At 50.9% G+C, this 72,089-nt stretch overlaps 1 long non-coding RNA gene across 1 annotated transcript; it reads right to left on the bottom strand.

Annotated features, from left to right (window-relative positions):
- Positions 1-22,966: 22,966 nt before the first annotated feature.
- On the bottom strand, positions 22,967-37,138 carry LOC144891549 (uncharacterized). Its single transcript, XR_013622983.1, has 2 exons — positions 37,075-37,138; positions 22,967-23,299 (listed from the first exon to the last, which is right to left on the bottom strand). It is a non-coding gene; the product is annotated as an uncharacterized LOC144891549 (long non-coding RNA).
- Positions 37,139-72,089: the final 34,951 nt, after the last annotated feature.

The following is a 72,089-nucleotide window of genomic DNA, read 5'->3' as shown; positions in this document are numbered from 1 at the left end:
CCAAATTGAGGGACATGAGGGACATGAGGAGAGCGAAACAGCGGGGGTAGCAGACGCACGAAATTGCGCCTCGCACATAGCTACGGCGGCCGCACCCGCTGCACAAGTGGGAGGGATGGCCCAGATGCAGGTCCTCATGGAGCAATTTATGGCGCAAATGCAGGCGTCCCTCAAACTGCAGAGTAACCAATTGGGGAACCGGATGGATGCTCAGAGTGAGCAAATGAGGGTTGATAGTGGGCGAATGGAGGGCCAAATGGGGGTAATGGGAAACCAAATGGGGGTAATGAGGGACGAAGCGAGGGGTACCAGTGAGAAGTTAGACAATAATTTTGAGGGGTTAGACAACGGGATAAAAGAAGTGAAAAATGGGTTAACGGGGGTAGAAAACAGAATGGCCGCTCAAGAGAATCAAATGGAAGGGATGCAAAAGGGGTTAGAGGGGGTAGAAAATAGAATGGCTGCCCAGGAGAATCAGATAGAGGGAGTGAAAAATGGGTTAGAGGGGTTAGAAAACAGTATGGAAGGCAAATTGAGGGACATGAGGGACCAAGCGGAAAGGGAAGTTAAACAAATGGAGCAGCAGATAGAGGGGGTCAGAATGGGGGTAGAAACCAAACTGGATGCTCACAGGGAGGAAATGGAGCAGATGAGGGTGGCATCTGGGCAGGAGATGCAAGTGATGGGAGAGGAGATCAGAAGAGGAGTGAGTGAGGAGGTCGGAGGAGTGCGCGAGGAGGTGAGGCACTGTGAGGAGCACATGGAGAAGGAGGTGAGAAAGGGGACTGTAAAGTTACAAGGGGGCATAGAGGACCTGACGCAGGAGGTGGAGCAGCTGACGGTGGGACAGACGGAGTTAGTGGAGCAGGTTCAAAGGAACACTGCGGTATTAGGAGGTTTAAAGGCGACACAGAAAGAACTAAAAGATGACTTGGTAGCGACGAAGAGGGAATGTCAGATGGTACGTGAGGGACTGACAACGAGGTTGGACGAGGTGATAGAGGTAATGGAGACGAAGGACCGGCAGGTGAGGACGCACCTGGAAACGGTCAAGGTAGCCTTGGAGGACGAGCTTGAGGAGACGTACCGGGGAATAAAAGAGGTGAAGCACAAATTAGAAGAAGTGGAAGAAGGGATGAGCGAAATTAAGAAGCGACGGAGAGGGGATAAGAAAGAGATAAAAGAGGAGATAAAAGAATTGGTCCAAAGTCTGTGTTTGGATCGTGATGATGTGCTCATTAACCGGATGAGGGATTCGCAGGTGATGGAGGAGAAGCGAAGAGGAAGAGGACCCGGTGTAAGTGGTGACCAATATGGTCGTGCGTATGATGCGCCAGGGGATTTAAGAAGCTTGGGGGTCGAGATAGACCCGGGTGTTCGTGAGAGGCCGTTGGTGAAGTGTGCGACAGGTCTGGTGTGCGAAAAAGGAGGTGTGCGAGAAAGTCCGACTCTGGGGTGTGTGAGGAAAAAGTGCGTGCCAAGGAGTGAGGGTGCTGGCGAGAATGAGTCGGTCGTAGCGCGTGTGCGAGGGAGCACATGGAAGCGTGCTGTGGTGAGTGTTACAGAGGGTGTGACGGGAGAGTGTGCGCGAGGAAGGTGTGTGACGGACAGGTGCATGGGGAAAGAGTGCGCTGTCAGAAGTAAGGAAGAGTGTCCACCTGTGGTGAGTGTTACAGAGGGTGTAACGGGAGAGTGTGCGCGAGGAAGGTGTGTGACGGACAGGTGCATGAGGAAAGAGTGTGCTGTCAAGAGTAAGGGTGAGTGCGCTGTCAAGAATGGAGGTGAGAGTAGTGAGAGTGACAAGGAGAGTGAGTTAGTTGTGACAGGTGAGCGAGGATGTACACCTGGGATGGAAGGATGCACACCTGGAATGGTAGAGCGTGAGTGGGAATGCACGCTGGAGTTGGTGGTGAGGCACATGGTTGGGTGTGCGAATGAGGGCACACCTGTGATTGTCACAGAGGAGGTGACCGAGGAGGGGGTGCGAAGCGGTGTATTGGTGAGGTGTGCGACCAACGAATGTGTGCCAAAGTGTTCGGTGGTCAGGTGTGTGACCAAGGCTGTGAGTGGAATGAGGGTACCTGGGTGTGTAAGGAAGGGTAGGAGGAGCATGGGCACAGCTGGATGTGTGAGCAAGGAACGGGCTGCGGGGTGTAAGCATGCAGGTGAAGCATCGACATTAAACGGGTTAGAGGTTAGGTCGACTTTTAGCCGAATCGGGCCCTCGGTGCGTGCTGGGCCTCGCTTTGAACGGCCGCGTCCGTGCTCCACTAGGCGGAGCGGGCGGCCCGATAGAAAGGGTCGTCATGGCGACCACTTTTTGTTGAGGCATTCCGGCAGGTCGAGATCGGGACATTGGATGGCTCCACGCCGAGGTGATGCGTGGGATCTCGGCCCGGGTAAGCCCCCGTCCCTGCACCGAGTGCCGGACGCATCCAGCCGCTGGCACAAAACAACCAGCATCCATTGCTTGGCTTCACGAAGCCGGGCTTTGGACAGGGAGTGGCGCACCGAGAGGTATTAGTGAGTCGACTGGGTGATGAGGTTAGTGTTTTGGACCCAAAATTAGAGAAAAACAAAATTTGATGATTGGCAAGGGATTGGCAGTAGTGATTGGCAGATGATGGGCAGTGATTGGCAAATTTTTAATTTGTTGCAATTTGATGTGCGAAATTGGTAGTGAGAGACCCCCGATGTGGTGGGATGGCAAATCCACCATCCCTCACAGGTGGGGGGCAAAGGAGCAATAGATTATGGGGTGTATGGCAGTGAAAACTAGCCCGGGTGGGTTAGGATATGGTGTGTAGGGATCTAGCGAAGATGACATTAGGTAACGTTAAGTTTAGTTAGTGACTGATACCTGTAGTGGGGACGCAGGTAGATTAGTATGGATGATAATGACGTGGGAGCGCAATAGTTTAAAGGGACGACTGGGAAGCGCAAGTTTCAGAAGGGAGTAGTTAGCTGAGATGATGCCGTGTGAGTGAGAATTGAACAGGTGTGATTGCACAGGTGTGCAACTGGACAGGTGTGATTGCACAGGTGTGCAACTGGACAGGTGTGTGGAGCAGTGTGTGAGTAGTGAGTGTGTGGATCAGCGCGAATGCGCTTGGGGAGAGAAGGGTGCAGGTGGCACCAGGTGTGAGAGCACAGGTGTGCAGGTACAGGTGTGTGGAGAGAGTTGGAGTGAGTGGTACGGAGTGGTGTGCATGGTGCGAAGGTGTGGATGGGGGAAGAGTGGACCCCTTTCACGAGTACCCGGGGCGGGTAGTGTAAGTGTTAGGTAGAGGGTGCAGGTAAATTGTGGTTGGATATTGGCATTTGTGGTGCGGTTGCAGAATGGTGTTGTGAATGGGTGCATTAGTGTTGTGGAAATGGCTGGGCGTGTAGCCTGTTAGTGTGTGTAGTTGGTTGGGCACTCCACCACTGTGAGGATGTCGGCCAGGTGAGGCCGCAGGTGGGCTCTGGGAGCCGGTAGTTGTGAGTGGGTGCCTGAGGATCCCGGGTGTGGATCGGGCAGCCCAGTGCCAGAGAGGGCACGGAGTGGGGAGAGAGCCAGAGGGCCTTCCCCTGGTAGTTAGGTTAGGGTAAGGAGCAGGTAAGCTCGGAGGCAACTGCAGTGGTGGAGGTGTGCAGGTGGGTAGACCCACTGGGAGAGGTACACGTCGCAGCCCAGAAATTGTACGAGGGCACCGGGAGATGAATCGGGGGAGTGAGACCCCAAATTGAAAAGCACCACAGTTTGGCCAATGGGAATTGGTTTTTAGAACCCATAGTGTAAGAGGGCCAATGGTTTGGCCGGAGAGAGACCCCGGGTAGTGTAAAGTTGTTAAAGTCATTTAGGAGATAGTTAGGATTGATGAACCTGTCGCACCATACGCAGCCACTTACCTGTGGTGATGATGATGACTCCACACCTGTGTTTTCTTTGTTTTGTGCAGGAGATGAATCGCTGTGTGGATTTGTGAGACGCATCACGACGTGGATGAGACATTGGGGTGATTCCATCTCTCCCTCCCTAGGAGGGACTGATGATGAATTGGTGATGGCAAATTTTGATGTTGAGTTGGAGATGGCAAATTTTGATGAGAGTTGAAAATGGCAAATTTGATTGGTTAGGAGGGAGAGAAGACGAATTTGGTATATGGGAGGAACGGGGAAGACAGTAGGGATGTTTGTTGATTTGTAAAGTAGATGTTTATGAGTAGTGTTGTGTTGTGTGGATGCAGTAAGGGGTAAGGGAGGGGCCATGTAGGTTACCTGGTGGGGGGGGGGGCGTACGATAGGAACGTACCTGTCTCACCTGGTTCCCATGTGCCCCCAGTGTGCATTACCTTACATTGCGTGCACTTTTGCGCCCTTACCACCTTACTCACTTGTTTGCTTCTTTTGTCTCCCACCTCCGAGGATCTGGCTTTGGGGTAGAGAGAGAGGAGAGAGAGGTGCTGGCTGCGCAGTTGTGGGCCTGCACTTTCGCTGTTCGCTGCCTGGATCGGTACACCATATGGACCGCAATGTTTGTGGCCACCCACAATGGACCGCAGTTCGTTTGCGGCCAAGCACCACCCGGGGATGGACCTATGGATCAACGTGGCACCTATGCCATACAGGTGAACCACTTTTAGTTACCACCAAGTGCACCACAAGAAGAGCAAGAGACACCTGCAGGGTTAGGGGTTGTTGAAGTTATTTTTATTCCAATGAACAATGGTGACTGCACCGATTGGTGGTGGGGTGGTGCTGTTGGTGCTCGGGAAAGGGTGCTCTGCACGTTATTAAAGGCCGTCGGCCACAGAGCACTCGTGGGTTGGTGTATCGATGTTGGCAAGCGCGCTCTCTCTATGCATAACATCTGCATGTGTTCCTCCAAAAACAGGTCCTGGATCGTAGTGTAAATAGCAGCGTAGTCTTGTAAATAATGCTCCCTACCGGCTGTATGTTTAGTTTGAGAATTCTTTCCGGATTCGGTTATCCTGTGGGTGTGTTTCTGTGAGGAGAAGGGTGCAACGTCGCAGGGGGACATATTTACTCATTTGTGAATATCTGTAAAACTGTCGCACTCAGGGTAGAGTTAATAGTAGAGGGAACTACATTGCGTGCCACACTAAAGTAGGTAAAAATTTATCGGGTCGGGACGCCCCGAGGGTAGAGAAGGGTGCAATGTTGCGAATATGGAATTTGGCCTCCATATCCGCTTGTAAATATTCCCCTATTTTCTCCGATACTCCCCAACTCTCCCTTACCCCATTCCCTAGTCCCATTGTCTGTAAACAACACCCATTAGAGCCGATCTTCCCCTTCATCCCCCCATTAAATGTCGTGCCCAGGTCCCCCGCACCACACGTAGACAATTATAGGACATCTTGCTAGTTATTCTTAATCTATGTCAGTTAAGGACTTGTTTCCATTAATTATGACTCTTCGTTGCACCAGAATGTGATTATATGGCACCTGTTAGGAAGTTTAGGACCTCCCCATACCTCTCCGCATCTCTTCCCCATGAAGAAGCGCCAACTACAACAACAACAACAAAAGAGGGGGGCGGCGCGGTGACGGCATGGGGAGTGGGCGTCCTCCTTCCGGCTCGGTTAGCCGCCATTGACCACGCGCTCCACGGGGTTACCACGAAGGGGCTCCCTGTCGGCCCCTCGTCAAGGGCGGAGCCGGTAACCCCCGCACCCAATGAGAAGCCATGGGCCGATGCCATCTGGGGCGGCGCTAACGAGCCGAGGGCGTGTCACTCCCCGCCGGATATACGCGGCCCCGCGCCGGACGTGACGTCAGATGCGCCCTGAGCTTGGAAGGACAAGACGCCACCCTCCCGAGCGCTGAGCGACCTCCCCGGCATCTCCACCAAAGTCGCGACCCACGAGCGCTGGGCGACCTCCCCGCATCTGCTGGACACCACCGTACGTGATTCTGTCCCTGAGCCAGGTGCACCTGAGCCATCGACTGCCGCTTTCCTGGCCATCAAACCCCGTGTGAGTGAGCCTTGTCCCGTTTATCTGTGGTCTGTCTAGGGTTAATATAAGAGTGTGTTTAAGTGCCCACCTTCCTATGTTTCCCTCTTGTCCTTGTAATCTAACCTTTTTCCGTACGAATATACTTGAGAACTGAACCCCTGGTGTCGTATTGTGTCATTATAACCCAGCCGGGTGTCTTCTCTTTCCTATTGAGCCAGCGTAGCGCGATTAGTTAACATTCGGGCACAATCGGGTAACTTGTACGGATACGGCGGCCATCCCGCTCGGCCCACCATACCATCAAAGTCGTATCTGTAACAATATATATATATACACATCGATCATTGATCTTGAAAAACAACGTATTTTCTCCTGCTTCTGCTGACCTGTCTGCGAGGTGTATAAATCGAAGTCCCGAGTGCGAATCACAGGTGAGCCCATCCGGTGGTAATTAGTGATTGGGAACGATTCAGAACCTTTAGGTAAATAACCGTTGGTAATTTCCCCAACAGTTTTCTGGACTATAATTTGGAGTGCGGTAAGTCAAAGCTGTTAATATTCCTTGTGTACATATGCTGTAATCGTGGACTGTTCTTTAAAATGCTTTCCTAGAATAAGCATCAAGTCAAAAACGTTTTCACTGAATTTTGTTTCCATTGACACAATTCTTCATATCAGGCAAGAATACATTGAATTCACATAGTTTACCAATAAATCAACAAAACATCCAGGGAGGTTGGAGTGTCACTTTACCATATGCTTCTGTGCATATAATCTGCGTGAATACTTCTTTAAATATGTATCTGATACTCTGCCCTCTTAGCAGTATACACAGTACGCGTCAGAAGTAACCTAGCTTCCACGGTCCGCGGATAACCCGGTCAGGATAACCCGGTCAGGATAACCCGGTCTCACATCATCCGCGCCCACATTCAACCGTGCATAAATTTGCATATTTTATGAGGTTCGTCTGTCACACTCTGGTTTCGTGCTATAACTCCACCAAAGATTGGCTGATTTCAACAACATTTTGTACACACGTGTCTCAGCATAACTCAGATCAAGTTTGAAAACCAGCATCAACCGTGCATAAATTTGCATATTTAATTAGATCCGTCTGTTCGTCTGTCTCAGTTTGGTTTCCGTACGATAACTGTACCAAACATTGGCTGATTTTAACAAAATTTTGTACACACATGTGTCTCAGCATAACGCAGATCAAGTTTGAAAACCAGCATCAACCATGCATAAATTTGCATATTCGATCATTTTTGACAAAGTTATTGCACTTTGAACTTTGGTAGGGGACATGTATTGCAGCGCAATACTCAGAATGCTCGTTTTTAAAAAATGCTTCGACAATTCGACAAATGCACTTTGAACCCTGGTAGGGGACATGTATTGCAGCGCAATACTCAGAATGCTTGTTTTTAAAAAAATGTTTCGACAATTACACACAATCATACACTTCAATACTTGTCTTTTAATGAACAACGAGCTAACTAAAAAAAAAAAATTCCTGTGATTTTAAACCTGTTTTATCCCACATACAAGAAAACAATGACTATTTTAGCCAAGAACAACAATGCATATTGCTCACGAATCTTGCTAATCCCTCTGATATTATCATAACATGCGTTCTACAAAACGAAACTTTGACGCAGGAGGAGGCCATGAGGCCCATTAAAGCCTTCCTTCGCTATTATTACCAGCTAATGGTTGTTTGTCCATGCGCCATACCTTTTAAATGCTGAGCATCAAATAAGGAAGCAACACGTACCATTTTAAAGTCTTTGGTATGATTCAGCTAGGGTTTGAAACACCGACCTCCCAGATTCAGAGGGATGCTCTAACCATTACGCCATCGGCGTTGCTCAATAATCCTGTACCTTTCAAAAAGAGTAGGCCACTGTACACTGGTATACTCATGCTTTTACTCTGTCCCTCCACAACATCCAGATTTTGACCCACACAGACGACTTATCAGTCGAACTCCAAGAAGAGTTGCAGTCCTTGGAGCTCTCAGGCCTCACAATCCAATATAAACTGTTCTGGGAAAACCACACTGCCATACTGACCTCTAAGGTAGGCCAGCACCTCACAATTCTCTGCAGAGCTAAGTCAATCTTGAGCCACAATGAGTTCATTTCAATATATAAAGCCTTCATCTGAAGTATCATGGAGCATGCGACCCTAACCTGGGCTGGTGCAGCCGATTCCTATCTTGCTCCTCTGAAGGTTATTGAGCCCAAGTCTCTCAGTGTTTTTGAAATATATCAGCAGTTAGCTGAGTACAAAGGTCTGCTTCTCACACACCACAGACTGGTTTATTCGATCTGTTTTATATCACACTCACTTCTGGCCTTGTTACTCCCACCCTCTTGCCCTCCATCCTCCTCCAGGCCATCCAGGTTCCACTATTCTTCCAGGATGCCACATATGATTACCAACCCCAATTCAAAGCTAAATGCTGACTTGCATTCCTTCATCCCTCTATTCTCTCATCGATGGAACCAACTCCCTTTGTCTGTCTCTTGTTCCCATCCCTCCAGTCTTTCAAGGGGGCTGAGCATCGCCACTTCATGTGTCCTTCCACATCTATCAGCTTTTCTCCAATCTCCAGATAATTTACCAGACAATTGCATCATTCTCCAAGAAAAAAAACCAGAAACTTCCAAACAGTGGTAGACCTTTCACAACAAATTGCCTCCAGATAACCTCCAAACAGGGACAGAACTAAATTAGCTCAGCTCCGTCAGCACCAGAAAGTCTGAAATGAAATAATCACTTTCGTTCACAAGTCAGTCTGTCCTGAATGGTGTAAGTGCCAAATGTTGATGTACCAGAGCACTGAAAAAATGTCGGCCATGACTTAATCATCAGATCTACCATCACATCAATTTCTGACATGACACTGAGCATTTGAGGCTCCAAAGTCCTCCCAGGAAGGGTGTGTCAATCAAGCAATCGATGTCAATCGGTGTCAATCAATCAATCAGTCAATCAATCAATTCAATCAATGTCAATCAATCAATGGTCAATCAATGTCAATCAATGGGTGTGTCAATCAATGGGTCAAATATCAATGGGTGTGGGTGTGTCAATCAATCAATGTGTGTGCTGTACCTCGGATGGATGTTAAACTGGGTGTTTTGTCTGCTGGCATTAGTTGTTTAGTTGTTGTTTTTCACATTAGTTGTTGTCTTTCTTGACGTGCTTGAAAGAAGATAAAGCTTTGGGGATGGATAAACATCTGAGAGTATTGAAGGAGATGGCAGAGCAGATAAGCATGATATTGTAGCGGTTCCCGCTGGATGTACACAATCGCCTTGCACCTGCCAGGACGCGGCCAGGGCGCGATCGCCATGCCGGGCTCGTCCGGACGGGCCCAGACGCGCCTCTCCCGGGCATGCCCGGACTCACTGTTCCCGGGCACGCCCGAACCTCCCGGGCACGCCCGGTCTCGTCTTTCCCGGGCATGCCCGCTCTCGCCTTTCCAGGGCTCGCCCAGAGCGCTCGGGCATGCCCAGCCTCGACTTGCCAGGCCGCGTCCAGGACGCCCGGGCATGTCCAGACTCGCCTTTCCAGGACTCGCCCTTGACACCCGGGCATGCCCGGTCTCGGTTTTCCCGGGCAAACGCCCCGGCATAAATGTGTATATATATTGCTGCCCGATAAACGGGCTTTTGAGAGTACCCGAGTTTGATACGTGCATTAAAGCAACTCGGACGAATTTCCGTCTTTGGTCACGTCAATTCTTTCGACTCGCGTTGGAGCACAGCTCCTTCACTGGTGACCTACCGACATGGACACGGCAGTGACTCTTAAACTGCCTACCTTCTGGGAGGCTCACATGGCTGTTTGGTTCGCCCAGGCGGACTCCCAGTTCGCCTTGCGAGGCATCACCGCGGACGACACCCGCTTCCACCATGTCGTGGCAGCGCTCGGTTCCGCCACCGCGGCCCGCGCCCTGAGCCTTCTCGAGCACCCGCCGGCTGCTGACAAGTATGACGCGCTGAAGACGCTCCTCCTCGACGCTTTCACCCTCTCACCGGCGGCACGCGCACGGCGCCTGCTTGACCTGCCCGAGCTCGGCGACACGTGCCCATCCGAGCGCATGGACTATATGCTCTCGTTGCTCGGTGAGCACTCTCCGGATTTTCTGTTCCGCGAGCTGTTCCTTCGCCAGCTGCCTCACCCGGTACGCCTCGCCCTGGCTGGCACGTCGATCACAGATCCCCGCGCCCTCGCCAGGGAAGCCGATAAGATCTCCTTGGCGGGCCAGCACATCGGTGCGGCTACCTGGAGCCTGCCGCCGTCCGAGGCGACGCCCGAGCGCCCTGCGCATTTGGAGGCCGAACTGCCGGTGCAACTGGCGGCCGCCACGCCGCGCCGACCACTTCCGACACGCCGGCCGGGGCCTCCACCTGACCAGGCGTGGTGTTATTACCACGCCAGGTTCGGACACAAGGCTCGGACGTGCCGACCCGCGTGCACTTTCGGCAAGTCGGGAAACGGCCGGGCCGGCGTTCATTCCCAGCCATGAGCGCCGGCCACTCGGGCAACTTGCTTTTTATTCTGGACACAAAGGGGGGCGGCGTTTAGCAGCGACCAAAGAGGGGCGGCGTTTCCTTTGTGACACCGGTGCCCAACTGAGCGTCATACCCGCCTCCCAGCAGGACAGGTGGGACGCCGTTTGCGGCCCCTCTTTGGTCGCTGCTAATGGCTCGGCCATACGCACTTTCGGCCCGCGCGACGTCACCCTCTGCTTCGGGAGCCAGCGCTTTCAGTGGACCTTTGTGACCGCCTGCGTCCCCATGGCTTTGCTGGGCGCCGACTTCCTCTGCGCGCACGGGCTGCTGGTCGACGTCAAACGACGTCGAATTGTCAACGCCGAGACCTTCAGCTCCCTGGCGTGCACGATGAGCAGCTCCGCGCCGACCGAAGTGGCGTGCGCCCTCCCGATGGCGAACGAGTTCACTCGCCTGCTCGCAGAATTCCCGGCCCTCACATGGCCGACGTTTTCGGCCGTTGCAGTGCGGCATGGGATCGAGCACCACATACCCACTACAGGCCCGCCGGTCTACGCCAGGGCCCGCTGCCTCGACCCGGCCAAGCTCGCCATGGCAAAGGCCGAGTTCGACGCGTTGGAGCACCTCGGCATCGTGCGGCGCTCCGATAGCGCGTGGGCCTCACCACTGCACATCGTGCCAAAGCCGGGGGGCGGATGGCGCCCATGTGGCGACTACTGCCGCCTCAACGACACTACCACCCTCGACAGGTACCCGATCCCGCACATCCAGGACTTTTCCGCCCGTTTGGCGGGACGGGTCATATTTTCAAAAATTGACCTGATACGGGGATACCACCAGGTACCTGTCCGGGCGGCCGACGTCCCGAAGACGGCCGTCATCACGCCGTTCGGCCTGTTCGAATTTTTGAGGATGCCGTTTGGCCTCAAGAACGCGGCCCAGGCGTTCCAGCGCTTGATGGACGGCGTGCTGCGCGACCTGCCATTTCTTTTCGTCTATCTGGACGACATCCTCGTCGCCAGCACGTCCCGCGCCGAGCACCTCTTCCACCTCCGTACACTGTTCGGTCGCCTCAGCGGGCACGGCTTAATTGTCAACCCGGCCAAATGCCACTTCGGCACGACGACCGTTGACTTTTTGGGCCACCACATCACCAAGACCGGGGCCGTGCCGCTGCCGACCAAGGTTGAGGCCATCACCACGTTCCCGCGTCCCCGTTCCATCAAGGCCCTACAAGAGTTCCTCGGCATGGTGAATTTTTATCACCGATTCGTGCCCCGCGCTGCTCAGCTCATGCGGCCCCTTTACGAGGCCCTCCGGGGCAAGCCGGCCAAGCATGACATCGTTTGGTCCGTGGCCATGGACGCGGCCTTCGCGAGCGCAAAACGAGCCCTCGCCGACGCAATGCTGCTGGCTCACCCGGTGCTCAACGCGCCCATCGCCCTCACTGCGGACGCCTCCAACTACGCGGTGGGCGCCGTCCATAAACAATGGGTGGACGGGGTTTGGCAGCCACTCGCTTTTTTCAGCCGGAACTCCGGCCGAACGAGTTAAAATACAGCACGTTTGACCGCGAGCTGCTCGGTCTATTCCTGGCCGTTCGCCATTTCCGACACCTCCTGGAGGGCCGCCCGTTCACGGCTTTCGTCGACCACAACCCGTTGGTCTACGCAATGGCCAAAGTCACGGAGCCGTGGTCGGCCCGCCAGCAGCGCCACCTCTCCGCCGTGTCGGAATTCACCACGGACATCCGGCACGTCGCCGGCAAAGACAACGCCGTGGCCGACTGTCTTTCTCGGGCCAGCGCGAACGCGGTCCACCTCGGCGTGGACTTCGCGCTCATGGCGGCCGGCCAGACCACCGACACCTCAGTGCAGGCCCTCCGGGCGGCGGACACGGGCCTCCGCCTGGCCGACATCCCCTTCGCGGGCACCGTCCTGCTCTGCGACGTCTCCCAAGGCCAGCCTCGCCCCATCGTGCCCGTTTCCTGGCAGCGCCGCATCTTCGCCTCCATCCACGGCCTTTCTCACCCGGGCCGGAAAGCTTCTCAGAAGCTGGTGTCGGCGCGTTTCGTCTGGCACGGCCTTCGACGGAACGTCCGCGACTGGGCCAACGCCTGCATGGCCTGCCAGCGGGCCAAGGTCCACCGCCACACCCAGGCCCTGCGAGCACCTTTCACCGTGCCTGCACGGCGTTTCGACCACGTCCACGTGGACCTGGTGGGTCCCCTGCCCCCGTCGCGGGGCTTCACCCACCTGCTCACCATGGTGGACAGGACCTCCAGGTGGCCGGAGGCCATGCCCCTCACCTCCACCACCACCGCCGACGTGGCGCAGGCATTCATCGCCACCTGGGTCGCGCGCTTCGGCGCACCGGCGGACATCTCGTCCGACCGCGGCCCACAGTTCACGTCCGAACTTTGGGGCGCGGTCGCCCGCTCGTTGGGGGGTCACGCTGCACCGCACCACGGCCTACCACCCCCAAGCCAACGGGTTGTGCGAGCGGTTTCACCGCTCCATGAAGGCCGCACTCATGGCCGGCCTTCAGGACGACGGTTGGGCCGACCGGCTGCCGTGGGTACTTTTGGGCCTCCGCACGGCCCCCAAGGAGGACCTCCAGGCGTCCGCCGCCGAGCTCGTCTACGGCCAGCCGCTCCGCATCCCGGGCGAGTTCGTGCCCGACGCTACCAGTCCCTGGTCCGCCGCACACCAGCGCTCGGACATCCAGGAGGCCGCCCGACGATTTGCCCCCGTGCCAACGTCCCGCCACGGTGGCCCCCAGTCCTACGTCCCCCCGGCGCTTCGCACAGCGGAGTACGTCTTTGTGCGTCATGACGCGCACCGGGGGCCACTCCGGCCGCCGTACGACGGGCCCTTCCGGGTCCTGCGACGGGGCGACAAGTCCTTCGTCGTCGACTTCGGCAGCCGGTCGGACCGGATCTCTGTGGACCGCCTCAAACCGGCGCACGTGGACGTCGACCGACCACCACGGTTGGCCCTTCCTCCGCGGCGAGGCTGCCCCCCGTCCACAGTTCCCCCCGCTCGACCACCCAACACCAGATCGGACCCCCCCCCACGACCCTCCAGGGGTCGCTTCGGCCGGGTCATCCGGACCCCCCTTAAATTGACCCTGCCGGTGCAGGTCGATTCTGGAGGGGCGTGTGTAGCGGTTCCCGCTGGATGTACACAATCGCCGTGCACCTGCCAGGACGCGGCCAGGGCGCGATCGCCATGCCGGGCTCGTCCAGACGGGCCCAGACGCTCCTCTCCCGGGCATGCCCGGACTCGCTGTTCCCGGGCACGCCCGAACCTCCCGGGCACGCCCGGTCTCGTCTTTCCCGGGCATGCCCGCTCTCGCCTTTCCAGGGCTCGCCCAGAGCGCCCGGGCACGCCCAGCCTCGACTTGCCAGGCCGCGTCCAGGACGCCCGGGCATGTCCAGACTCGCCTTTCCAGGGCTCGCCCAGAGTGTCCGGGCATGCTCGGGCACGCCCAGCCTCGACTTGCCAGGCCGCGTCCAGGACGCCCGGGCATGTCCAGACTCGCCTTTCCAGGACTCGCCCTTGACACCCGGGCATGCCCGGTCTCGGTTTTCCCGGGCAAACGCCCCGGCATAAATGTGTATATATATTGCTGCCCGATAAACGGGCTTTTGAGAGTACCCGAGTTTGATACGTGCATTAAAGCAACTCGGACGAATTTCCGTCTTTGGTCGCGTCAATTCTTTCGACTCGCGTTGGAGCGCAGCTCCTTCAATATTAACAGAGCAAATAAGCATAATGTGAACATATATAGCATCATGCTTATCTGCTCTGCCAACATGATCATCCTGTGTCATTGATGCATTAGAGGCCTACCTTTGCTCATATAACGTGATAGCTATTCTTCACAAAACAGCCACATCACTGTTTCACTCAGACTTAAACTGGTTGTAGGTATCCAAACTTTTCCATGCCTTCACGTTTTCCAGGGTGTAAATACTTTTCGTAAATATAAAATAATTTGCTTTATCTGGATATAAAATGGTTGGAAAGTTTGGCTCGCTTCTGGACGCTTCTGCTTTCGCTTCATGAGTATTCAGCAATTATTATATGGGTATGTTTTGCCTATAACCTGTATTGTTATAATATCGCTCCTGAGAAAAAGTGTCCAACATATTGACATACCCAAGCTTCGGGACAAGCTTTGGCCCCATTTTTTGCCCATGAAGGCACACAAAGTGTTAATTTGTAGTGTTCATTTGCTTTATACTGTGTACCCCCCTCCCCCCTCCCCCCACCTCCCCAACCCTCTCCTTTCCGCAGACCTACCGACATCCCTGTTCTCTACTGGTGTGCTTGTGTGCTTCCCTCTCTCTCCCCCCCTCTTGTCTCCCACTCCCTTTATTAGTCCCCTACCTGTGTACACCGGAGGGGACTATAGGTTTGCACGCCGTCCCTCCATCCGTCAGTCCGTCAGTCCGTCACGCAAAGAACAGTTTGCCGGACTTTTTTTCTAAACGCTTAATGCTAATGATTTCAACCTTGGCACATGGTTTCCTCATGATGAGTTACAGATCAAGTTAGAAATTCACGACGTGTCGATCATTTTTGACAAAGTTATGGCACTTTGAACTCTGGTAATTCTCATAATTCTGATGATCCTTAACTCAGTGCCATTTTAAGTTTTAATTTCCTTTAAAAACCAATTTCTCTCGCAATAATAGGACCGATTGAGATAAAAACTGAGCACTGACAAAAAAGTCACTGAGCATGACGTCATGCTTCACATGGTTTCAGAGTTATGACGCTTTTAAGCATGAACCTTTAAAACCGAGCCCCTCCCTCATTTTTGATCCAATCGAGGGGAAACTTCACAAATCTGTTCAGCATGTCAGTCTACTAAAATGTCCTTTTGGAATTTGCGATAGGGCACGTGGTTTGGCAGATATCGTTAATTAAACGAAAAAAAAAAAAAAAAATAGATATCTCTTGAATCGCCAGTACCTCAGACCGTGAGTTGGTAATAATTTATATAATTCACACAGTGCATGCAATACGTGCAGGCCGCTCCACGGAGCGATCTTGCGGGATTATCAACGAGGCCAGTTGTGACACACGTGTCTCAGCATACCTCAGATCATGTTTGAAAACCAGCATCAACGGTGCATAAATTTGCATATTCGATCATTTTTGACAAAGTTATGGCACTTTGAACTTTGGTAGGGGACATGTATTGCAGCGCAATACTCAGAATGCTTGTTGTGTTTTGTGTCCATGCATGTTTTTGTGTTTAATGTGTTAGCTCTTCCACCAGCCTTGACTATAAACAAAAAAAGCACAACAAGTCAGGAGACGACGAAGGTTCACGAGCGAGCGGTATTCTTCGGTTCGATTTCGACAATTCCGTTCGATTCCGACAACTTTGAAAATTTGACCTTTGTGACCTTGAAATGTCAAAACGAAGGTTACTGACCTTGAAATGAGATAGAAAATAATGTATAATCAGTTATGAGTTTAGTTAGCCACACAATACCGAAAATTCGGTTCGATTCCGCCAACTTTGAAACATTGACCGTTGTGACCAAAGGTCAAAGGTCGAAGATTCTGAAATTTGTTGGAAAACTTGTATTTTATGATGTATGTGATAATATAAGATCATGTACGACATTTCACCCTATCAGGAAGGGAACAATGGAATAAAACCATCAAAAATCGACTTTTCTAGATTTTGTGACCTCGTGACCTTGACCTTGGGGCGAAAATGAAAAATCGAGCTCCGTGGGGCTAGACACATGACATTGGCCTTACCAAATATCGAAACCCCTGTCAGATTCCACCAAACCCCTCGGAGAAGATATAGCTTGAACTCGATTACCCGCTAAAAAGACATCTTTTTTGGGCGTGGTTCCGCCCACAATGGGCGCAATACGCCCACTCTACGCAGGACACAACTCGATCATGATATCGACCTCCCACCCAAGTTTCATCAAGATCGGATGATATCATCGGGTAGTTATGCTGCGGACAGACAGACACACACACAGAGACAGACACACACACAGACAGAAGCACACACATGACGAATATAGTGGTCACTTGATAACTCGTGAACCAATAACTCAACTGATCGGGAATGGACGTTCCTCTTCCTCTCTTTTTTGTACTCCGATATGGCGGCGGCACACAGATTGCTGATGTCACTAAACAACCTCCATTACTGAATTTGGCATGAGCAAACTATTGTTTCAATGGAAACTCGAAAGCATCTGAAAATGTAAAGCCCGTCCGTGCCCGTTTGTATTCAGACGTCTTCTTCTATCGTATGCTCACAATAACGAAAACAGTTTTAAAAAATACAAAATGAAAATTGAAAATTTTATGCAGCATTGACCTTTGAGATTTAGATCTAAAAAAAAAATCAACTTCGAGCTTTTGATTGGTGAACCAATTCTGTAACCCACTATGCAAAGTCTCAAAGTTTCAGGTCAATTTGACAAAAATTGACGATTATACAACCTTGACCTTTGCTGTTTTGATCTAAAAAAAAACAACAATCTGCTTGTAGCTTTTGTTTAGTTAACCAATTCAGTGACCCGATATGCAAATCTTACTATAATTCACCAAATGTCCATCTGTTTGTCTGTCTGTCCGTCCATTCCCAGGTACCGCAAAAACAGCGGAACCGATCGCAATGACATTTTGGGTGGGTAATCCTGGGACCCCCTGGAGTAAAATAGGCTATATTGTTTTTCCAATTTTTTTCCAATTTTTCCAATTTCCAATTTTTCCAGTTTTTCCAAACACGATGGAATAATATTTACCGATATGAACAGTGATGTTGCTTTTATTGAAATTCTACAAATACTGTTTAGATTTTGATGATTTGTGTGTGATATGATTGAAGGGATGTTTATATAAATAGTTTAAAATAAAAAAGCCTTCAATTTCTGATATTTTGCCTTTTCATTTGGGCCTCCCAATTGAAGCCCCGCCCGTAGGGAGTGTACCGTTGCTAGTACTTTAAATTTCAAGTCAATCGGATGAAAATTGATGAGTTTATGTGATGCTGATCTTTAACCTTTTGAACAAATTATTAATTTGCCTTCGCCATATCATCAAAATAATGCTTTGTTGAAAATTTGATGACAAAACACAAATGGTAAATTCAAATTTAAGATCAATTGGATAAAGAAAAAACAAACATTAATAATAAATAAATAAATAAATAAACCAATCTATATATATATAAAACACAGTTGGTGTGTGTGTGTGTGTGTGTGTGTGTGTGTGTAATGTTACCGATAGACTCCTAAACGGAGAGGCTTACGTGCTTGATATTTGACATAGACATGGCCATTGAGCCTGGGAAGAACATGGCCTACCTAAAAAAAATTATTTCATCATTTTTTTAACCATATTTTTACCTCAGCGCATTTCAGCAGGAATATTATACACGGAATCTGACCGGTGGCAGAGCAGCGCGCTGATTCGCTCAGAGCGATCACGTGATGTTCCATCCCCGCCGCCAGTTGGCTTCACTTTTCACGGAGTATGAGCGTTCTATATATTTTCAATTCAGTGCGCCCGACTCGCTCACGTACTTGATTTGTGGCATAGACATGGCCATTGGGCCTTCACGGTATAATTTGTGCGAGGCTTTTGTCCGAGTGAGCTTGAGTGGAGAGGGCGAATGTACAGGTTGGGAATGTACAAGTCTCCCTTCCCCCGCCCGGCAACGCCGGTACTGGAGGGCGTCACAGGATCGGTGAGTCTCCAAAAGCCGCTTCGTGCTGTTGCGAAGATTCTGGACGATGTCGCGATTGTTGTGCTGCTCTCCGACCATGAGAACTGCAACGTCATTGTTGACTGGCCCTCCCCTTCCCTCCCCCTTCCCCCTCCGTCCTCCCCTCCCCCTCCCTTCCCCCTCCACCCTCCCACCCCTCTCCTCTCCTCCTCCCATCCCTCCCCCTCCCCCCTCTCCTCCCCTCCCCCCTCCCGCCCCTCCCACCCCTCCCATCCCTCCCCCTCCTCCCCTCCCCCCTCCCCTCCCCCCTCCCCCTCCCCCCTTCCCCCCTCCCCCTCCCCCTCCCCCCCTTCCTCTCCCCCTCCCCCCTCTTCTCCCTCACGTTTATACACGGAATGCCGGGTACTTCCCCCCCCCTTCTCCCCTCCCCCCCTCTCCTCCCCTCCCCCATCTCCTCCCCCCCGTTCCCCTCCCCTCCTCTTCCCCCTCCTCTCCCCTCCCCCGCCCGGCAATGCCGGGTACTTCTGCTAGTATATATATATAATCGGGAGATTAAATCAGATACGGACGTAGCTTCAGGACGGTCGATCTTTAATTCTCGACAAGCTTTCGACCAACAAAGGTCTTCTTCCTAGTCGTCCCCAAGTTCAGCGGAAGTTCACTTGTTCACGAAACTTCACTTCCGCTGAACTTGGGGACGACTAAGAAGACCTTTTTTTGTTGGTCGAAGGCTTGTCGAGAATTAAAGATCGACTGTCCTGAAGCTACGTCCGCGTCTGATTTAATCTCCCGATTATTTATTTAATGCAAATGAGACGCCCTGCTCGTACTGTGGAGTATCTACTATTTCTCACAGTTATTTATATATATATATATATATATATATATATATATATATATATATATATATATATATATATATATATATATATATATATATATATATATATATGGATGGATGGATGGATGGATGGATAAGATAGATAGATAGATATATATATATATATATTGTTGCGAGAACGCCGCCGGCCTTCTCCCCTTACCAAGGGGGGGATTAGTCCCCTTGTCTTTGACTGGCCGATGGGACCCGGGACCTACGACGTCCTTCCCGGACAGCGCGAAATGGGGTTATAGGCCGAATTCACTATTGCCTAATTACTCGCGCTGCCCTGAAACAAGGAAATAAGCCCCGCACGAATCACGTGTGTTGGTGGATGACTCCGAGCGGTTTTGCGTGCACGTGACCCGCGCCGTTATAGATGGAACCCGATTCAAGCAACCTTAATTCGGACCACGCTTAGTCAATGGAAAAATCACAAAAGCGGTCGAATTGGAAAAAGGAAGAACAGATTTATTTACACAATGATTCAAGAGCAGATTCACAGAGCAGCTTATACAGTCTTACTTAATACCAAGGACAAACGGGCCTGTCTCACACACAGACACACTCACACGGGGCTTGCAGCTGAAGGTCAGGTTGATGGTCCGCGTCCAAGGATGGCTCCCGTGCAGCTCTCTATCCGGTCCCCAGCTCGTACCGCGAAGTAGGTGAAGGCAGCAGGCAGGAGCTCGTATTGTGCCGTCGGGACGCACTGGCTATTTACGGGACGAACGGTAGGGTGTGGGCTCTGGTGGTTAATCACTCGCAGGCTATTGCCGTGTTTATTCACGTGGCTGGAATATTCGCTATCAGCTGGCTTGGCTGTAGCCACGTACGTAATAAACGAATATCGTTCCAAGCCTCGAAACGCCAACACAATCGAGGGCTTTCAATGCGCTTGCCGTAAAAGTCCTCTTGCCGAAGCGCGATTCCTTCAAGTCGTTCAAGTTCTCCTTCCTCTGCGAGTCCTTTGACCAGTCCTTCCCCTCTGCGAGTCCTCCAACAAGTCCTCAGAAGTCCTTCGCTTGAGTCCTTGTACAAGCCCTCCGAAGCCCTTTTCCTCTGCGAGTCCTGGCAACGAGTCCTAACGCGAGCCTTTTCCAACCAGTCCTCAGAAGTTCTTTCCCTCTGCGAGTCCTCCAACAAGTCCTCAGAAGTCCTCTGCGAGTCCTCATGAGGGCTTTGTGCATGGACTTATATAGCCCTGCCCAGCGAACTCTCTGGAACTTATCAGACGCGCCTCACCACGCCCTACCACGCCATGTCACCCGAGCCCTGATTGGTTGATGGCTCTTACCGTTGTTGCCTTCGCCGCTCCACCCTCGACCCCGCGATACTCCTTTTCAGGCCTACCTCGTGTTACTCAAGTAGGGGCAGCCAAATGGGGCGCGGGATGGATTGCGCCTGTTGGGGGAGGGTGGAAGGTGGCCGCAAAATGAACGGGACCTAATCTCATGTCTTTACACACGCAGATATTACTAGGGGAAATGGCCTATACTTACACATACTATGAAATAACTAAAACTACCTGTGGCCTACGTGTTGCTCGTGGACTAATTATGGGGGGGCAACCCTTTAACCTTTAATGATCAATATGTACAAATCTCAAAACCGTAGCTATATATATATATATATATATATATATATATATATATATATATATATATATATATATATATAGATATATGTATATATATATATAATATATATACACACACACAGACTTGGCATTTAATATGGAATTTTTTTTTTTTCTTGACTTGGGTTTACTTTCTTAACTCAGTATATCAATCTGGTGAGTTTCTTTTACACTTTGGTGATTTATTTGTTAAAAGAACCATGTCACTGATTGTCTGTCGCAGCAAGAAGTCAACAACAGGATTATATCACAGGTGGCGTGGCAAAATGTACGGACAGGTCCATTTGACGATTGGCTTCACAGTCAGGTATACAAGGGTTGTTGCGTTCTGTATTAGTGGAAAACAACTGCTGCACGTCTCCAAAAGTTATTGCCGCTTCCACTGGAGATGGTCCGTCAACTCGACAATGCTGTTTTTCATGGAGTGGTGGCTTTACGAAATTACGGCATGAAACAGCGTGCTATTGCTCAGCAGTATAGCATCACTCAAGGTCAGGTGTCAAATATCCTGAAACGAAATGCTAAGAGGGGTGTCCCTACTCCAATACCGAGGCCAGGACGTCCCCGCAGAACCACAAGGAGGGATGATCGCCAGCTGCACCGGTTAGTCTGCAATGGCCGTACCAAATCAGCTAATCGGCTTAGGGCTGAGTGGCAGCAACTGACAAATGTGCCTGTATCCAGAAGGCTAGTCAACCAACGACTGGTTCAAGCAGGCTATCATGCCAGGCGTCCCCTGAGAAAGCCACGCCTGACCAGACAACACCGCCAGCGCCGATTGCAGTGGGCCAGAGAGCACCGTCAATGGCAGCCAGGACACTGGAATCGTGTGATCTTCAGTGACGAGTCTAGATTTCTGGTCTATCGTCAAGATGGCCGCGTCCGAGTGCGCAGACAAGTGCATGAAGCCTACAACAAAGATTGTATAGTGCCAAGATTCCAAGCTGGAGGTGGTGGGGTGACCGCTTGGGCTGCTTTTCATGCAGGGAGCAAAACTGACCTGGTTGTTCTGAATGGAAACCTGAACCAGTTCAAGTACAGGGCCATTCTGGAAGAAACATTGCTTCCATTTACTCGTGCAGCCTTTCGAGGAAACGTTGTATTCCAAGATGACAATGCACGGCCTCATCGTGCTCGCATGATCCAACACTTTCTTGCTGACCGTGGTGTAGAGCATATGGAGTGGCCTGCGATGTCCCCGGATATGAATCCGATAGAGAACTTGTGGGCAGAATTAACGTGTCAAATCGACCACTTGGACCAGCAGCCGACCTCTGTGCATGAATTGCAGCAGGCTATTGTCACTGCATGGCAAGCGATTCCTGTCCAAACCCTGGCAAATCTCGTGAACAGCATGCCTCAACATGTACGTGCTCTCCTGAATGCTCGTGGGGGTTACACGAAGTACTGAACTGTAATTTTACTGTCCGTAATCCCAGTCGTAATTTAACTTTTGTTTTTGTTAAAAACATTTTTAGCTAATGTGCAAAATAAAGAGGTACTTCTGGAAAACGTACAGAAGTTTAACACAGTACTGTCCATGAATTGAGTTCGATATCAGTTTACATCACTTTCAAGGATCAATTTATTTGTTTTGAAATGTCAAATGAGGTTTTTGTTTCTTTTAAAGGTCACATTAACAAAATGTAGAATAATTTCAACATAATTCCAATGAACTTTTGGTTCTAAGACATCTTGAAAAGTAAGTTCACCCCCACAAAAAAAAAATTCCATATTAAATGCCAAGTCTGTGTGTGTGTGTGTGTGTGTGTATATATATATATGTGTGTATATATATATATACATATATACAATATATATATACATATATACAATATATATATATATATATATGAATGTCACAATTGATCACTTGGTGTTTTACATCACAAATTTTTTTTAGTGTTGTCACGAAGTCAAAATATGGTTATGCTATGTCTCAAAAACAATTTTTAGTTGTGGTATGTTTGTTTTTATTTTAGCGAGCTCTTCTGAAACCTAACCTCTCAAATATGTGGTGCTTTACTGTATACGATAGCATTATCCTGCCTGCAAAACACGAGGGGGACAGTTTATAGCAGGGCAAAGATACTAACCCAGGAACGACAGCTTAGATGTGAGTGTGCATACCTAGTCAGGTAAACAGGCAGATGTGGACAGATTTAACAGTTATAAACGAGGCACACCATAGCTGTTATCATATGTATGCTCAAACCAAAATCAAGCAATGGAAAACACAAATCACTTTTTAATGCTATCCTCCTGCACACAAATCATAATAAAGCACCAAAGCGTCGGTTTTCCTATCCCTACCTCTATGGCATCATATTCACAGAGGTATGAAGGTTCCAAGTCAAAATGCAGGAATTTTATTTGAACTCTGTAGCCATTCGGGACCTGGACATGCCATGTACGCTGCAGAAAGTTGGGGTAGACGTAGGGGTAGTTTGGTGAGCGCAATGCCCCAAACAACTCCTGCTTTGCTTTCGGAACCACTTCATCATTACTCGTTGAGAAACAGCCAAGACCAAGGAGCCATGACATCAGAAAGCAGTAAATGAAGCTGTGCACAGAAACAGTTTTTATACAATTATTATATTGAGTAAGATTGGATTTACATATATTTTGTCATATCCCAGTCAATCAGGGATATATACAGTCACGTGAAAAAGTAAGTACACCCCATGTAAAGTTTTGACTTTTTCAACATATTGTTACAGATACGACTTTGATGGTATGGTGGGCCGAGCGGGATGGCCGCCGTATCCGTACAAGTTACCCGATTGTGCCCGAATGTTGACTAATCGCGCTACGCTGGCTCAATAGGAAAGAGAAGACACCCGGCTGGGTTATAATGACACAATACGACACCAGGGTTTCGATTCTCAAGTATATTCGTACGGAAAAAGGTTAGATTACAGGGGCTAGAGGTATATTACAGGAAGACAGGCACTTAGACACACTCTTATATTATCCCCGGACAGACGACAGACACACGGGACAAAATGCTGACTCACACGGGGGTTGATGAAAAGGGGAGGCAGGTCGCGATGGCTCAGGTGCACCTGGCTCAGGGACAGAATCACGTACGGTGGTGTCCAGAGATGCGTGAAGGTATCACAGCGCTTGTGGGTCGCGACTTTGGTCTCAAGCTGGGGAGGTCGCTCAGCGCTCGGGAGGGTGGCGTCTTTTCCTTCCAAGCTCGGGGCGCATCTCTTTGTCACGTCCGGCGCGGGGCCGCGTATATATCCGGCGGGGAGTGACACGCCCTCGGCTCGTTAGCGCCGCCCCAGATGGCATCGGCCCATGGCTTCTCATTGGGTGCGGGGGTTACCGGCTCCGCCCTTGACGAGGGGCCGACAGGGAGCCCCTTCGTGGTAACCCCGTGGAGCGCGTGGTCAATGGTGGCTAACCGAGCCGGAAGGAGGACGCCCACTCCCCATGCCGTCACCGCGCCGCCCCCCTCTTTTGTTGTTGTTGTTGTAGTTGGCGCTTCTTCATGGGGAAGAGATGCGGAGAGGTATGGGGAGGTCCTAAACTTCCTAACAGGTGCCATATAATCACATTCTGGTGCAACGAAGAGTCATAATTAATGGAAACAAGTCCTTAACTGACATAGATTAAGAATAACTAGCAAGATGTCCTATAATTGTCTACGTGTGGTGCGGGGGACCTGGGCACGACATTTAATGGGGGGATGAAGGGGAAGATCGGCTCTAATGGGTGTTGTTTACAGACAATGGGACTAGGGAATGGGGTAAGGGAGAGTTGGGGAGTATCGGAGAAAATAGGGGAATATTTACAAGCGGATATGGAGGCCAAATTCCATATTCGCAACATTGCACCCTTCTCTACCCTCGGGGCGTCCCGACCCGATAAATTTTTACCTACTTTAGTGTGGCACGCAATGTAGTTCCCTCTACTATTAACTCTACCCTGAGTGCGACAGTTTTACAGATATTCACAAATGAGTAAATATGTCCCCCTGCGACGTTGCACCCTTCTCCTCACAGAAACACACCCACAGGATAACCGAATCCGGAAAGAATTCTCAAACTAAACATACAGCCGGTAGGGAGCATTATTTACAAGACTACGCTGCTATTTACACTACGATCCAGGACCTGTTTTTGGAGGAACACATGCAGATGTTATGCATAGAGAGAGCGCGCTTGCCAACATCGATACACCAACCCACGAGTGCTCTGTGGCCGACGGCCTTTAATAACGTGCAGAGCACCCTTCCCCGAGCATCAACAGCACCACCCCACCACCAATCGGTGCAGTCACCATTGTTCATTGGAATAAAAATAACTTCAACAACCCCTAACCCTGCAGGTGTCTCTTGCTCTTCTTGTGGTGCACTTGGTGGTTAACTAAAAGTGGTTCACCTGTATGGCATAGGTGCCACGTTGACCCATAGGTCCATCCCCGGGTGGTGCTTGGCCGCAACGAACTGCGGTCCATTGTGGGTGGCCACAACCATTGCGGTCCATATGGTGTACCGATCCAGGCAGCGAACAGCGAAAGTGCAGGCCCACAACTGCGTCGCCAGCACCTCTCTCTCCTCTCTCTCTACCCCAAAGCCAGATCCTCGGAGGTGGGAGACAAAAGAAGCAGACAAGTGAGTAAGGTGGTAAGGGCGCAAAAGTGCACGCAATGTAAGGTAATGCACACTGGGGGCACATGGGAACCAGGTGAGACAGGTACGTTCCTATCGTACGCCCCCCCCCCACCAGGTAACCTACATGGCCCCTCCCTTACCCCTTACTGTATCCACAAAACACAACACTACCCATAAACATCTACTTTACAAATCGACAAACATCCCTACTGTCTTCCCCGTTCCTCCCATATACCAAATTCGTCTTCTCTCCCTCCTAACCAATCAAATTTGCCATTTTCAACTCTCATCAAAATTTGCCATCTCCAACTGAACATCAAAATTTGCCATCACCAATTCATCATCAGTCCCTCCGAGGGAGGGAGAGATGGAATCACCCCAATGTCTCATCCACGTCGTGATGCGTCTCACAAATCCTCACAGCAATCTCATTTCCTGCAACAAACAAAGAAAACACAGGTGTGGAGTCATCATCATCACCACAGGCAAGTGGCTGCGTATGGTGCGACAGGTTCATCAATCCTAACTATCTCCTAAATGACTTTAACAACTTTACACTACCCGGGGGCTTTCTCCGGCCAAACCATTGGCCCTCTTACACTATGGGTTCTAAAAACCAATTCCCATTGGCCAAACTGTGGTGCTCTTCAATTTGGGGTCTCACTCCCCCGATTCATCTCCCGGTGCCCTCGCACAATTTCTGGGCTGCGGCGTGTACCTCTCCCAGTGGGTCTACCCACCTGCACACCTCCACCACTGCAGTTGCCTCCGAGCTTACCTGCTCCTCACCCTAACCTAACTACCTGGGGAAGGCCCTCTGGCTCTCTCCCCACTCCGTGCCCTCTCTGGCACTGGGCTGCCCGATCCACACCCGGGATCCTCAGGTACCCACGCACAACTACCGGCTCCCAGAGCCCACCTGCGGCCTCACCTGGCCGACATCCTCACAGTGGTGGAGTGCCCAACCAACTACACACACTAACAGGCTACACGCCCAGCCATTTCCACAACACTAATGCACCCATTCACAACACCATTCTGCAACCGCACCACAAATGCCAATATCCAACCACAATTTACCTGCACCCTCTACCTAACACTTACACTACCCGCCCCGGGTGCTCGTGAAAGGGGTCCACTCTTCCCCCATCCACACCTTCGCACCATGCACACCACTCCGTACCACTCACTCCAACTCTCTCCACACACCTGTACCTGCACACCTGTGCTCTCGCACCTGGTGCCACCTGCACCCTTCTCTCCCCAAGCGCATTCGCGCTGATCCACACACTCACTACTCATACACTGCTCCACACACCTGTCCAGTTGCACACCTGTGCAATCACACCTGTTCAACTCTCACAAACACGGCATCATCTCAGCTAACTACTCCCTTCTGAAACTTGCGCTTCCCAGTCGTCCCTTTAAACTATTGCGCTCCCACGTCATTATCATCCACACTAATCTACCTGCGTCCCCACTACAGGTATCAGTCACTAACTAACCTTAACGTTACCTAATGTCATCTTCGCTAGATCCCTACTAATAACCTAACCCACCCGGGCTAGTTTTCACTGCCATACACCCCATAATCTAGTGCGCATTTGCCCCCCCACATGGGAAGGATGGTGGATTTGCCATCCCACCACATCGGGGGTCTCTCACTACCAATTTTGCACATCAAATTTCAACAAATCAAAAATTTGGCCAATCACTGCCCATCATCTGCCAATCACTACTGCCAATCCCTTGCCAATCATCAAATTTTGTTTTTCTCTAATTTTGGGTCCAAAACACTAACCTCATCACCCAGTCTACTCACTACTGCCTCTCGGTGCGCCAATTCCTGTCCAAAGCCCGGCTTCGTAAAGCCAAGCAATGGATGCTGGTTGTTTTGTGCCTGCGGCTGGATGCGTCCGGCATTCGGGGCAGGGACGGGGGCTTACCCGGGCCGAGATCCCACGCATCACCTCGGCGTGGAGCCATCCAATGTCCCGATCTCGACCTGCCGGCACGTCTCAACAAAACGTGGTCGCCATAACGACCCTTCCTATCGGGCTGCCCGCTCCGCCTATTGGAGCACAGACGTGGCCGTTCAAAGCGAGGCCCAGCACGCACCGAGGGCCCGATTCGGCTATAAGTCGTTCTAAACTCTATCCCGTCTAACGTCGATGCTTCACCTGCATGCTTACATCCCGCAGCCCGTTCCTTGCTCACACATCCAGCCGTGCCCATGCTCCTCGTACCTTTCCTTACACACCCAGGTACCCTCATTCCACTCACAGCCTTGGTCACACACCTGACCACCGAACACTTTGGCACACATTCGTTGCTCGCACACCTCACCAATACACCGCTTCGCACCCCCTCCTCGGTCACCTCCTCTGTGACAATCACAGGTGTGCCCTCATTCGCACACCCAACCACGTGCCTCACCACCAACTCCAGCGTGCATTCCCACTCACGCTCTACCATTCCAGGTGTGCATCCTTCCATCCCAGGTGTACATCCTCGCTCACCTGTCACAACTAACTCACGCTCCTTGTCACTCTCACTACTTTCACCTCCATTCTTGACAGCGCACTCACCCTTACTCTTGACAGCGCAGTCTTTCCCCATGCACCTGTCCGTCACACACCTTTCTCGCGCACACTCTCCCGTTACACCCTCTGTAACACTCACCACAGGTGGACACTCTTCCTTACTTCTGACAGCGCACTCTTTCCTCATGCACCTGTCCGTCACACACCTTTCTCGCGCACACTCTCCCGTCACACCCTCTGTAACACTCACCACACCACGCTTCCATGTGCTCCCTCGCACACGCGCTACGACCGACTCACTCTCGCCAGCACCCTCACTCCTTGGCACGCACTTTTTCCTCACACACCCCAGAGTCGGACTTTCTTGCACACCTCCTTTTTCGCACACCAGACCTGTCGCACACTTCACCAACGGCCTCTCACGAACACCCGGGTCCATCTCGACCCCCAAGCTTCTTAAATCCCCTGGCGCATCATACGCACGACCATATTGGTCACCACTTACACCGGGTCCTCTTCCTCTTCGCTTCTCCTCCATCACCTGCGAATCCCTCATCCGGTTAACGAGCACATCACGATCCAAACACAGACTTTGGACCAATTCTTTTATCTCCTCTTTTATCTCTTTGTTATCCCCTCTCCGTCGCTTCTTAATTTCGCTCATCCCTTCTTCCACTTCTTCTAATTTGTGCTTCACCTCTTTTATTCCCCGGTACGTCTCCTCAAGCTCATCCTCCAAGGCTACCTTGACCGTTTCCATGTGCGTCCTCACCTGCCGGTCCTTCGTCTCCATTACCTCTATCACCTCGTCCAACCTCGTTGTCAGTCCCTCACGTACCATCTGACATTCCCTCTTTGTCGCTATCAAGTCGTTTTTAATTTCTTTTTGTGTCGCCTTTAAACCTCCTAATACCGCAGTGTTCCTTTGAACCTGCTCCACTAACTCCGTTTGTCCCACCGTCAGCTGCTCCACCTCCTGCGTCAGGTCCTCTATGCCCCCTTGTAACTTTACAGTCCCCTTTCTCACCTCCTTTTCCATGTGCTCCTCACAGTGCCTCACCTCCTCGCGCACTCCTCCGACCTCCTCACTCACTCCTCTTCTGATCTCCTCTCCCATCACTTGCATCTCCTGCCCAGATGCCACCCTCATCTGCTCCATTTCCTCCCTGTGAGCATCCAGTTTGGCTTCTACCCCCATTCTGACCCCCTCTATCTGCTGCTCCATTTGTTTAACTTCCCTTTCCGCTTGGTCCCTCATGTCCCTCAATTTGCCTTCCATACTGTTTTCTAACCCCTCTAACCCTTTTTGCATCCCTTCCATTTGATTCTCTTGAGCGGCCATTCTGTTTTCTACCCCCGTTAACCCATGTTTCACTCCCTCTATCTGATTCTCCTGGGCAGCCATTCTATTTTCTACCCCCGTTAACCCCTCCTGTATTTCCCCTAATCTATCGTCTAATTTCCCAAATTTCATGTCTAATCCCTCTATTCTACTCCCTAACCCCCCGATCTGCGCCCCCATGTCCTCCCTCAATTTCTCGCTATTGGACCCCATTTGGCCCTCCAATCGCTCACCCTGAGCATCCATCCGGTTTCCCAACCGCTCACCCAATCGCTCATTATTAGCCCTCGTTTCCTCCCTCATTTTCTCGCTATTCTGGGCCATAAGGGCCTTCATTTGTATGAAAAAAAGGCCCCAATCCATCGGGGGCGCTGCCACGGTCGCTGGCGCGGTGATCAGCGAGGCGCCATTTTGCGCGCCCGCTTCTTCGTGCGTGACGGCGCTATTTTGCGAACCTGCCGCCCTCACTGCTTCGCTCTCCTCCTGTCCCTCATTTTGGTCCTGGATCGACCCTACCTCACTCTCCCCTACCGGACCCCAGCCGTCTTGATCCGCCATAGCGCGACTTGCAAAATTCGAGTTTCGTAAAACAAAACAAATTTCGGCCGCTCCAAATTTTGACCAAATTTTTTTTTTTCCTCTATTCGTTTTTTTTTTTCTTCAAAATTTGGTCGGGCCTCGAATCTCACTCCCGACACCAATTGTTACAGATACGACTTTGATGGTATGGTGGGCCGAGCGGGATGGCCGCCGTATCCGTACAAGTTACCCGATTGTGCCCGAATGTTGACTAATCGCGCTACGCTGGCTCAATAGGAAAGAGAAGACACCCGGCTGGGTTATAATGACACAATACGACACCAGGGTTTCGATTCTCAAGTATATTCGTACGGAAAAAGGTTAGATTACAGGGGCTAGAGGTATATTACAGGAAGACAGGCACTTAGACACACTCTTATATTATCCCCGGACAGACGACAGACACACGGGACAAAATGCTGACTCACACGGGGGTTGATGAAAAGGGGAGGCAGGTCGCGATGGCTCAGGTGCACCTGGCTCAGGGACAGAATCACGTACGGTGGTGTCCAGAGATGCGTGAAGGTATCACAGCGCTTGTGGGTCGCGACTTTGGTCTCAAGCTGGGGAGGTCGCTCAGCGCTCGGGAGGGTGGCGTCTTTTCCTTCCAAGCTCGGGGCGCATCTCTTTGTCACGTCCGGCGCGGGGCCGCGTATATATCCGGCGGGGAGTGACACGCCCTCGGCTCGTTAGCGCCGCCCCAGATGGCATCGGCCCATGGCTTCTCATTGGGTGCGGGGGTTACCGGCTCCGCCCTTGACGAGGGGCCGACAGGGAGCCCCTTCGTGGTAACCCCGTGGAGCGCGTGGTCAATGGTGGCTAACCGAGCCGGAAGGAGGACGCCCACTCCCCATGCCGTCACCGCGCCGCCCCCCTCTTTTGTTGTTGTTGTTGTAGTTGGCGCTTCTTCATGGGGAAGAGATGCGGAGAGGTATGGGGAGGTCCTAAACTTCCTAACAGGTGCCATATAATCACATTCTGGTGCAACGAAGAGTCATAATTAATGGAAACAAGTCCTTAACTGACATAGATTAAGAATAACTAGCAAGATGTCCTATAATTGTCTACGTGTGGTGCGGGGGACCTGGGCACGACATTTAATGGGGGGATGAAGGGGAAGATCGGCTCTAATGGGTGTTGTTTACAGACAATGGGACTAGGGAATGGGGTAAGGGAGAGTTGGGGAGTATCGGAGAAAATAGGGGAATATTTACAAGCGGATATGGAGGCCAAATTCCATATTCGCAACAATATATCAACAAACAGCTATTTGTTCGTCATTTCAACAATATTGATAAATAAAGGTGATATACTATAACAAATATCATGAAACATTTACATTTTGTAGTCCATTGTATAATTTAAATAAACATAAATGCAAATTTCGCATGTGGAAAAAGTAAAGTACACCCCCACATTTATCACCACTTCAAATACCTAAAATTAGAATCAGGTGCACCAGCTCAGGTGCAAATGATTAGAACATCGTTAGAGAGGATCTTGGAGGAACCTGTCTTATTTAAACCTCAGACATTTAGTTTGGTTTGCTCTTTGTTGTTGAAGTGTGTGGCGTCACCATGCCTAGATCAAAAGAGCTCTCTGAGGCCTTCAGAAAGAAGGTTATAGATGCCTACGAGTCTGGGAAGGGATTTAAAAAGATCTCCAAACAATTTGAAATCAATCATTCGACTGTCCGGAAGATCATTTACAAGTGGAGGAGATTCCAAACAACTGCCAACTTGTTCAGGCCAGGCCGCCCCAGCAAGTTCAGCCCGAGAACAAGCCTGCAAGATGCTGAAAGAAGTCTCTAAAAACCCCAGAATGTCATCACGGGACCTAGGGTAGCTCTTTCCACTTTTGATGTCAAAGTGCATGAGTCTACCATTAGAAAGAGGCTGCACAAATTCTATCTACATGGGAGGTGTGCCAGGAGGAAACCTTTGCTGTCCAGAAAGAACATCAGTGCAAGACTAAAGTTTGCCAATGAACACCTCGGCAAAGACCAGCACTTCTGGAACAATGTGCTCTGGACAGATGAATCAAAGGTAGAGCTATTTGGCCTCAGGACCAGAAGACATGTTTGGCGAAAACCAAAGACAGCATTTGACCACAATAACCTGATACCAACTGGAAAGCATGGTGGTGGAAATATTATGGTTTGAGGCAGCTTTGCTGCATCAGGGCCTGGGCAGCTCACCATCATAGAATCCACTATGAATTCTTCATTGTACCAGAGGGTGCTTGAGGATAATGTGAGACCATCTGTCGGAGAGTTGCAGCTCAACCGAAGGTGGACCTTGCAACATGACGATGACCCTAAACATACCAGTAAATCCACCAAGGAATGGCTGGAAAGAAAGAAATGGAGGGTTCTGGAATGGCCAAGTCAAAACCCGGATCTAAATCCCATCGAGATGTGGGGGGGGGGGGGGGGGGGTTGAAACGAGCTGTGCATGCAAGAAACCCCTCAAACATCGCACAGCTGAAAGAATTCTGCATGGAGGAGTGGGAAAAAATTTCTCCCAGTCGATGTCAGAGACTGGTAGACAGTTATAAGAAACGCCTACTTGAGGTTGTTTCTGCCAAAGGGGGCAATACCACCTATGAGAGCCAAGGGTGTACTTACTTTTTCCACATGCGAAATTTGCATTTATGTTTATTTAAATTATACAATGGACTACAAAATGTAAATGTTTCATGATATTTGTTGTATTATATCACCTTTATCTGTCAATATTGTTGAAATGAAGATCAAATAGCTGTATGTTGAAATATGTTGAAAAAGTCAAAAGTTTACATGGGGTGTACTTACTTTTTCACGTGACTGTATATCTGTGCAGTGTCTGTGTTGTGTTGTGTTGTCTTGTCTTGTCTTGTCACTGAACTACTTACTCAAACTTTTGTGAAATCGTACCAAACTTCTGGTATGCACATACAGTATCTCTCCCGTCAGTATGTCCTCAGGGTATTTTTTTAAAAAAAGTTTCCAATTTTGTTTGGGGGAATTTTTTCGGGAATTTTTTTTTTCAACTTAAGTCTTCAACTTCAATTGTTTATGAAATGTGATATCACGTATATTACAAATACATTTGTGCAAAATAATTGTTTGAATTATGATTGGCTTAAACCATGACAAAACGGCAACTCGGGTGCAGTCATTTATCTATATATCTACACATCTGGGCAGTGTCTGTGTTGTCACTTAACGACTCCCTCAAACTTTTGTTTCCGTGGTTGTGAAGTGTTTTTAATGACGTTGTGGTGGTTTTGAATCACGTGGTGGTGATGTATTTATAATTACGGTGGTGAGGTGTTTTGAATTACGTGGTGGTGAGGTGTTTTGAATTAGTTGGTGATGAGGTGTCTGGAATTACGTGATGGTGAGGTGTTTTGAATTACTTGGTGGTGAGGTGTTTTTAAATGACGTGATGGTGAGGTGTTTTTAATTTTGTGGCTGTGAGGTGTTTTTATTACGTGTTTTATGGCTGTGAGGTGTTTTAGATTACTTGATGGTGAAGTGTTTTGAATTACTTGGTGGTGAGGTGTTTTGAATTACTTGGTGGTGACGTGTTTTGAATTACTTGGTGGTGAAGTGTTTTGAATTACTTGGTGGTGAAGTGTTTTTAATTACGTGGTGGTGAAGTGTTTTGAATTACTTGGTGGTGACGTGTTTTGAATTACTTGGTGGTGAAGTGTTTTTAATTACGTGGTGGTGAAGTGTTTTGAATTACTTGGTGGTGACGTGTTTTGAATTACTTGGTGGTGAAGTGTTTTGAATTACTTGGTGGTGAAGTGTTTTTAATTACGTGGTGGTGAAGTGTTTTGAATTACGTGGTGGTGAAGTGTTTTGAATTACTTGGTGGTGACGTGTTTTGAATTACGTGGTGGTGCGGTGTTTTGAATTACTTGGTGGTGAAGTGTTTTGAATTACTTGGTGGTGACGTGTTTTGAATTACTTGGTGGTGAAGTGTTTTGAATTACTTGGTGGTGACGTGTTTTGAATTACGTGGTGGTGCGGTGTTTTGAATTACTTGGTGGTGAAGTGTTTTGAATTACTTGGTGGTGACGTGTTTTGAATTACTTGGTGGTGAAGTGTTTTGAATTACTTGGTGGTGAAGTGTTTTGAATTACTTGGTGGTGAAGTGTTTTGAATTACTTGGTGGTGCGGTGTTTTGAATTACTTGGTGGTGACGTGTTTTGAATTACTTGGTGGTGAAGTGTTTTGAATTACTTGGTGGTGAGGTGTTTTGAATTACTTGGTGGTGACGTGTTTTGAATTACGTGGTGGTGTGGTGTTTTGAATTACTTGGTGGTGAAGTGTTTTGAATTACTTGGTGGTGACGTGTTTTGAATTACTTGGTGGTGAAGTGTTTTGAATTACTTGGTGTTGAAGTGTTTTGAATTACTTGGTGGTGAAGTGTTTTGAATTACTTGGTGGTGCGGTGTTTTGAATTACTTGGTGGTGACGTGTTTTGAATTACTTGGTGGTGCGGTGTTTTGAATTACTTGGTGGTGAAGTGTTTTGAATTACTTGGTGGTGCGGTGTTTTGAATTACTTGGTGGTGACGTGTTTTGAATTACGTGGTGGTGTGGTGTTTTGAATTACTTGGTGGTGACGTGTTTTGAATTACGTGGTGGTGACGTGTTTTGAATTACTTGGTGGTGAAGTGTTTTGAATTACTTGGTGGTGTGGTGTTTTGAATTACTTGGTGGTGCGGTGTTTTGAATTACTTGGTGGTGACGTGTTTTGAATTACTTGGTGGTGACAGGTTTTGAATTACTTGGTGGTGACGTGTTTTGAATTACTTGGTGGTGACGTGTTTTGAATTACTTGGTGGTGACGTGTTTTGAATTACTTGGTGGTGACGTGTTTTGAATTACGTGGTGGTGAGGTGTAATCGTTCCAAATTTCCAGTCTGCACCTCCCCTTCCCCTATGTATGTGCTGAGGGGTTCTTTCTTGAAAAAAAATAAAAAATTCAACCAATACATCCACCATTCCCGCTTTCTTCAACCTAAATTTCCGATAAAAATGTAATATCACAAACACAACAAATACATTTGTGCAAAATAATTGTTTGTATTGTGATTGGTGAAAATCATGACAACACAGCAACTCAGGTACAGTCATTATCCTCGGCTAAAATAAGCCCGTTCCTCAGTAACGACAAATTACAATTAGTTCGTATACAAGCTAGGATATGTATATATGTATATGTATATGTATTTGTATATGTATATGTATATAAATATATGCTGCTCCTCTGATGCATAACTTGTGTTCTTTGCATAACCACACTTTACTGCTCATCTACACTCCCTTATTCACTTTGAGACAAAAAACCCCACTAGTCCTAACAATCGTAACAAACAACTCATGTCAAAGTGGTCACGCTGGCACGCTGATGTGAATGCTCCAAGTTGGGCAGAACCGGAGCACCGTGAGGCCCCAAATTTTAGGGTGTTGATACGTCAGAATCTGGGAAAGGTTTCAAGTTACCGCACGTTGACCATGAAGGCCGTTTTGAGGCCATCAAAGGCTACTATAAAGTGTCAATTGGGATGTGGGGTCATCCACTGCTGCCGCCGGCCCGCAGGCAAAAGGTAACCACCATGAGGCCAATATAACTCCATAGCTTTTGTCCGACACGGGCCGAAACTCATACCGGGAAAAGCTCATCTGGCCATGCAGCGCTGGGAACCACACTCCTAATATACATAAATTGCGACATCCAGTATACGTAAATTACATATTTACGTCACACGTCACGTCACGTCACGTCACCACGTCACACGCACACACGCACACACGCACACACACACGCACACGCACGCACACACACACACGTCACAACATGCACATGTACACACGTCACAACATACACACACACACACACACACACACACACACACACACACACACACACACACACGTACATGTACACACGTCACAACATACACACACACACACACACACACACACACACACACACACACACACACACACACACACACACAGACATGCATATGTCACAACACACATATACAAACACACATATGCAGACACACACATATATGTCACAACACACATATGCACAACACACACACACACACACACACACACACACACACAAACACACACACACACACACACACACACACGTCACAACACACATATACACACACACATATGCAGACACACACATATATGTCACAACACACATATGCACAACACACACACACACACACACACATGTCACAACACACACACACACACACACACACACACACACACACACACACACACACACACACACACACACACACACACACACGTCACAACACACATATACACACATATGTCACAACACACATACAAACAAACAAACAAACACACACATCCACATCATCTAATGTGTCGAGTTTTACACTAAGAATTTAAAATAAAACAACTAGTAATTAAAAAACAAAAGATCCTGACAATATTCAGTAACTTATTGAATGTCATTGCTTAACTGCTATCTGTTGCTATCTATTTATCACGGCCAGTGTAAGTAAACATGGAAGACCACGTGAGATATTTCCCGCAAGTCACTGAGATAGATAGGCCTTTATTGTAATCACTGACCGAAAGAAAGACCTCGCACCGGTAACTCTAAAAAAACATTTCAAATGTTAATAAAAAGTGCTTTGTAAAATGAAGCAAAGGAAACTGAAAATGCTGGATGACTATGTAGCGGCTGCCGCTGGGCTTTCACAATCGCCTTGCACCTATCAAGGACGCGGAGCGATCACCATGCCGGGCTCGTCCAGGACGCCCGGGCAGGCCCGCGCTCAACTTGCCAGGCCTCGGTCGGGACGCCCGGGCATGCCCGGGCATGCCCGGGCAGGCTCGCCCTCAACTTGCCAGGCCGCAGCCAGGACGCTGGGCCACGCCCCCTGGCGCCGGGCCTGGGCAAACCCCCTGGGTTAATAGATATATATTGCTGACCGATAAACGGGTTTTCAGAGTGCCTGAGTGTTTGATTTCAATAAAGCAACTCAGATGAATTCCAGCTTTTTGTCGCGTCCATTCTTCTGATCGACGTGGGAGCCCCAGCTCCTTCAACTAAATACTTTAGACAGAGGAACAAGCACAAAACAAGAAGAGGTGCAAAGGTATTTTGAATGGGAAATAAACTCCTAACCTCATCTGTACCTTAAACAAGTGACAACAGAAACTATAAGGTCTTAAATAAACAGCCCACCTACCGGGTTTGGTTCATCATGAAAGCACAACGAGAGATGGGAAATCAAGAGCTTCGGAATCCTCCCACTTATGTCCCTCCCTGGTCAGTTCCCCGCCCTTATTCCCTCCAGACTCATCACCCTCTCCCCTCACTTACTGCCAAAGAAACTCCTCCCTTGTTGGGAGAGCACCACAGTGAGGATGAGTGCTCCCAGCAAATATGATCCGTTCATCTATATAAACTATCCAGGTGTGCTAGTTATACAATAAGGACGACATTATGTTGTCTAATCCTTCCAAAGAGAAACTGTGGCCAAGTGGTCACGGTCCATAATATTGTTATGTTTGTGGGGTAGTGATTACTTTAGACCAGGTAGATTTGTATCGGTAGCATGCTCTGATTGTTGTGAAGAAGAAGAACCACCACCATGTAATAAGTAGGATTTTGTTTAGCCCGAATGGCAGATTAAGGTGTATCTCCGTCTCCATTATGAGGAATGGGGCATGTTAACTAGCTCAGGGATTATGTTCATTCCCTGTATGTCTTTCCCTCGGTGATTTACATCCTTTGTCCCTTATGGCACCCTATTAGACGTAGAGTAGAGAAGGAATTGCCCATTAACTGCTTTAAATAACAATAAAAAGCAACCAGAAGCCAGTTCTGATCAATGCCGATGGCATGGCAACCAGCTACATCACCACAGGGTCAGGCAGGCCGAAAAGCCACACCTTGAGGAGACACCATTGGTCAGGGTTATGATTGACAGGCGGACTGCGTCACGAAGGCGGACTGCGTCACGGAGGCGGACTGAATCACGAAGTCGGACTGCGTCACGAAGGCGGACGGCGTGTTGAGTGGTGAAGAGCTGAGCCTGTGGTGTTGGCCTGCAGGGATTGGAGAAGAAGCACCGATGACATGAGAGGTTGGCTGAGAAAAGAATGAGCTGACGGACTTTTGGCCGGCTTGGTTCGGACTTTGGTGGGAGACGGCTGTGCGCTGACATTTCTCTCTTAATTGGGCTTCATCGCAGCGGCTGTGTTCCAGGACTTTGCTGGTGGACGTTCAGGCGGAAGAGCCACGGACGGAGAGCTGCAGATTTCCAGGCGGGAACAACACATGGATGAGCGCTGCTGGGCTGCAGCGTGACGAGGTGCGGCATAAAGAACGAGGGCGCAACGAGGCCTACTTCGCACCAAGGCGTGTTCCCGCTCACGGACCTCCGGGACCCATTCACAGACTGTGTTTTAAATATTGTGTGGAGGATCCCATAGGAATTTAGTTTTACCTTTGCGCTTTTCTTATTATCGGTATTTTCTTTAAATAAATCCTTTTGTTATTTTTGTACATTTTAAAATCCGTTTTCGTGCGAGTTATTTTTTTGCAGGTTTGGGAACGTCCGACGAACCACAGGTAAGACCCTTCATCCCTCCACTACCTGTTCTTCCCCTCCACTCCCACGTATATTAAGTCCGCATTTGATCAGTGCCTCAGAGTTAAAGCTTGCTCGGCTATTCGATCCTGGGAAAGATTTTAATCACCAGGAACACGACAATATAATAAGAAATACCTTTTTACAAATCACCTGGGCAGATATTGTACTGACACATTTTAAAAGGTGGCATCACTCGTTAAAGTATCATGCTACCCAATGACCGATCTAAATGCATTGGAAAAACCAAACGAGGAAATCAAGTACAAGAAGATATATTTTCCATAAAGGAAATTGACCTCATGCAAGTAACAGTCAGAGTGGTTCGAGTGATAGACAACAACTGCAAGGAGCACAGTATTTGAATGAGATACCAGGAAATATCAACAAACGAGCTACAACTGGAACCTGTGTGGGGCTTGGAGATGATCCTTAAAAACACCCTTGGAGTAAATAATCCATATGATGTGGAACATCTGAAAATGTTCAAATGCTTAAGATTGACGACATCGACGCTCACTCCTTCAAAACATCAACGGAGAAAATGATGGATCCCTTGGGTCTTGGGGGTAGGCGGTGGGTGTATTCATTCTGCCTTCTGATACCCACCAAAGGAGATCACAACCAGCGATTGTGGCAATTTCCTGACATATACTACATTCATTACTTGCGGAAATCGAAGGTTTTTCAAGTACTCTATATTGGTTGGTCTTGTGCGTTATTCCATCTGTCTGTTTGTATGTCAATCACCTACATGTCACAATTTAAAACCAATCTTTACGAAACTTCACCAAATGATAGATTTGGTCAGAAGGAAGAAGCCTTTTGATTTTGAGGTCAAAAGGTCAGCATTGGCCAAAGATCAACAACTTTGTCCAATTCCTGAGCTCATCACTTTTCATCTGATTGCCTTGAAATTTGAGGAGGATTTACATATCTGGACACTGAATTCAACAACCAATTATTTTTGAGGTCAACATAGGCCAAAAGGTCAACAAAGGCCTAAGGTCAACGTATTTCAGGGATTTCACAAGTATCTGCTATGGTCAACATATTTACCCTCGCCAGAGGAGAGGGTATTGCATTTGAGTCTTTGTTTCTTTGTCTGTTTGTTTGTTTGTCTGTCTGTCTGTCTGTGTTTGTCCGCACAGAATAAATAAGATTTTCTCTGCAACCGTTGGTCCGATTGACAGGACATTTTCTCCATATGTGCAACTCCACCTGTAGTATTTTTTAATGGTAATTATGATGTCATAGATCACGTGGTTTGGCCGCCATCTTGGAAAACCCGAAAAACTTTGCACTTCGATATCTCTGTTCCGGATTCGTCACTTCCGTCTTTGTGGTTTTCATCCACTGGAAGCATTTTTAGTTTCATATGCTATTGTTGTTACAGTTTGTGTGAAATGGAGATAACTGTCTTCAAAGGTAAAAATTAGTGTTTCAAAAGAAAAACAAAATGGATCTGGAGAAACCGGAAGAGGAAGAAGAGGAAGAGGCTGGAGCGGATCAAGTGAGATCGGGAAAGAAAGGCCGATCTGCTTCGAGGTGTCGAGCGGACTCTGGTGGACATTGGTCACGAGCGAATATTGGTTTCCCCAGGAAAGGGATTCCTGTGACAGTGTCGGTATTGCTGTGGCAGATAAACCTGTGTGACGGGTTTTGCTGTTGGTTCCGAAAGTGAATCATTGCTGGAGAGCAGGTACGCCTCCATTAAGGGCCCGTCCGCCATTTCACCTCGCACCAGCCGTTAGCCTGGTTCTCGTGTGTGTCGTGGATTTTGCTTGGGAATTCGCGGTTCCCCGCTTGGGAACTGCTGCTCGTTCATGTCAGCGTCATCGTCTGGTGAATCGAAGGTGTGAATTCCCAGTCGCCTTTTGGGTGAACTTTTACCTGACCGACGTCGGCCCGATCTCACCCAGCAGCTCGTCTGCAGCGTCGACTGTTAGCCGTTCTGGGTTCAGGTCTCAGTACGACCTTTTTTCTTGTGATCACCGGAGCGTGGATCGACTTTGGCCTGGTGTCATGACAGTGACTTTGGGGGTGTTACAGTTCGCTCACGTGGAGTCCCGTGAGTTATTGAGTGAAGAAACTGGTGGTACCATCATCGGAATTATATGGTGTTTGCGGTGTAATTGAGGTTTTCTTGTACGTGCGTTACTTGTTATTATTGTGTGATTTTAATACAATACTTGGGTTTTGGAACAACTGATTGGTGTGTTTTCACCATTGGTCATTGGCACACATAATAGCACATCTTTCTGCCGTGACTCCTTTCGGGGCTCGGAGGTACACCGTGACCGGGGTTTGGGGAGGAGCACGTAACAATCTCCGATAGTTCTGAACAGAAAAAACTTGAGACGTGGCTCATTGTAAAGAACTCTCCATGGGGAATAAAATATGTTAATGATGTCATAGGTGCCTCCATTATGTCATCATAATTCGACAAGTACAAAACTTTATCCGATCAAGATGAAATTTCTTGAGCATAATCTATGAATAAATTAGTTTAGAAAAAAAATAACGATGACGTCATCGGTCACGTGGTTCGGGGGAAATCTAGGCGAAGAAAAATCTGTGCTGTCCCACTGCTTTTTCCCTCTCCCTCTCCCTCTCCCTCTCCATCTCCCTCTGCCTCTGCCTCTGCCTCTCCCTCTCCCTCTCCCTCCTCCTCCTCCTCCCCCTCTCTCTCTCTCGCCACATGCTGGCTGTTGGTGCGTTGGGTGTGGTGTCATGGCGTCTGCTCGTGTTTTGGCCTTGTAGGTCCGTGCTCGTGGTTTGTATCTCTACCCTCCCCTTTCCTTTTCTCACCTTTGTGCCGTCTTTTGTGTATCCCCCTTCCACATTATCATCCCTTCCCCCCTCTTGAGAGTGAGAGAGTGAGGGAGAGCCACACGTGGTGATACCGGTAAGGGTTCCCCCCTTATTCCCCCTTAGAGCGGTTCCCTCTTTGGGTTTTTTTCGCTTCGTGCTACAAATCATAATACTTTTTTCCGTTTTTTTTTTCGGAATTATTTTTATTTTTCGTTTGTTTACTGGAGATTTTTGGTTTCATTAAACCTTGATACATTTATCCTTTGTTTAAACGTGGAAACGATGGCGGATAGCTCTCGTTACACGTCTCTTGAAGCTCTAACCCGGAAGCATGGGTTAGTTTGTTCACCTCCGTCGGAAATCGACGTCGAGGCCATTATCCTTGCCGTCGGAGAGATAATCGGTTTGGATAATGTATTAAAAACGGCTTCTCGCATGAATAAGCGTGTGGTAATCTTTGTTTCCACAGTACCCATGGTTACTCAAATTATTTTTTGTTTCAGGCTTAAGTCGCACTTTCATAGAGAGTCCTTTAATGCCGTGGCAATATTCTCACCAGTCGCGGAATTGACTACTGGCATGTCGAGAAATGATGTTGTGATTAGGCCCGTTATCTGATCTTCATGGGTGATCAAGACTGGGAAAAACTTGTCCTCATCATCACTGCTTCCATCCGTTGCTAAGGTAAACATCAGATCGTTCCGGCCGACATTTTGCTTGATGCGATCAACTGACTGACCCGCGATGGTGCACGTAATATGAGTCGCCTTGGTACGACCACATGCGTACTGACGCGCGATCTCGCTGTCGGGGAACATGCTCGGGACCGGCTTGGAGAAATGGTCATTTAGGGCCAGAGGCAAATTGTGCTCCATCAACAGTCCTTGAAATAAAACCTCGGCGTTGATTGACGTCGGCATCTGTCGCACTGGCTGGAAGGCTATTTTTGATGTGGTTGCCACCGCGCGGGAGTTGCTCATGTGTTTCCCCGTGCTGATGTGGCGACTCAAGTCGTTGTAGCCCCCCTGACTGATGGAGAAGTCTGATCGACACATCACAGAAGGCATGTCCGTCTCCCTTACACGAAGCCTTGATACACTTGAACTCTGTTGTCCAACTTGGCTTAAACTTGTTGACCCAGCATGGGGGTGTTTTTTTCTTTTCTGGTGTTTGCATTGTTGTCGTGCACTGAAGTGATGAGTGCTCTCTGTTAACCCCTCTCCCCTCTCCCCTCTCCCCTCTCCCCTCTCCCCTACCCCCTCTCCCCTCTCCCCTCCCCCTCTCTCTCTCTCTCCCCTCTCTCTCTCTCCCCCCTCTCTCTCCCTCCCCCCTCTCTCTCTCTCCACTCTCTCTCTCTCCCCTCTCTCTCTCTCTCCCCTCTCTCTCTCTCCCCTCCCTCTCTCCCCTCTCTCTCTCCCCTCTCTCACTCTCCCCTCTCTCTCTCTCCCCTCTCTCTCTCTCCCCTCTCTCTCTCTCCCCTTTCTCTCTCTCCCCTCTCTCTCTCTCCCCTCTCTCTCTCTCTCTCCCCTCTCTCTCTCTCCCCTCTCTCTCCCCCCCCCTCTCTCTCTCTCTCTCTCCCCCCCCTCTCTCTCTCTCTCTCTCTCCCCTCTCTCCCTCCCCTGCTGGTCGTTGGTGAGTCGTGCATGGGTGTGGCATCATGGTGGCTGTGCATGTTGAGCTGTGAGTTCTCTGTGGTCTTGGTTGGTTTTCCCATCCCCCATCTCGCTCCCTTGTGTCCTTGTTTATGCTTGTAAAGTTTCCCCTGTGGGTCCTTTCATTGTTGAGACAAGAGAGAGGTAGAGAGCGCACACAGTAGGTGGTGTTCGGTTGCCTCTTTTCGAACCTCCGGGTTTGAGGCCTGGCCTCCATTTTGCCGTGTTTTCCTAGTCCAGGCAGCGGTGTCTCGCTGCTCTCAACGGTTCTTGGACCTAGTCCATTAGTTTTGGATTTACCTCCACTTGCCGGTGTTGCTTGTGGTTGGTATCATTTTGTTGATTTCTCACCTTTTATTTATTTAATTTACGTTCGCTATGGCAAACGATTGTTTGAGGAATAGCATGTACGAATCGCTCACTCGCAAGCATGGGCTGGTGTGCGACCCTCCGAGTGAGGTAAAGATGGAGCAAGTGCTTCTAGCAATCGGAAAATGCGTCGGCTCACATAATATCCGTGCAGCCTCTCGAATGAACAAGAAGGTTGTTGTGTTTGTATCGGAGGTGCACATGGTGAACTCCGTTGTGGAGCAAGGCCTTCTCATAGAACCCGACCTGTTTCTAGTGGTTTCCCCATTAGATACACCTGCGGTGAGGGTCAATGTGTCTAATGTCCCTCCCTTTGTTGAAGGTGAGGACTTGTGTGCTCAAATTAGCAAGTTCGGTACGATCGTATCAAAAGTGACAATGGTGCCGATACACTCGGCAAGGGGTGAATTTCGACACGTGATGACTTTTAAAAGGGTCGTTTACATGATATTACCCGAAAATGTGCAAAAGCTCAATGTAGTTTTGCCTGCAAAGATTAATGGCCATACTTATAGAATGTATGCCTCCACGGACGTCATGACGTGCTATGGGTGTGGAGCTTACGGACACGTCAAGAGTTCTTGTCCCGGTTTGGTGAGACCATTAGAAAATCGAGACCAGGTGATTGCAGATTCTCCTCCCTCCCCACCTAATGGGGCGGATGATAGTGTAGACTCCTCCCCACGACCTAATGGTGATCGGGAAACAGTTGACTCCTCCCCCTCACCTACTGAGATAGGTGGAATGGTAGACCCCTCCCCACAACCAATTGGTGAACAGGAAACAGTAGACCACTCCTCCCGACCTGCTGGCGTGACAAAAGTGGTTGATCCCTCTCCTACTGTACAGGACTGTACGGATGACAATATGGAAGGGTTCGTAACAGTGGCTCATAAAAAAGGACATAAACGTTCATGTCCCGTGTAAGGTACTTGTAAGGTACTTGTCAAAGTAAGGTACTTGTTGTGTCAAACGTGTCGCCAAGCTTGCAAGATGGAGCTTGTGTAGAGAATCCCTGTTTGGGATTGCAAACTGAACCGGCACCGGGTTTAAATCTAAGCAATTCGTTTGCACCACTTGCCGAACTGTTTGAGGGTTCTGAGTGTGATATAGACATCGAGCATCCTCGTGCATCTCAGGAGGACACAAGTGGTGATATTGATAACCCTGATGTCTTACATGACATTAATGTAATGGTCACAGAGGTGGGCGCAGGGATGACCAGGTGTAATGATAAAACAGATAAGTCAGACAGCTCCTCAGAAGAAACCTGTAAGCCTACACGTTTCGAACAAAATAAAAGGGATGATAAGAAGGAAGCTGCATGTGACGATGAGCAGCTAAACATGAATGAAAACGATATCCATGTTTCTGATCCTGGGGGGATTTGTGCCTCAGAAATAAGTTTGCATCAGGAAGAGAATGACAAAGATGATGCGTTTGATTTTGATGAACCCTACTCTACCTCGTCAGGTAGTGGGTTTTGTGCCCATGAGGATGGGGACACTGTAGTTACAGAAGATGAAGTTAAAAAATTCCTCTGAATCCTTCAGGAAAAGGAATGTCAGAATTCAGGATTATTTCCCAAACCTACATGCTTTTCTAAAAACTACTAGAAACATGATTCGTGAACCCCAGCAAGTTGGGATCTCAGAACCTCAATTTCAGCGGTTGAGGAAGTGTGCCACTAAGGCAGGAAAAGAACTCCAAGAGGAGGAAAATTAATACAGAATATATGAAGGTAACGTCTCGCGACATAAACGGAGGCCGCAGCTGTATGCGGCGTCTGGAGGTGTTACAACTATTTGAGAAAGAAAAGATTGATATTGTTATGAATTTGGTAGAGCAACATCTAGAGCTAGGTAGATCTGAATAGGTAGGTATTCGGCTGTCGTGACAGGGACTCTACATGTAATAAGTTCTTGATGTTTAGGCGTTTGTCGGGGGAAGATGTATGATTGTGGATCTACCTGGAGGTTCGAGTGTTAAATAGTGAGGGATTAAAGGTAACGCCCCTGTGAGTCTCACCTAGTAGTCAAACCTTTGTCCATTATGGCACTGCAAACCACATGAACATTAGTTAGGTCCTTAGCGCAACATTAAATAATTCCTTTCCCTGACAATGACTTAGGAACAAACGGACAGGAAACCAGGCCAAAACCACCGCCACAATTGGCCGCCACCGTTTACACCTCCAAGGCCTACAAACCTCGCCTGGCACGTGTTATAACACAAGGACCGCGGGGTCGGGGACGCGGAGTGGTGAGGATGCCGCAGAGGGCGTGACCTGGGCGAGCCGGCGAGTTGGGAGGCTATGATTGGCTGAGCAGTGCGCGAATGTGACGTCATCGGCGAGAGATATATAGCGACGGTCGGACGCCATTGGGCAGCTCGTGGAGAGTTCGTGGAGAGTTGGCACAGAGAGTTGGCAGGGGCAGTTCGTTGGCAGTTGGCTGCTAGCAATCCCGGTGTAAGTTGAGAGCAGAGCAGTTCGGAGGCGCGCTGAACCGAGTGCAGGCGAGACCAGTCCTGGAGCGAGTTGGAAGGACGAGGCGTGCAGTTGCACCTGCGCGCTCTCTCCTCCTTTTCGCCATTCCTCTTGGTTCTGGAGTTTGTGCCCGCGTTGGAGGTCGTCGACGCATGGTGCTTTTTGGTGCGTGGTGCTCGGCCTTGTGGGACTTGGAGCGAGGGACCTCGTGGTGTGCGATCGGGCCGAAAGGAGCGGTGTTGGACGGCCGCCACAAAGACGACGAAAGACAGACAAGATAAGCCCGCATCCGCGTACATTTTGAACGACGCGACGTATTCTTTTCGTAATTCATCTCCCTCGTTTTGTGTTTGCTGTCAGTCGTGTGGGGACGTCCCGATCTAGGATATTAGATTTACCGGCGTTGCTTTGTCACTGTCTTTGCTTTTATTTAATAAATCCTTGTATTATTTTTGTATATATCTGAACGCAGTTTCCTGGGTGTTTGATTTTAATAGGTAAGGTTGCGGAGCCTTCGCTGTGTCCCGCCATTCCGCGCGTTTGTGCTTGATTGGAATCCGCTATTGAGTTTTCGCCTCGGGAGTGTAAAGTCTCGCAATCGGCCATCCGTAACTGTGGTGTTAATCACGGTTGCGTAACAATATTTTCATGTTACAAGAGACACATTAACGAATCTTGTGAAGACGAGTGGCGCAGAATGTTTAAAGGGTGCCATGTTTTATCCAGTGCGGTTGAAGAAGATAAAGCGGGGGTGGCAATAATCTTGCATCCTCGCCTTCAACCATCTGAGATTCACTTTAGAGAGATTTGTAAGGGTTTCTTGATGGTGGTGGATTTTATTAGCAGCAATCAAAAGGTTAGCATTATTAATGTGTATTGCCCCAGTGACAGCGCTGAAAGGGCTCTATTTCTTCCAAAATTAGCGGATTGTTTCAGCACTGTTGATTTGACTTGTTTAATTTGTTTGGGGGGGAGACTATAATTGCACACTCAACCCTCGACTGGACAGGAACACTCCTGAGCCACATCCACCCAGTGCAAAGTCCTTGGCACAACTTGTGAAAAAATACAAACTTAGAGATGTATGGCGATTACAAAATCCAAACACCCATCAATATACATGGGTGTGCTGTGCAAAAAACCAGTTAACCATGGGTCGACTGGACAGATTGTACGTGAACCAAGGAATGGCGACTTTGGTTAAGAGAACATGTATAACTCCATCTGGCTTTTCTGACCACCATATGATTGCAATGGATTGAATGTTACCCTATCATTGCTGTAAGAGTGTACACTGGAATTTCAATGTGAAATTGTTGCAAGATGAACATTTTAAAAATGCCTTCAGACTGGTATGGGAAGGATTAGAAGAGAAAAAGTGTTCCTATGTCAATATGCGACAGTGGTGGGACTGTACCAAGTCACAAATTCGGATTTTCTGCCAACAATATTGCTCGTATGCCACCAGTAATACGTCTGGGTTGATAAATGCTCTAAAAGCAGATGTACTGAAATATGAACAAGAAGCTGGAACATCTTGGGGAAGTGACCAATATCAGCAGCTGATAGAAAAAAAGACCCTGCTGGTCGAACTGGTCAAAGAGCGTGCGGAGAGGCTGGAGTGGATCCGATCATGGAGAGGCTGGTGTGGATCTGATGATGGGGAGGCCGGGATGGAGACAACGAAGCAGAAGCCGGGATGGAGAGGACAATGCAGGGGCCGCGATGGAGGCGACAATGCAGAAGCCGAGATGGAGACGTTGATGCAGAGGCCGAGATGGAGACGACGATGCAGAGGCCGGGATGGAGATGATGATACTGGAAGTCCACTCATAGTTTCTTTATTTTCCAAGAAATTCCCAATTGATGTGGATGCCATTCCCACATCCCAATGATAATGCTGTGATGCTAATTAATTTTTCCGGTTTATCAGTTTCCAAATTGCTGATGGCCAGTTGTCTGTTCTTCGTGTTGGTTTATGCCGATGATGCAGAGACCGGGAGAGAGCCGAGGACGCTGAGGCCGGTGTGGATGTGACGAAGCAGAGGCCAGGATGGATCCAACGATCTGGAGGCTGGAAGGAAGCCAATGATGCCGACGCAGAGGCTGGGATAGAGCTGACAACGCAGAGGCCGCGATGGAGACAACGATGCAGAGGCCAGGATGGAGACAACAATTCAGAGGCCGGGATGGAGACAACGATTCAGAGGCCGGGATGGATCCGACGATGGGGAGGCCAGGATGGAGATGGTGACACAGAGGCTGAGATGGAGACAACGATTGTGTAAGTACACTCGTGGTTTCTTTATTTTCCAAGATTTTCCAAATTGTTGAAAATGCCATTCCCACATTTCCAATGATAATGCTGTGGTGCTCATTAATTATTCCGGTTTATCAGTTTCCAAATTGCTGATGGCCAGTTCTCTGGTCTTCGTGTTTGTTTATGGCGATGATGCAGAGACGTGGAGGGAGCCGATGATGCTGAGGTTGGTGTGGATCCGATGACGCAGAGGCCGGGATGGATCCGATGACGAAGAGGCAGGGATGGATCCGAGGACGCAGAGGCTGGCATGGATCCGATGACGGAGAGGCTAGAGTGGATCTGATGATGGGGAGGCCGGTATGGAGACGACGATGCAGAAGCCGGGATGGAGACGATGATGCGGAGGCCGAGATGGAGACGACGATGCAGAGGTTGGATGGAGACGACGATGCAGAGGCCGAGATGGAGACGACGATGCAGAGGCCGGGCTGGAGATGACGATACTGGAATTACACTCATGGTTTCTTTATTTTCCAAGATATTCCAAATTGTTGAAAATGCCATTCCCACATTCCCAATGATAATGCTGTGGTGCTAATTTATTTTTCCGATTTATCAGTTTCCAAATTGCTGATGACCAGTTCTCTGGTCTTCGTGTTGGTTTTTGCCGACGATGCAGAGACCGGGAGGGAGCCGAGGATGTTGAGGCCGGTGTGGATGTGACGACGCAGAGGCCAGGATGGATCCAACGATGTGGAGGCTGGAAGGGAGCCAATGAGGCCGACGCAGAGGCTGGGATAGAGCCGACGACGCAGAGGCCGGGATGGAGACGACGATGCGGAGGCCGAGATGGAGACGACGATACAGAGGCTGGCATGGATCCGATGATGGAGAGGCTGGCATGGATCCGATGGCGGAGAGGCTGGCGTGGATCCGATGACGGAGAGGCTGGCGTGGAGCCGATGACGGAGAGGCTGGCATGGATCCGATGATACAGAGGCTGGTGTGTATCTGATGATGGGGAGGTCGGGATGGAGACGACGATGCGGAGGCCGAGATGGAGAGGACGATGCAGAGGCCGGGATGGAGACAACGATGCAGAAGCCGGGATGGAGACGACGATGTAGAGGCCGGGATGGAGACGGCGATGCAGAGGCCAGGATAGAGACGCCGATGCAGAGGCCGGGATGGAGATGATGATACTGGAAGTCCACTCGTAGTTTCTTTATTTTCCAAGAAATTCCCAATTGATGTGGATGCCATTCCCACATTCCCAATGATAATGCAGTGGTGCTAGTTAATTATTCTGGTTTATCAGTTTCAAATTGCTGATGGTCAGTTCTCTGGTCTTCGTGTTGGTTTTTGCCGATGATGCAGAGAACGGGAGGGAGCCGATGACACTGAGGCCAGTGTGGATCTGATGACGCAGAGGCCGGGATGGATCCGATGACGCAGAGGCCGGGATGGATCCGATGACGCAGAGGCTGGCGTGGATCCGATGATGGAGAGGCTGGCGTGGATCCGATGACGGAGAGGCTGGCGTGGATCCGATGACGGAGAGGCTGGCGTGGATCCGATGATGGAGAGGCTGGTGTGGATCTGATGATGCAGAGGCTGGCATGGATCCGATGATGCAGAGGCTGGCGTGGATCTGATGATGGGGAGGTCGGGATGGAGACGACGATGCGGAGGCCGGGACGGAGAAGACGATGCAGAGGCCGGGACGGAGACGTCGATGCAGAGGCCGGGATGGAGACGACGATGCAGAGGCAGGGATGGAGACGGCGATGCAGAGGCCAGGATAGAGACGACGATGCAGAGGCCGGGATGGAGATGATGATACTGGAAGTCCACTCGTAGTTTCTTTATTTTCCAAGAAATTCCCAATTGATGTGGATGCCTTTCCCACATCCCAATGATAATGCTGTGGTGCTAATTAATTTTTCCGGCTTATCAGTTTCCAAATTGCTTATGGCCAGTTCTCTGTTCTTCGTGTTGGTTTATGCCGATGATGCAGAGACCGGGGGAGAGCCGATGACGCTGAGGCCGGTGTGGATGTGACGACGCAGAGGCCAGGATGGATCCAAAGATGTGGAGGCTGGAATGGAGCCAATGATGCAGAGGCTGGGATGGAGCCGACGACGCAGAGGCCGCGATGGAGACAACTATGCAGAGGCCAGCATGGAGACAGCAATTCAGAGGCCGGGATGGAGACAACGATTCAGAGGCCGGGATGGATCCGACGATGGGGAGGCCAGGATGGAGCCGACGACGCAGAGGCCGCGATGGAGACAACTATGCAGAGGCCAGCATGGAGACAGCAATTCAGAGGCCTGGATGGAGACGGCGATGCAGAGGCCAGGATAGAGACGACGATGCAGAGGCCGGGATGGAGATGATGATACTGGAAGTCCACTCGTAGTTTCTTTATTTTCCAAGAAATTCCCAATTGATGTGGATGCCATTCCCACATCCCAATGATAATGCTGTGGTGCTTATTAATTTTTCCTGTTTATTAGTTTCCAAATTGCTGATGGCCAGTTCTCTTGTCTTCGTGTTAGTTTATGCCGATGATGCAGAGACCGGGAGAGAGCCGATGACGCTGAGGCCGGTGTGGATGTGACGACGCAGAGGCCAGGATGGATCCAAAGATGTGGAGGCTGGAAGGGAGCCAATGATGCCGACGCAGAGGCTGGGATGGAGGCGACGACGCAGGGGCCGCGATGGAGACAACGATTCAGAGGCCGGGATGGAGACAACAATTCAGAGGCCGGGATGGAGACGGCGATGCAGAGGCCAGGATAGAGACGCCGATGCAGAGGCCGGGATGGATCTGATGACGCAGAGGCCAGGATGGATCCGATGACGCAGAGGCTGGCGTGGATCCGATGATGGAGAGGCTGGCGTGGATCCGATGACGGAGAGGCTGGCGTGGATCCGATGACGGAGAGGCTGGCGTGGATCCGATGATGGAGAGGCTGGTGTGGATCTGATGATGCAGAGGCTGGCATGGATCCAATGACGCAGAGGCTGGCTTGGATCCGATGATGGAGAGGCTGGCGTGGATCCGATGACGGGAGGCTGGCGTGGATCCGATGAGGGAGAGGCTGGCGTGGATCCAATGATGGAGAGGCTGGCATGGATCCAATGATGCAGAGGCTGGCATGGATCTGATGATGGGGAGGTCGGGATGGAGACGACGATGCGGAGGCCGGGATGGAGAGGACGATGCAGAGGCCGAGATGGAGACGACGATGCAGAGGCCGGGATGGAGACGATGATGCAGAGGCCGGGATGGAGACGGCGATGCAGAGGCCAGGATAGAGACGACGATGCAGAGGCCGGGATGGAGATGATGATACTGGAAGTCCACTCGTAGTTTCTCTATTTTCCAAGAAATTCCCAATTGATGTGGATGCCATTCCCACATCCCAATGATAATGCTGTGGTGCTCATTAATTTTTTCTGTTTATCAGTTTCCAAATTGCTGATGGCCAGTTGTCTGTTCTTCGTGTTGGTTTATGCCGATGATGCAGAGACCGTGAGAGAGCCGAGGACGCTGAGGCCGGTGTGGATGTGACGACGCAGAGGCCAGGATGGATCCAACGATCTGGAGGCTGGAAGGGAGCCAATGATGCCGACGCAGAGGCTGGGATAGAGCCGACGACGCAGAGGCCGCGATGGAGACAACGATGCAGAGGCCAGGATGGAGACACCAATTCAGAGGCCGGGATGGATCCGACGATGGGGAGGCCAGGATGGAGATGGTGACACAGAGGCTGAGATGGAGACAACGATTGTGTAAGTACACTCGTGGTTTCTTTATTTTCCAAGATTTTCCAAATTGTTGAAAATGCCATTCCCACATTTCCAATGATAATGCTGTGGTGCTCATTAATCATTCCTGTTTATCAGTTTCCAAATTGCTGATGGCCAGTTCTCTGGTCTTCGTGTTTGTTTATGCCGATGATGCAGAGACGTGGAGGGAGCTGATTATGCTGAGGCTGGTGTGGATCCGATGACGCAGAGGCCGGGATGGATCCGATGATGCAGAGGCAGGGATGGATCTGAGGACGCAGAGGCTGGCATGGATCCGATGACGGAGAGGCTAGAGTGGATCTGATGATGGGGAGGCCGGTATGGAGACGACGATGCAGAAGCCGGGATGGAGACGATGATGCGGAGGCCGAGATGGAGACGACGATGCAGAGGTTGGATGGAGACGACGATGCAGAGGCCGAGATGGAGACGACGATGCAGAGGCCGCGCTGGAGATGACGATACTGGAATTACACTCATGGTTTCTTTATTTTCCAAGATATTCCAATTGTTGAAAATGCCATTCCCACATCCCAATGATAATGCTGTGGTGCTAATTAATTTTTCCGGTTTATCAGTTTCCAAATTGCTTATGGCCAGTTCTCTGTTCTTCGTGTTGGTTTATGCCGATGATGCAGAGACCGGGGGAGAGCCGATGACGTTGAGGCCGGTGTGGATGTGACGACGCAGAGGCCAGGATGGATCCAAAGATGTGGAGGCTGGAAGGGAGCCAATGATGCAGAGGCTGGGATGGAGCCGACGACGCGGAGGCCGCGATGGAGACAACGATGCAGAGGCCGCGATGGAGACAACGATGTAGAGGCCAGGATGGAGACAACAATTCAGAGGCCGGGATGGAGACAACGATTCAGAGGCCGGGATGGATCCGACGATGGGGAGGCCAGGATGGAGATGGTGACACAGAGGCTGAGATGGAGACAACGATTGTGTAAGTACACTCGTGGTTTCTTTCTTTTCCAAGATTTTCCAAATTGTTGAAAATGCCATTCCCACAATTCCAATGATAATGCTGTGGTGCTCATTAATTATTCTGGTTTATCAGTTTCCAAATTGCTGATGGCCAGTTCTCTGGTCTTCGTGTTGGTTTATGCCGATGATGCAGAGACGTGGAGGGAGCCGATGATGCTGAGGCTGGTGTGGATCCGATGACGCAGAGGCCGGGATGGAGACGACGATGCAGAAGCCGGGATGGAGACGATGATGCGGAGGCCGAGATGGAGACGACGATGCAGAGGTTGAGATGGAGACGACGATGCAGAGGGCGAGATGGAGACGACGATGCAGAGGCCGGGCTGGAGATGACGATGCAGAGGCCGAGATGGAGACGACGATGTGGAGGCCGGGATGGAGAGGACGATGCAGAGGCCGCGATGGAGACAACAATGCAGAGGCCGGGATGGAGACGACGATGCAGAGGCCGGAAAGGAGACGGCGATGCAGAGGCCAGGATAGAGACGACGATGCAGAGGCCGGGATGGAGACAACGATTCAGAGGCCGGGATGGATCCGACGATGGGGAGGCCAGGGTGGAGATGGTGACACAGAGGCTGATATGGAGACAACGATTGTGTAAGTACACTCGTGGTTTCTTTATTTTCCAAGATATTCCAAATTGTTGAAAATGCCATTCCCACATTTCCAATGATAATGCTGTGGTGCTCATTAATTATTCCGGTTTATCAGTTTCCAAATTGCTGATGGCCAGTTCTCTGGTCTTCGTGTTGGTTTATGCCGATGATGCAGAGATGTGGAGGGAGCCGATGATGCTGAGGCCGGTGTGGATCCGATGACGCAGAGGCCGGGATGGATCCGATGACGCAGAGGCCAGGATGGATCCGATGACGCAGAGGCCAGCATGGATCCGATGACGCAGAGGCTGGCGTGGATCTGATGACAGAGAAGCTGGCGTGGATCCGATGACGGAGAGGCTGGAGTGGATCTGATGAGGCAGAAGTTTGCATGGATGCGATGATGCACCAGCTGGCGTGGATGCTATGATGGAGAGGCTGGCGTGGATCTGATGATGGGGAGGCCGGGATGGAGACGACGATGCAGAGGCCGGGATGGAGAGGACGATGCAGAGGCCGCGATGGAGAGGACGATGCAGAGGCCGGGATGGAGAGGACGATGCAGAGGCCGGGATGGAGACGACGATGCAGAGGCCAGGACAGAGACGACGATGCAGAGGCCGGGATGGAGATGATGATACTGGAAGCCCACTCATAGTTTCTTTATTTTCCAAGATATTCCCAATTGATGTGGATGCCATTCCCACATTCCCAATGATAATGCTGTGGTGCGAGTTAATTATTCTGGTTTATCAGTTTCAAAATTGCTGATGGTCAGTTCTCTGGTCTTCGTGTTGGTTTTTGCCGACGATGCAGAGGCCAGGACAGAGACGACGATGCAGAGGCCGGGATGGAGATGATGATACTGGAAGTCCACTCGTAGTTTCTTTATTTTCCAAGAAATTCCCAATTGATGTGGATGCCATTCCCACATCCCAATGATAATGCTGTGGTGCTCATTAATTTTTCCTGTTTATCAGTTTCCAAATTGCTGATGGCCAGTTCTCTGTTCTTCGTGTTGGTTTATGCCGATGATGCAGAGACCGGGAGAGAGCCGGTGACGCTAAGGCCGGTGTGGATGTGACGACACAGAGGCCAGGATGGATCCAAGATGTGGAGGTTGGAAGGTAGCCAACGATGCTGATGCAGAGGCTGGGATGGAGCCGACGATGCAGAGGCCGCGATGGATCCAACGATGCAGAGGCCAGGATGGATCCGACGATGGGGAGGCCGGGGTGGATCCGATGACGCAGAGGCCAGGATGGATCCGATGACGCAGAGGCAGGGATGGATCTGATGATGCAGAGTCTGGCATGGATCCGATGACAGAGAGACTGGTGTGGATCTGATGATGCTGAGATTGGCGTGGATCCGATGACGGAGAGGCTGGAGTGGATCTGATGATGGGGAGGCCGCGATGGAGCCGACGATGCAGAAGCCGGGATGGAGACGTCGATGCGGAGGCCGAGATGGAGACGACGATGCAGAGGCTGAGATGGAGACGACGATGCAGAGGCCAAGATGGAGACGACGATGCAGAGGCCGGGATGGAGAGGACGATTGAGAGGCCGGGATGGAGATGATGATGCAGAGGCCAGGATGGAGACAACAATTCAGAGGCCGGGATGGAGACAACGATTCAGAGGCCGGGATGGATCCGACGATGGGGAGGCCAGGATGGAGATGGTGACACAGAGGCTGAGATGGAGACAACGATTGTGTAAGTACACTCATGGTTTCTTTATTTTCCAAGATATTCCAAATTGTTGAAAATGCCATTCCCACATTTCCAATGATAATGCTGTGGTGCTCATTAATTATCCTGGTTTATCAGTTTCCAAATTACTGATGGCCAGTTCTCTCGTCTTCGTGTTGGGTTATGCCGATGATGCAGAGACGTGGAGGGAGCCGATGATGCTGAGGCCGGTGTGGATCCGATGACGCAGAGGACGGGATGGATCCGATGATGCAGAGGTGCCAGGATGGATCCGATGATGCAGAGGCAGGGATGGATCCGATGACGCAGAGGCTGGCATGGATCCGATGACGCAGAGCCAGGGATGGATCCGATGACGCAGAGGCTGGCATGGATCCGATGACGGAGAGGCTGGTGTGGATCTGATTATGCTGAGGTTGGAATGGATCCGATGACGGAGAGGCTGGAGTGGATCTGATGATGGGGAGGCCGGGATGGAGATGACGATGCAGAAGCCGGGATGGAGACGACGATGCGGAGGCCGAGATGGAGACGACGATACTGGAATTACACTCATGGTTTCTTTATTTTCCAAGATATTCCAAATTGTTGAAAATGCCATTCCCACATTTCCAATGATAATGCTGTGGTGCTCATTAATTATCCTGGTTTATCAGTTTCCAAATTACTGATGGCCAGTTCTCTGGTCTTCGTGTTGGTTTATGCCGATGATGCAGAGACGTGGAGGGAGCCGATGATGCTGAGGCCGGTGTGGATCCGATGACGCAGAGGCTGGGATGGAACCGACGATACAGAGGCCGCGATGGATCCAACGATGCAGAGGCCAGGATGGAGACAATTCAGAGGCCGGGATGGATCCGACGATGGGGAGGCCAGGATGGAGATGGTGACACAGAGGCTGAGATGGAGACAACGATTGTGTAAGTACACTCGTGGTTTCTTTACTTTCCAAGATATTCCAAATTGTTGAAAATGCCATTCCCACATTTCCAATGATAATGCTGTGGTGCTCATTAATTATTCCGGTTTATCAGTTTCCAAATTGCTGATGGCCATTTCTCTGGTCTTCGTGTTGGTTTATGCCGATGATGCAGAGACGTGGAGGGAGCCGATGATGCTGAGGCTGGTGTGGATCCGATGACGCAGAGGCCGGGATGGAGACGACGATGCAGAAGCCGGGATGGAGACGATGATGCGGAGGCCGAGATGGAGACGACGATGCAGAGGTTGAGATGGAGACGACGATGCAGAGGCCGAGATGGAGACGACGATGCAGAGGCCGGGCTGGAGATGACGATGCAGAGGCCGAGATGGAGACGACGATGTGGAGGCCGGGATGGAGAGGACGATGCAGAGGCCGCGATGGAGACAACAATGCAGAGGCTGGGATGGAGACGACGATGCAGAGGCCGGAAAGGAGAAGGCGATGCAGAGGCCAGGATAGAGACGACGATGCAGAGGCCGGGATGGAGACAACGATTCAGAGGCCGGGATGGATCCGACGATGGGGAGGCCAGGGTGGAGATGGTGACACAGAGGCTGATATGGAGACAACGATTGTGTAAGTACACTCGTGGTTTCTTTATTTTCCAAGATATTCCAAATTGTTGAAAATGCCATTCCCACATTTCCAATGATAATGCTGTGGTGCTCATTAATTATTCCGGTTTATCAGTTTCCAAATTGCTGATGGCCAGTTCTCTGGTCTTCGTGTTGGTTTATGCCGATGATGCAGAGATGTGGAGGGAGCCGATGATGCTGAGGCCGGTGTGGATCCGATGACGCAGAGGCCGGGATGGATCCGATGATGCAGAGGCCAGGATGGATCTGATGATGCAGAGGCCAGCATGGATCCGATGACGCAGAGGCTGGCGTGGATCTGATGACAGAGAAGCTGGCGTGGATCCGATGACGGAGAGGCTGGAGTGGATCTGATGAGGCAGAGGTTTGCATGGATGCGATGATGCACCAGCTGGCGTGGATGCTATGATGGAGAGGCTGGCGTGGATCTGATGATGGGGAGGCCGAGATGGAGACGACGATGCAGAGGCCGGGATGGAGAGGACGATGCAGAGGCCGCGATGGAGACGACGATGCAGAGGCCGGGATGGAGAGGACGATGCAGAGGCCGGGATGGAGAGGACGATGCAGAGGCCGGGATGGAGACGACGATGCAGAGGCCAGGACAGAGACGACGATGCAGAGGCCGGGATGGAGATGATGATACTGGAAGTCCACTCATAGTTTCTTTATTTTCCAAGATATTCCCAATTTATGTGGATGCCATTCCCACATTCCCAATGATAATGCTGTGGTGCGAGTTAATTATTCTGGTTTATCAGTTTCAAAATTGCTGATGGTCAGTTCTCTGGTCTTCGTGTTGGTTTTTGCCGACGATGCAGAGACCGGGAGGGATCCGATGACGCAGAGGCCGGGATGGATCCGATGATGCAGAGGCCAGGATGGATCCGATGATGCAGAGGCAGGGATGGATCCGATGACGCAGAGGCTGGCGTGGATCTGATGATGGAGAAGCTGGCGTGGATCCGATGACGGAGAGGCTGGAGTGGATCTGATGAGGCAGAGGTTGGGGTGGATGCGATGATGCACCAGCTGGCGTGGATCCAATGATGGAGAGTCTGGCGTGGATCCGATGATACAGCGGCTGGCATGGATCCAATGATGCAGAGGCTGGCGTGGATCCGATGATGGAGAGGCTGGCATGGATCCAATGATGCAGAGGCTGGCGTGGAGCTGATGATGGGGAGGTCGGGATGGAGACGACGATGCGGAGGCCGGGATGGAGAGGACGATGCAGAGGCCGCGATGGAGGCGACAATGCAGAGGCCAGGATGGAGACGACGATGCAGAGGCCGGGATGGAGATGATGATACTGGAAGTCCACTCGTAGTTTCTTTATTTTCCAAGAAATTCCCAATTGATGTGGATGCCATTCCCACATTCCCAATGATAATGCTGTGGTGCTCATTAATTATTCCGGTTTATCAGTTTTAAAATTGCTGATGGTCAGTTCTCTTTTCTTCGTGTTGGTTTTTGCCGACAATGTAGAGACGTGGAGGAAGCCGATGATGCTGAGGCCGGTGTGGATCCGATGACGCAGAGGCCGGGATGGATCCAATGACGCAGAGGCCAGGATGGATCCGATGACGCAGAGGCAGGGATCGATCCGATGACGCAGAGGCTGGCGTGGATCTGATGACAGAGAAGCTGGCGTGGATCCGATGACGGAGAGGCTGGAGTGGATCCGATGAGGCAGAGGTTGGCGTGGATCCGATGATGCACCAGCTGGCGTGGATCCGATGACAGAGAGGCTGGCGTGGATCTGATGATGGGGAGGCCGGGATGGAGACGACGATGCAGAGGCCGGGATGGATCCGACGATGGGGAGGCCAGGATGGAGATGGTGACACAGAGGCTGAGATGGAGACAACGATTGTGTAAGTACACTCATGGTTTCTTTATTTTCCAAGATATTCCAAATTGTTGAAAATGCCATTCCCACATTTCCAATGATAATGCTGTGGTGCTCATTAATTATCCTGGTTTATCAGTTTCCAAATTACTGATGGCCAGTTCTCTGGTCTTCGTGTTGGTTTATGCCGATGATGCAGAGACGTGGAGGGAGCCGATGATGCTGAGGCCGGTGTGGATCCGATGACGCAGAGGCCGGGATGGATCCAATGACGCAGAGGCCAGGATGGATCCGATGACGCAGAGGCAGGGATCGATCCGATGACGCAGAGGCTGGCGTGGATCTGATGACAGAGAAGCTGGCGTGGATCCGATGACGGAGAGGCTGGAGTGGATCCGATGAGGCAGAGGTTGGCGTGGATCCGATGATGCACCAGCTGGCGTGGATCCGATGACAGAGAGGCTGGCGTGGATCTGATGATGGGGAGGCCGGGATGGAGACGACGATGCAGAGGCCGGGATGGAGAGGACGATGCAGAGGCCGCGATGGAGACGACAATGCAGAGGCCGGGATGGAGAGGACGATGCAGAGGCCAGGATAGAGACGACGATGCAGAGGCCGGGATGGAGAGGATGATACTGGAAGTTCACTCGTAGTTTCTTTATTTTCCAAGATATTCCCAATTGATGTGGATGCCATACCCACATCCCAATGATAATGCTGTGGTGCTTATTAATTTTTCCGGTTTATTAGTTTCCAAATTGCTGATGGCCAGTTCTCTGTTCTTCGTGTTAGTTTATGCCGATGATGCAGAGACCGGGAGAGAGCCGATGACGCTGAGGCCGGTGTGGATGTAACGACGCAGAGGCCAGGATGGATCCAACGATGTGGAGGCTGGAAGGGAGCCAATGATGCCGACGCAGAGGCTGGGATGGAGGCGACGACGCAGGGGCCGCGATGGAGACAACGATTCAGAGGCCGGGATGGATCCGACGATGGGGAGGCCGGGGTGGATCCGATGACGCAGAGGCCAGGATGGATCCGATGACGCAGAGGCAGGGATGGATCTGATGATGCAGAGTCTGGCATGGATCCGATGACAGAGAGACTGGTGTGGATCTGATGATGCTGAGATTGGCGTGGATCCGATGACGGAGAGGCTGGAGTGGATCTGATGATGGGGAGGCCGCGATGGAGCCGACGATGCAGAAGCCGGGATGGAGACGTCGATGCGGAGGCCGAGATGGAGACGACGATGCAGAGGCTGAGATGGAGACGACGATGCAGAGGCCAAGATGGAGACGACGATGCAGAGGCCGGGATGGAGAGGACGATTGAGAGGCCGGGATGGAGATGATGATGCAGAGGCCAGGATGGAGACAACAATTCAGAGGCCGGGATGGAGACAACGATTCAGAGGCCGGGATGGATCCGACGATGGGGAGGCCAGGATGGAGATGGTGACACAGAGGCTGAGATGGAGACAACGATTGTGTAAGTACACTCATGGTTTCTTTATTTTCCAAGATATTCCAAATTGTTGAAAATGCCATTCCCACATTTCCAATGATAATGCTGTGGTGCTCATTAATTATCCTGGTTTATCAGTTTCCAAATTACTGATGGCCAGTTCTCTGGTCTTCGTGTTGGTTTATGCCGATGATGCAGAGACGTGGAGGGAGCCGATGATGCTGAGGCCGGTGTGGATCCGATGACGCAGAGGCCGGGATGGATCCGATGATGCAGAGGTGCCAGGATGGATCCGATGACGCAGAGGCAGGGATGGATCCGATGACGCAGAGGCTGGCATGGATCCGATGACGCAGAGCCAGGGATGGATCCGATGACGCAGAGGCTGGCATGGATCCGATGACGGAGAGGCTGGTGTGGATCTGATTATGCTGAGGTTGGAATGGATCCGATGACGGAGAGGCTGGACTGGATCTGATGATGGGGAGGCCGGGATGGAGACGACGATGCAGAAGCCGGGATGGAGACGACGATGCGGAGGCCGAGATGGAGACGACGATACTGGAATTACACTCATGGTTTCTTTATTTTACAAGATATTCCAAATTGTTGAAAATGCCATTCCCACATTTCCAATGATAATGCTGTGGTGCTCATTAATTATCCTGGTTTATCAGTTTCCAAATTACTGATGGCCAGTTCTCTGGTCTTCGTGTTGGTTTATGCCGATGATGCAGAGACGTGGAGGGAGCCGATGATGCTGAGGCCGGTGTGGATCCGATGACGCAGAGGCCGGGATGGATCCGATGATGCAGAGGTGCCAGGATGCATCCGATGACGCAGAGGCAGGGATGGATCCGATGACGCAGAGGCTGTCATGGATCTGATGATGGAGAGGCTGGCGTGGATCTGATGATGGGGAGGCTGGGATGGAGAGGACGATGCAGAGGCCGCTATGGAGACGACGATGCAGAGGCCGGGATGGAGAGGACAATGCAGAGGCCGGGATGGAGACGACGATGCAGAGGCCAGGATAGAGACGACGATGCAGAGGCCGGGATGGAGATGACAATGCAGACGACAATGCAGAGGCTGGGCTGGAGATGACGATACTGGAAATCCACTCGTAGTTTCTTTATTTTCCAAGAAATTCCCAATTGATGTGGATGCCATTCCCACATCCCAATGATAATGCTGTGGTGCTAATTAATTTTTCCGGTTTATCAGTTTCCAAATTGCTGATGGCCAGTTCTCTGGTCTTCGTGTTGGTTTATGCCGATGATGCTGAGGCCGGTGTGGATCCGATGACGCAGAGGCCGGGATGGATCCGATGATGCAGAGGCCAGGATGGATCCGATGATGCAGAGGCAGGGATGGATCCGATGACGCAGAGGCTGGCATGGATCCGATGACGGAGAGGCTGGTGTGGATCTGATGATGCTGAGGTTGGCGTGGATCCGATGACGGAGAGGCTGGTATGGATCTGATGACGGAGAGGCTGGAGTGGATCTGATGATGGGGAGGCCGGGATGGAGACGACGATGCCGAAGCTGGCATGGAGACGACGATGCGGAGGCCGAGATGGAGACGACGATGCAGAGGCCGAGATGGAGACGACGATGCAGAGGCTGAGATAGAGACGACGATGCAGAGGCCGAGATGGAGACGATGATGCAGAGGCCGGGCTAGAGATGACGATACTGGAATAACACTCATGGTTTCTTTATTTTCCAAGATATTCCAAATTGTTGTATATGCCATTCCCACATTCCCAATGATAATGCTGTGGTGCGAATTAATTATTCCGGTTTATCAGTTTCCAAATTGCTGATGGTCAGTTCTCTGGTCTTCGTGTTGGTTTTTGCTGACGATGCAGAGACCGGGAGGGAGCCGATGACGCAGAGGCCAGGATGGATCCGATGATGCAGAGGCTGGTGTGGATCCGATGACGCAGAGGCAGGGATGGATCCAATGACGCAGAGGCAGGGATGGATCCGATGACGCAGAGGCTGGCGTGGATCTGATGACAGAGAAGCTGGCGTGGATCCGATGACGGAGAGGCTGGAGTGGATCTGATGAGGCAGAGGTTGGGGTGGATGCGATGATGCACGAGCTGGCGTGGATCCAATGATGGAGAGTCTGCATGGATCTGATGACGTAGAGGCTGGCGTGGATCCAATGATGCAGAGGCTGGCGTGGATCTGATGATGGGGAGGCCGGGATGGAGACGACGATGCAGAAGTCGGGATGGAGACGACGATGTAGAGGCCGAGATGGAGAGGACGATGCAGAGGCCGAGATGGAGACGACGATGCAGAGGCTGGGCTGGAGATGACGATACTGGAATTACACTCATGGTTTCTTTATTTTCCAAGACATTCCAAATTGTTGTATATGCCATTCCCACATTCCCAATGATAATGCTGTGGTGCGAATTAATTATTCCGGTTTATCAGTTTCCAAATTGCTGATGGACAGTTCTCTGGTCTTCGTGTTGGTTTTTGCTGACGATGCAGAGACCGGGAGGCAGCCGATGACGCTGAGGCGGGTTTGGATCTGATGACGCAGAGGCCGGGATGGATCCAATGACGCAGAGGCCAGGATGGATCCGATGATGCAGAGGCTGGTGTGGATCCGATGACGGAGAGGCTGGCGTGGATCCGATGACAGAGAGGCTGGCGTGGATCCGATGATGGAGAGGCTGGTGTGGATCTGATGATGCAGAGGCTAGCGTGGATCCGATGACGGAGAGGCTGGAGTGGATCCAATGAGGCAGAGGTTGGCGTGGATGCGATGATGCACCAGCTGGCGTGGATCTGATGATGGGGAGGTCGGGATGGAGACGACGATGCGGAGGCCGGGATGGAGAGGACGATGCAGAGGCCGTGATGGAGGTGATGACGCAGAGGCTGGCGTGGATCCGATGATGGAGAGGCTGGCGTGGATCCAATGATGCAGAGGCTGGCATGGATCCGATGATGCAGAGGCTGGCATGGATCCAATGATGCAGAGGCTGGCGTGGATCTGATGATGGGGAGGTCGGGATGGAGACGACGATGCGGAGGCCGGGATGGAGAGGACGATGCAGGGGCCGTGATGGAGAGGACGATGCAGAGGCCGCGATGGAGACGACAATGCAGAGGCCGGGATGGAGAGGACGATGCAGAGGCCAGGATGGAGACGACGATGCAGAGGCCGGGATGGAGAGGATGATACTGGAAGTTCACTCGTAGTTTCTTTATTTTCCAAGATATTCCCAATTGATGTGGATGCCATACCCACATCCCAATGATAATGCTGTGGTGCTTATTAATTTTTCCGGTTTATTAGTTTCCAAATTGCTGATGGCCAGTTCTCTGTTCTTCGTGTTAGTTTATGCCGATGATGCAGAGACCGGGAGAGAGCCGATGACGCTGAGGCCGGTGTGGATGTAACGACGCAGAGGCCAGGATGGATCCAACGATGTGGAGGCTGGAAGGGAGCCAATGATGCCGACGCAGAGGCTGGGATGGAGGCGACGACGCAGGGGCCGCGATGGAGACAACGATTCAGAGGCCGGGATGGATCCGACGATGGGGAGGCCGGGGTGGATCCGATGACGCAGAGGCCAGGATGGATCCGATGACGCAGAGGCAGGGATGGATCTGATGATGCAGAGTCTGGCATGGATCCGATGACAGAGAGACTGGTGTGGATCTGATGATGCTGAGATTGGCGTGGATCCGATGACGGAGAGGCTGGAGTGGATCTGATGATGGGGAGGCCGCGATGGAGCCGACGATGCAGAAGCCGGGATGGAGACGTCGATGCGGAGGCCGAGATGGAGACGACGATGCAGAGGCTGAGATGGAGACGACGATGCAGAGGCCAAGATGGAGACGACGATGCAGAGGCCGGGATGGAGAGGACGATTGAGAGGCCGGGATGGAGATGATGATGCAGAGGCCAGGATGGAGACAACAATTCAGAGGCCGGGATGGAGACAACGATTCAGAGGCCGGGATGGATCCGACGATGGGGAGGCCAGGATGGAGATGGTGACACAGAGGCTGAGATGGAGACAACGATTGTGTAAGTACACTCATGGTTTCTTTATTTTCCAAGATATTCCAAATTGTTGAAAATGCCATTCCCACATTTCCAATGATAATGCTGTGGTGCTCATTAATTATCCTGGTTTATCAGTTTCCAAATTACTGATGGCCAGTTCTCTGGTCTTCGTGTTGGTTTATGCCGATGATGCAGAGACGTGGAGGGAGCCGATGATGCTGAGGCCGGTGTGGATCCGATGACGCAGAGGCCGGGATGGATCCGATGATGCAGAGGTGCCAGGATGGATCTGATGACGCAGAGGCAGGGATGGATCCGATGACGCAGAGGCTGGCATGGATCCGATGACGCAGAGCCAGGGATGGATCCGATGACGCAGAGGCTGGCATGGATCCGATGACGGAGAGGCTGGTGTGGATCTGATTATGCTGAGGTTGGAATGGATCCGATGACGGAGAGGCTGGACTGGATCTGATGATGGGGAGGCCGGGATGGAGACGACGATGCAGAAGCCGGGATGGAGACGACGATGCGGAGGCCGAGATGGAGACGACGATACTGGAATTACACTCATGGTTTCTTTATTTTACAAGATATTCCAAATTGTTGAAAATGCCATTCCCACATTTCCAATGATAATGCTGTGGTGCTCATTAATTATCCTGGTTTATCAGTTTCCAAATTACTGATGGCCAGTTCTCTGGTCTTCGTGTTGGTTTATGCCGATGATGCAGAGACGTGGAGGGAGCCGATGATGCTGAGGCCGGTGTGGATCCGATGACGCAGAGGCCGGGATGGATCCGATGATGCAGAGGTGCCAGGATGCATCCGATGACGCAGAGGCAGGGATGGATCCGATGACGCAGAGGCTGTCATGGATCCGATGATGGAGAGGCTGGCGTGGATCTGATGATGGGGAGGCTGGGATGGAGAGGACGATGCAGAGGCCGCTATGGAGACGACGATGCAGAGGCCGGGATGGAGAGGACGATGCAGAGGCCGGGATGGAGACGACGATGCAGAGGCCAGGATAGAGACGACGATGCAGAGGCCGGGATGGAGACGACAATGCAGACGACAATGCAGAGGCTGGGCTGGAGATGACGATACTGGAAATCCACTCGTAGTTTCTTTATTTTCCAAGAAATTCCCAATTGATGTGGATGCCATTCCCACATCCCAATGATAATGCTGTGGTGCTAATTAATTTTTCCGGTTTATCAGTTTCCAAATTGCTGATGGCCAGTTCTCTGGTCTTCGTGTTGGTTTATGCCGATGATGCTGAGGCCGGTGTGGATCCGATGACGCAGAGGCCGGGATGGATCCGATGATGCAGAGGCCAGGATGGATCCGATGATGCAGAGGCAGGGATGGATCCGATGACGCAGAGGCTGGCATGGATCCGATGACGGAGAGGCTGGTGTGGATCTGATGATGCTGAGGTTGGCGTGGATCCGATGACGGAGAGGCTGGTATGGATCCGATGACGGAGAGGCTGGAGTGGATCTGATGATGGGGAGGCCGGGATGGAGACGACGATGCCGAAGCTGGCATGGAGACGACGATGCGGAGGCCGAGATGGAGACGACGATGCAGAGGCCGAGATGGAGACGACGATGCAGAGGCTGAGATAGAGACGACGATGCAGAGGCCGAGATGGAGACGATGATGCAGAGGCCGGGCTAGAGATGACGATACTGGAATTACACTCATGGTTTCTTTATTTTCCAAGATATTCCAAATTGTTGTATATGCCATTCCCACATTCCCAATGATAATGCTGTGGTGCGAATTAATTATTCCGGTTTATCAGTTTCCAAATTGCTGATGGTCAGTTCTCTGGTCTTCGTGTTGGTTTTTGCTGACGATGCAGAGACCGGGAGGGAGCCGATGACGCAGAGGCCAGGATGGATCCGATGATGCAGAGGCTGGTGTGGATCCGATGACGCAGAGGCAGGGATGGATCCAATGACGCAGAGGCAGGGATGGATCCGATGACGCAGAGGCTGGCGTGGATCTGATGACAGAGAAGCTGGCGTGGATCCGATGACGGAGAGGCTGGAGTGGATCTGATGAGGCAGAGGTTGGGGTGGATGCGATGATGCACGAGCTGGCGTGGATCCAATGATGGAGAGTCTGCATGGATCCGATGACGTAGAGGCTGGCGTGGATCCAATGATGCAGAGGCTGGCGTGGATCTGATGATGGGGAGGCCGGGATGGAGACGACGATGCAGAAGTCGGGATGGAGACGACGATGTAGAGGCCGAGATGGAGAGGACGATGCAGAGGCCGAGATGGAGACGACGATGCAGAGGCTGGGCTGGAGATGACGATACTGGAATTACACTCATGGTTTCTTTATTTTCCAAGATATTCCAAATTGTTGTATATGCCATTCCCACATTCCCAATGATAATGCTGTGGTGCGAATTAATTATTCCGGTTTATCAGTTTCCAAATTGCTGATGGACAGTTCTCTGGTCTTCGTGTTGGTTTTTGCTGACGATGCAGAGACCGGGAGGCAGCCGATGACGCTGAGGCGGGTTTGGATCTGATGACGCAGAGGCCGGGATGGATCCAATGACGCAGAGGCCAGGATGGATCCGATGATGCAGAGGCTGGTGTGGATCCGATGACGGAGAGGCTGGCGTGGATCCGATGACAGAGAGGCTGGCGTGGATCCGATGATGGAGAGGCTGGTGTGGATCTGATGATGCAGAGGCTAGCGTGGATCCGATGACGGAGAGGCTGGAGTGGATCCAATGAGGCAGAGGTTGGCGTGGATGCGATGATGCACCAGCTGGCGTGGATCCAATGATGCAGAGGCTGGCGTGGATCTGATGATGGGGAGGTCGGGATGGAGACGACGATGCGGAGGCCGGGATGGAGAGGACGATGCAGAGGCCGTGATGGAGGTGATGACGCAGAGGCTGGCGTGGATCCGATGATGGAGAGGCTGGCGTGGATCCGATGATGCAGAGGCTGGCATGGATCCGATGATGCAGAGGCTGGCATGGATCCAATGATGCAGAGGCTGGCGTGGATCTGATGATGCAGAGGCCGGGATGGAGACGGCGATGCAGAGGCCAGGATAGAGACGACGATGCAGAGGCCGGGATGGAGATGATGATACTGGAAGTCCACTCGTAGTTTTTTTATTTTCCAAGAAATTCCTAATTGATGTTGATGCCATTCCCACATCCCAATGATAATGCTGTGGTGCTCATTAATTTTTTCCGGTTTATCATTTTCCAAATTGCTGATGGCCAGTTCTCTGTTCTTCGTGTTGGTTTACGCCGATGATGCAGAGACCGGGAGAGAGCCGATGACGCTGAGGCCGGGGTGGATGTGACGACGCAGAGGCCAGGATGGATCCAACGATGTGGAGGCTGGAAGGGAGCCAATGATGCCGACGCAGAGGGTGGGATGGAGCCGACGATGCAGAGGCCAGGATGGAGACAACAATTCAGAGGCCGGGATGGAGACAACGATTCAGAGGCCGGGATGGATCCGACGATGGGGAGGCCAGGATGGAGATGGTGACACAGTGGATGAGATGGAGACAACGATTGTGTAAGTACACTCGTGGTTTCTTTATTTTCCAAGATATTCCAAATTGCTGAAAATACCATTCCCACATTTCCATTGATAATGCTGTGGTGGTCATTAATTATTCCGGTTTATCAGTTTCTAAATTGCTGATGGCCAGTTCTCTGGTCTTCGTGTTGGTTTATGCCGATGATGCAGAGACGTGGAGGGAGCCGATGATGCTGAGGCTGGTGTGGATCCGATGACGCAGAGGCCGGGATGGATCCGATGACGCAGAGGCCAGGATGGATCCGATGACGCAGAGGCAGGGATTGATCCGATGACGCAGAGGCTGGCATGGATCCGATGACGGAGAGGCTGGTGTGGATCTGATGATGCTGAGGTTGGCGTGGATCCGATGACGGAGAGGCTGGAGTGGATCTGATGATGGGGAGGCCGGGATGGAGACGACGATGCAGAAGCCGGGATGGATCCGATGACGCAGAGGCCGGGATGGATCCGATGACGCAGAGGCCAGGATGGATCCGATGATGCAGAGGCAGGGATGGATCCGATGACGCAGAGGCTGGCGTGGATCTGATGATGGAGAAGCTGGTGTGGATCTGATGATGGAGAAGCTGGCGTGGATCCGATGACGGAGAGGCTGGAGTGGATCTGATGAGGCAGAGGTTGGAGTGGATGCGATGATGCACCAGCTGGCGTGGATCCAATGATGGAGAGTCTGGCGTGGTTCCGATGATACAGAGGCTGGCATGGATCCAATGATGCAGAGGCTGGCGTGGATCCGATGACAGAGAGGCTGGCGTGGATCCGATGATGGAGAGGCTGGTGTGGATCTGATGATGCAGAGGCTAGCATGGATCCGATGACGGAGAGGCTGGAGTGGATCCAATGAGGCAGAGGTTGGCGTGGATGCGATGATGCACCAGCTGGCGTGGATCCGATGACAGAGAGTCTGGCGTGGATGCGATGATGGAGAGGCTGGCGTGGATCCGATGATGGAGAGGCTGGAGTGGATCCAATGAGGCAGATGTTGGCCTGGATGCGATGATGCACCAGCTGGCGTGGATCCGATGACAGAGAGGCTGGCGTGGATGCGATGATGGAGAGGCTGGCGTGGATCTGATGATGGGGAGGCCGGGATGGAGACAACGATGCAGAGGCCGGGATGGAGAGGACGATGCAGAGGCCGCGATGGAGACGACAATGCAGAGGCCGGGATGGAGAGGACGATGCAGAGGCCGGGGTGGAGACGACGATGCAGATGCCAGGATAGAGGCGACGATGCAGAGGCCGGGATGGAGATGATGATACTGGAAGTTCACTCGTAGTTTCTTTATTTTCCAACATATTCCCAATTGATGTGGATGCCTTTCCCACATTCCCATTGATAATGCTGTGGTGCTAGTAAATTATTCTGGCTTATCAGTTTCAAAATTGCTGATGGTCAGTTCTCTGGTCTTCGTGTTGGTTTTTGCCGACGATGCAGAGACCGGTAGGGAGCCGATGACGCTGAGGCCGGTGTGGATCTGATGACGCAGAGGCCGGGATGGATCCGATGACGCAGAGGCCAGGATGGATCCGATGACGGAGAGGCTGGCGTGGATCCGATGACGGAGAGGCTGGCGTGGATCCGATGACGGAGAGGCTGTTGTGGATCTGATGATGCAGAGGCTGGCATGGATCCAATGATGCAGAGGATGGCGTGGATCTGATTATGGGATGGCCGGGATGGAGATGACGATGCAAAAGCCGGGATCAAGACGACGATGCGGGGGCCAAGATGGAGACGACGATGGGGAGGCCAGGATGGAGATGGTGACACAGAGGCTGAGATGGAGTAAACGATTGTGTAAGTACACTCGTGGATTCTTTATTTTCCAAGATATTCCAAATTGTTGAAAATGCCATTCCCACATTTCCAATGATAATGCTGTGGTGCTCATTAATTCTTCTGGTTTATCAGTTTCCAAATTGCTGATGGCCAGTTCTCTGGTCTTCGTGTTGGTTTATGCCGATGATGCAGAGACGTGGAGGGAGCCGATGATGCTGAGGCCGGTGTGAATCCGATGACGCAGAGGCCGGGATGGATCCGATGACGCAGAGGCCAGGATGGATCCGATGACGCAGAGGCAGGGATAGATCCGATGACGCAGAGGCTGGCATGGATCCGATGATGGAGAGGCTGGTATGGATCCAATGACGGAGAGGCTGGAGTGGATCTGATGATGGGGAGGTCGGGATGGAGACGACGATGCAGAAGCCGGGATGGAGACGATGATGCGGCGGCCGAGATGGCGACGACGATGCAGAGGCTGAGATGGAGACGACGATGCAGAGGCCGAGATGGAGACGACGATGCAGAGGCCGAGATGGAGACGACGATGCAGAGGCCGGGCTGGAGATGACGATACTGGAATTACACTCTGGTTTCTTTATTTTCCAAGATATTCCAAATTGTTGAAAATGCCATTCCCACATTCCCAATGATAATGCTGTGGTGCTAATTAATTATTCCGGTTTATCAGTTTCAACATTTAACCCCTGGTGTTGGGCTAGTGGCTAGGGTGCCGGCTTAGGATCCTAGGATCCTGGGTTAGAATCCTGGTCAATCGCTGAATTAACGCCAGGGGGGTTGACTCAGCCTGTCATCCTTCCGAGGTCAGCTAATTGAGTACCAGTTCACTGGTAATTCCCTGTTTGTCGTTAAAGACGGCAAAAAAAGGGTTGGCATCAGGAAGGGCATCCGGCCGTAAAACATTGCTTCAAAAAGGGGACCGAAAAACAACAACAACCACGGTTCCCGAAAAAGGCCAACCCCCGCTTTGCGGGGAAAAATGGCCTCTGAAGGTGTTTTTTTTTATCAGTTTCAACATTGCTGATGGTCAGTTCTCTGGTCTTCGTGTGGGGTTTCGCCGACAATTCAGAGACGTGGAGGGAGCCGATGATGCTGAGGCCGGTACGGATCCGAGGACGCAGAGGCTGGGATGGATCCGATGACGCAGAGGCCAGGATGGATCCGATGACGCAGAGGCAGGGATGGATCCGATGACGCAGAGGCTGGCGTGGATCTTATGACGGAGAAGCTGGCGTGGATCCGATGACGGAGAGGCTGGAGTGGATCTGATGAGGCAGAGGTTGGGGTGGATGCGATGATACACCAGGTGGCGTGGATCCAATGACAGAGAGGCTGGCGTGGATCCGATGATGCAGAGGCTGGCATGGATCCAATGATGCAGAGGCTGGCGTGGATCCAATGACGGAGAGGCTGGCGTGGATCCGATGATGGAGAGGCTGGCGTGGATCCGATGACGGAGAGGCTGGCATGGATCTGATGATGGAGAGGCTGGTGTGGATCTGATGATGCAGAGGCTAGCGTGGATCCGATGACGGAGAGGCTGGAGTGGATCCAATGAGGCAGAGGTTGGCGTGGATGTGATGATGCACCAGCTGGCATGGATCCGATGACAGAGAGGCTGGCGTGGATGCGATGATGGAGAGGCTGGCGTGGATCTGATGATGGGGAGGCCGGGATGGAGACGACGATGCAGAGGCCGGGATGGAGAGGACGATGCAGAGGCCGCGATGGAGACGACAATGCAGAGGCCGGGATGGAGAGGACGATGCAGAGGCCGGGATGGAGATGATGATACTGGAAGTTCACTCGTAGTTTCTTTATTTTCCAAAATATTCCCAATTTATGTGGATGCCATTCCCACATTCCCAATGATAATGCTGTGGTGCAAGTTAATTATTCTCGTTTATCAGTTTCAAAATTGTTGATGGTCAGTTCTCTGGCCTTCGTGTTGGTTTTTGCCGACGATGCAGAGACCGGGACGGAGCCGATGACGCTGAGGCCGGTCTGGATCTAATGACGCAGAGGCCGGGATGGATCCGACGATGGGGAGGCCAGGGTGGAGATGGTGACACAGAGGCTGATATGGAGACAACTATTGTGTAAGTATGAGGAGAATAGAACCATGTTCCACACCTTGAGTTCCTGGGATAACAAGATTTATTGATAAACCAATATCACTGCGCTGTGGAGGGTGTAAGAGTCATACCATTCACAATTGAACAGCATGGCCACATACACTCCTAGAAAATTGGCAACCCAGAGTTTCTTTATATACACAAAATTATACAAAAAATCTCCGCTGAAAAATGAGCACGGACAAAGGAAAACGGGCTAGACATCTCCCACTGAGACCCTATCTTCTTTGGCATGAGCAAAGGGAAAGATGCGGGAGAAAGACCACAGTGACATTCTCAAAACTTATCTTCCATGCTGGCCTTTGGTCAAGGACAGAAAGACGCGTTTTCACGAGGGGGTCTAACAGAGCAAGCAGTTTCACTATCTTTCTACATTCCTTGGCACAGTTGGACAATAAAA

This window comes from Myxine glutinosa, chromosome 4 (assembly GCF_964187855.1).
Source record: "Myxine glutinosa chromosome 4, kmMyxGlut1.1, whole genome shotgun sequence".
NCBI classification, from domain to species: domain Eukaryota; kingdom Metazoa; phylum Chordata; class Myxini; order Myxiniformes; family Myxinidae; genus Myxine; species Myxine glutinosa.
The sequence above is the reverse complement of the archived record's forward strand: the minus strand, read 5'-3'. Positions and strand labels throughout refer to the sequence as shown.